We start from the raw sequence: 72,089 nt of genomic DNA, 5'->3' as shown, positions 1-72,089 counted from the left end.
TTAGTCAGGCATCTCAGCTAACCAGAGCAAGAAGCTAACGTTAGGCTATACAAAAACAGCATAACTGTCACATGACTTCCCGGAACACCGCTAAGCTAAAGGCAGCTAATGTTCCGTGTGATGAAGTTTAGTCGTCTAATTTTGACGTTTAGTCAAGCGCCTTTTTAAGACATGTTAAAGCTTCAGAATGACCAGAATGGGGTATTTACTGACTGATTTGATGTTGTAGAAGAATATGTAAAACATTTTTAAACTTATATTAACCACAAACCTTATTTTAGGGATCTTCAAGAGGGAGATGGAACAAGCCTGGAACTATGGTGTTGATAAATGATCTAGTGATTTACCCGATTCATCGTTTAACCCCATTATCTCACAGCCCAAAGGGACGTGTTAAAGACCCAAACCCAGATATATTCAGTTACTGCAACAGACAGCAGCGAGCAGACGCAGCACCTATCATGTGAGAAGCTGGAACCAGATACTTTGATTCAATCCGATGAATCCCAGATCTAGTTAGAAGTGTATATTATGCGTCTGGGGGCTGGAAATACATTACAACAACACGTCTTTTAGTCCATAAACTTGGAGGATTACAAAAACAGAACTGTCAAAAGGTAGCATTGCCAGACCTTACATTTCCCATAATGCAACACAATATGTCTTTCATTAGAACCTGATTTGTATATGTATTTCTTTTGAATCAAATCCAAGTCCAGTATGGAATAGGGCTGCACCATTTGAAAAAAAGCTGCATGTAACTTTTATTGTGGTCACAATATAGGGAATGGGATTGACCATTTTGTATCATTATTGTCATTATCATAGAAACATATATAATGATCATGGTTTGTTGTTTTAACAAGATCTGTACCCAACAAGTATGTGTGTTAAGAATACTAATGGCAAGCCGGGATAACTCCTCAATACTTCCTTCAAACATTGTATTTGACAAATATTGGGCTTCCTAAATATTGCACTAAGATATATATTCAAGTTTCAAGCCCAAGCCAAATTCTGTCCCATGTTAACTCATTATGGGTTGATTCTGGAACTCCCTCTGGTGCTCCAGGTGGCGTTACACACCTTCATGTGATATCTGTATGTGCAAGCTGAAGTTTACATTGCGTGTGAAGAGAGTGATAAAACATTAAATGACAGCATTACCAAGCACAGAATAATACTCTTAATTGATGTACCTGAGCATCAAGAAACATAATGAAGCAGCAGCTTAAGTGAACAGCCAACCAATCATGAAGCCAGAGTGCAGCATCTGTACCTGCTGCTTGAAGTAGCGTCTCTCCTCCTCATCGATGAGGACCAGGTTGAGGTAGTACCGCACCGAGTACTTCTTGTTGATATCCCTCATGCTCGGCGTCATCTCATAGCCTGCGAGGAACAGCCTGATGGGGATGGACTCTCCTGCAGCACAGCCAAGCAGAACCAGATAACATGTTTAGAAGTGGCCTTCAACAGATCCTCACAACGGCTCATGAAGACAGGACAAAGCTGCTTTACCTCTGACTGGTGCCCCGTCCATGATCTCATACTTTGCTATGGTGTCGTTCTCGTGGTACACGTTAGGACCTGTGCCGGTTGTCTCCCGCTTGATGATGTCAATCTCCATATGTTTGATCTTAATCCTCACCAGCAGAAAGTAAATCTTCCCTACAATCACATCTTTAAGGTGATACCTGCAAGCAAATGGTATGATCCGTCACACTCAATTTTCTGAAGGGAAAAAGTCTGATCCAAAAAAAAGAACTTTTACATTTCAGTAGATTATTTGACATAAAAATACATACTTGGATTTATTGTACTCAAACTCTATGTGTAGACAGTCCTCGATGCCCACTTCCATCTTGATGGAGGAGTTGAGCTCGGGGTATGAGCTGAGTGTGTGCACCACGATTTCCAGCTCTTTGCTTATGTCATTCAGCCTCCGGCTCACTGTGGCCCTCAGGAAGTAACTGGAGAGAAAGAAAGACCGATCACATGACTATGAAACAAGACTGTAACACTGTTGTCACAGAGAGGCCCTGTAAGGCTCCACATTACAAATATGAGTGTTACTAATGTTCTCCTCTGACCTGGAGTCCACAAAGAACACATAAGTGCAATGTAAGTGTGAAACTGTTCCTTTAACATTAGCACACAAAATGTTCACAAGTATGTCAACACGTCAACAATAGAGTGGTGCAAGACGATGTGTTTTGGTAGGTCGAACCTGAAGATAGCAAGACACGAGCTCCCTCCACCAAAAACGATGGGATTTCTGAAATATTTGTCTCCACTTTTACTATTTTTCAAAGATGAATGAAATGATCAGAATTGAAAAGCTATTAACGAACTACAGCCCCACCACTAAGCTGAAGGCAGCTCATGATGTCTCATTTAAGACACAAAGAAGCTCAAGACATTCACGAGTGGTATGCTTACTGACTGACTGTATTTGATGTTAACAAGTGTAGAGATACCATGGTGTAGTGTTCAGTCATTACTGTTATTTGAAGTGTTGGATAAGTAGAACAAAGACATGTTTTTTTATAAAGTCACATAATAGATCGGAATGTTGTGACATTGGGTGATAAATAAAATGGTCTTGACTTACACAAACACTGAAACATGCAATACATACATCTGCTGCTGTGTCCTACATTAATGCATCATGAGATCAGCTGATTGTAAAGATACATGTTCAACCTACATTTCAACATAATATACAAGGCAAATGATTTATGCAAACAAAGCTTACCGTAATTTGACGTTCTGACCGGTGTAAGACTCGTAGGGTTTCTCCACATGTGTGAACTCAAAGTCAAACGTCTGTGACTCAGTGAGCTCCCCGGGCCGCGCCAAGTCCTTCACCAGAGACACAAACTCATGGTGGTTCCCTCTGTCGTAGTACAGCTCTGCAGAGGACACAACAACAGAAGCAGACAGATACATTGTAATGAAGCGTTTGCACAATCTGTAACTCCTCCACCATATTAACTAACTCGGTTTTTAAAAAGGCCAATTTTAATTCTGCCACTTTGCCCTTTTATCCCCGAACCAAAGTACTTCTGCTTCTTCTTTATTTGAGACGAATGGTAGTGAACATAAGAGGGAGGGACGCGTGCAGCGTTGTTGATAATATCAATACGCAACTGTAATGTAACAAAGTAACACCCTGCTGTTGATGTACAATCACACTAAAGCTTATTTACAGTAGTTTGCTGTAACGCTGTACATGTCCTGCTGTGGGACTAATACAGGAGCAGATGGCCTTTTTTCTGTTAACTGAAAATGAAAATAGAACAGTACGCCCTTTTTAGTTTGTAAACAAGCTGTAGTTGGACTGAATATCTTTGAATGAAGTGAGCGGCTGGCTTTACACAGTGCAACCTTTGTGCAATGAGCCTGATTCTAAATGCATATTTCACAATTTTACTTCAAAACAACCAAAAGTTCCCGGCTGATGTAATTTGTAAAGGAATGCTCTTGATTATTTTATACATTCCTGAGTAAATGAAGGGTGTTTGAAGTTTTTTTTATCAAATTAAAGTTTTGTAATGTACTTTTGGTAAAAATCAATGACAAAACTTTGTTGTCAGTTAAACAGTCCAAACTGGGACAGGGGACACAAATTACACTTGGCTGGAAAACACTTTTTTCAACACATCTATTCTGTAACCATGAGAGGATTACAAAATTGTAGAAATATTAAAGTACTATCATCAAAGTGCAGTGTACGTATCAAAAGTACTCATAATGCTAACTCATAAGGGAGGCTGTGGCTCAGTGGATAGTGTGCTTAACTTCGAATCAGGGGATAGCAAGTTTGAGTCCCACTGCAGTCAGCATGTCGTTGTGTCCCTGAGACACTTCACGCCAAATTGCTCCTGTGGGGATTGCCCACAGTATTGAATGCATGTAAGTCGCTTTGGATAAAAGCATCTAACAAATGACATGAAATGTAATAATGCAGCTGAATGGTAGGACACTTGTCAACGTTAGACTTTTGATGTATTATTATGGGGTCATTATTGCTGATGCATTAACATATAAAAGCATGATAATGGTTCAGCTGGTCAATGTGGTTTTACTTACTCAATATATTACTGGGCGGTTCTATTTTGTTACAAGTTTTGTTTTTGATGTAAACTCTTAAATGGCATAGTAACTCGTAGCTTAAACTGTAAAATTCATGTTTTGAAGTTAACAGTATCTATTTTCATTTGAGGAAAGAAGTATCAAGAACAGTAACTAAATAAACTTACTTGGCTACATTTTCACACTGCTGAGTCAACTTCAGTTCCAGTTTGTTGTTTTTGGTTTGTAACATCATGCTCAGTGTTTGCTAATGGCAAAATAGCAACTTGTATTCGCAACCTGCGACTAATTACGTTATGTGTAACCTGCACTCTTATCCAGAAACTAGTTACTACTTCCTATGAAAGTCACAGTAGTAATGTGACAGGACAGGTTTTAGAAACAAGGGTCAAAGGTAAACGAGACAGCTAGCCAATGGCTGTGTCAGCTGATGTTAGCTTGCACCAACATCTGTCACGAGACCTGACACTTCAAACTGACACTTGTGGGCCGCAGTGTGGCGTTCAAGTGCTTCACTCGTGAAATAATTACCGTTACACTTTGGGAGTGTTTGGTTGTGTAGTGAGCGCCTGTAGCTAGCTCTCTAACGTCACCTCTCGTACTTTGTCTCTCGGCAGGCCCGCAGCCGCTCACCTATCTGGCCGACAAACTCAATCTTGATGCCGTTGTGCTCGAGCCTCTTCCCCGGGTACTTCAGCGTCACGTTGACTTTCCCAGACACCGTTTCCCCATCGTAGAAGAGAAAATATTTGTCCTTCCTGCCGTCTTCGGTTTTGTGCTCAGCTTTCTTTCTCGTTTCGGCGTCATTCAGAACTATATCGATGTCCGCACTTTGCCCGAAACCAAAGAAGCTCATGACTGTCACTGTACTCTCATGCAGCACACAGGCTCGTGCTCCTGTGCAAACTGCTCCCAGATTATTGAATATTTCCAGTTACAACAGTGTGAGTGCGCATGCGCGACTGTCACGTGAAGGAAAAGCTTCTCGTTTTTAACGTTTTTCATAAACAAAAGTGGCATACTCTTCATTAACACGACGATATATGGTTGTATGTGGCTATTGAAATTAGATAAATTATGTTGTAATCGCTACGTCTGCACTTTTTCGGCGCAGTATCAACAGGCGGAAGAAACTCACTCAGTCTTTGCTTCCCGGAGTGCTGTCTTTCAGGTACTCTTCACTGTCATGTAGAAAGGGTCGAACCCAAATCATTGTGCGTTCGGATCAATAGTTTTCTCCTTTATAATCAGTAAATGTCCTGCACTCAAAACGTAATCAAGTAAAAGTACAAAAGAGGCATTAGATAATACTCAAAGTACTAAAAGTAAAAACACTAAACGCAGAATGGTCAATTTCAGAATCATAATGTAGGCCTATTTTATAAATAGATTACAATAAGTGATTTATTAATGTGCTCATCTCTTGTGGCAAATGGTAAATGTCGAGCTAAATTTAACAAGGCTACTTTTTGTACTGTTGGTTAGCTTAATCCACAATAATGTCATAATTTATTAGATGATTTATATTGTATTGTATACATTCACATATAAATACAAGAATAAAGGTAAAGACTGGCCCAGAGTTCCCTTACATGCAAGACAAATAGGTAAGAACAATATACCTTCTCTTATTAAGCCAGAATGAATTCCTTCTTCCTTGTTCTATTTCATAGATGACATCTTGTTTCACAGTGGTTGTATTGTATTTAGTTTGCATGTGTATGATTGTTTCTAGATTTTAGGTCTTACTTTTATAATGTAAGCCATGTCATGTCGATCACCATGTTGATAGTGTGGTTGACTTTGGAAACACCAGGGACAATGTGCCTTGAATTTTTGGCTAAATCCCTAAAAATATGTATGTGGGTTTTTTCATGAATTGTAGAATCGTAGAGGAAAAAAACAATAAATAGATCTTAATATTGGTATTAACCTTTACTCTTGATTCTAACTTGTTTACTTTGCATTGACCTTTGTTCTGGATTTTACTCCAAGAAGAAATGTAAGTGTGATGTCAGTGCTGCACCACCAGAGAGCAGAGTTCACTAACAGGAGACAGATCAACCATCTTCACTTAACGTTTCCATCCCTGATTTAGTGTGCAATATTCAGTATTTTAAAGAAAATCTAGTACTTCATTTTTTGTTGTTTTAAGGTTTCATTCATACAAGTGTATCTGTGAGAGAATTAAGCAAATCAGTCAGGTTATCAAAATGTCATTGTCTCACTGAGAAAGCCTTTAAATCACAAGCTGCCATTAAAGAAACCCCATTCCTTACAAATAACTTTATATTCTAGCAGTTGTAAAGTTTTGCATACATAAAAGTGTATCTAATAGTATCTTTGTACAAGAAAAAAGCAAAAATCAATGATGTTAACAAAAATGGTTTCACTGAAATAGCGTTAAAATCACAAAGTGCCTTTAACTTGTTAAGCCCCGAGCCTGTTTTTCAGGTCTCAGGCTCGAAAATGACATTCCCAGAACAAATGACCATAACTTCTAAAAGGGTTAAATTAATAATCTTTTTTCTCAAAGCAAGGTTACACCTGTGAGTTGGATGTAGATGTGTCAGAATCAATATAGATGTTTTTATTTTAAAGTAAATTCAGATTGAACACAGTAAAGAAATGTAGATTATTGTGTCCGTCCAAAAAATTGGTTTTACTAATAGTGAAAACCACCCTTGAATGATGGGATGGTAGACTAAAAGCTTTAGGAATCCGAACTACAACATATAATAAGTACCCTTACATTTGACCTTTTTAGAGAGATTTAGCACAAAAAAAACACTTCTGGGGGCATTTGGGTGGATTTGACCTATCTCTGGCCCCCCTTGCTCGATTTTGCTGATTGACATCTCTTTCTAACCGTCAGAGCCAATGGAATCGAGGGGAACTCCCACATACTCCTTATGTGGTAATGTGTGTGTGTGAGACTGCCGCATAGCCAAGACCGGAAGCTGCGATAACTCTGGTGGCTACCATTAGCAGCTAATTTTTACTCTCTCCGATTTTTACATAAAAATTGAATTATGGATTATAAATCAAAACAATTATTACACAGAAACATTACATTGAATTTAGCTGACGCTTTTATCCAAAGTGACTTACAATAAGTACATTCGACCAGGAAGACACAACCTTGAGGAAAACAGAATCATATAAGTACATCAGGTTTCATAGAGCCAATCAGTTCAAGTGCTACTCAACTGGCTTAGATAAGCCAGTCCTTTATTAGTATATAAGTGCTCTGTTAGCAGTTCTTTGTTAGTCATTCTATCGCTCGAAGTGGAGTCGAAAGAGATGAGTTTTCAGTCTGCGCCGGAAGGTGTGTAAGCTTTCTGCCGTCCTGATGTCAATGGGAGCTCATTCCACCATTTAGGAGCCAGGATAGCAAACCCACGTGTTTTTGCTGATGGGAACTTGGGTCCCCCTCGCAGCGAGGGTGCAGCGAGTCGTTTGGCTGATGCAGAGCGAAGTGCACGTGCTGAGAGGGGAAAAAGTAGTTAGTGTGCCGGTTGACCGTCGGTCAGGTGATCCAGCGGTGAGTAAAGGTGAGTCAGAAAAAGACGAGCGAATATCGTCAACCTTTTTTTCAAAGTAGTTAACAAAGTCGCTTGACAGAAGGGAGGAGGGGGGAGGGGCTTTGGGAGGGTCCAAGAGGGTGGAGAAGATGGAAAATAGTTTTTTAGGATTGGAATAGGAAGATTGGATCTTGTCTTGAAAGAAAGTGCTTTTTGCCTGAGAGATTGAAGAAGAGAAAGAGGAGAGGAGAGCCTGATAGGTTAGGAGGTCATCATGGTGTTTGGATTTCCACCGTTTCCGCTCTGCTGCCCGAAGGACGGTTCTATTAGCACGCAGTGCGTCATTTAGCCAGGGAGCAGGAGGGGACTGACGAGCCTGCCGAGATGTGAGAGGACAGAGAGAGTCCAGAGAGGATGAGAGAGTAGAGAGGAGAGTTTCTGCAGCAGAGTTTGGAGGCAGGAGTTGGAAGGAGTCAGAGGAAAGGAGTGCTGAGAGCACCGAGGAGGCAAAGGTAGAGGGGGAGAGGGAACGGAGGTTACGGCGGACAGGTGCAGGATGCGAAGAGATTAGTTTGTTATGTTTGGAAAGGGGTAGAGAGAATGAAATGAAGAAGTGATCGGAGGTGTGGAGCGGGTTTACAGAGAGGTTAGAAGTAGAAACATTATCAACCTATGGATTAACCGATTCCACCGCGTTCTTTTCTCGTTTTAATGCCATTGAACAAGTCTTTTGATCAGATTGACAGCTATGGAGAGACGATCTCACGTAAAAGCTCCGTAAAGGTATGTGTTGTGATGTCTGTGTTTGCTGCGTTAGCATTTTTCGCTCAGGGGTCATTTAGATGCTTCTTATGAGACTTGTGTTTTGTTTTGGTAAAAATGGTTGTATCGTCAGTTAGCTGAGATTATTCCCGTTAATCTGGTATAACCAGGGCTGCACATAACTGGTGCGCAGGCGCATACCTGCGCACCAGGCGCATTTGCGTACCAAAATTGAGAGAGGGAGAGAGAGAAGGGAAAAGAGAGGAGAGAGAGAGAAAGATATTTGCAAGTTGCATATGAACTCAGGGTCGGCCCGTAGCACTGGCGTTATAGATGTTCGCCTAGGGCACCAGATCTGTGGAGGCGCTGCGCTGGCAGCTCAGGGAGGGGAAAAAAACACTTTTGACCGTTGATGCTAATCCTAATGTTCGGCCTTGATGTAACAATATTCATAATTAAGTAAATGTAACAGCCTTTTCACCCCGGTTACACGTTTCATTTGCCCTGTACGATGGGCGCTGTAAGTGATGAAAATGGGGGATGTTGGCTTATCTGGCACCCGCAGCTCACAGCCAACGTGCGAGTGAGCGTGGGAGAGAGGGAGGGTGCACCAGTTCCGGCGCTGTTGTTATTAGAATCTGGTGCTAGCTGCTCTAACGGATATAAGAAGAAGATGTTTCTACAATAATGTGGAGGAGAGTCCTCTCCAGTCAGACTGAGAGGCTGATAACTACAGCTCAGTGAGGTAAGGACTCTGAGTGTTTAGATAGTTCACTTTAGTCTAAATTCAAACAGTTTGGTCACAATTTATGTAAACACATATTTTCAAGGCACTCCTTTATAATTATTGGGATAAACAGGTTTGAAATCATTCCAATGTATACTATAGGACAGTAACCAAAAACATCCTATAAAACTGGAGATAAAAAAAAAGATGCATAAATAAATAAATGTTAAGGTAAAATAAGATATGAATGAACAACACAAATAAAATAAGTTACATTAATTTGTTATTAGCTATGGTAGGTTATTGGTTATGTTCACATACTTATTTGATTACATCCACTTGTCTAAGATGACAGAGACTTTCGACCCAAAACCAGCTGTTGACTTGTGGATGCAAGCATCTAATTGCAGACTCAACCAGAGAGAAAGTAGTAGGCCTACATCATCAGCTACCATGTCTGACAGAGAGGAAGACAGTGAGGAGAACAGTCAGGAGGGTAGTGATGACAGCTTGTAGGATTACTGGTCGTGCTAATGTTGTCTTGTGTTCACCTCTGCATGTGTGTTCTGTGTTCACCTCTGCATGTGTGTTCTGTGTTCACCTCTGTGTGTTCAGTGCCTTGTGTCTGGCAAATAAAGTCAAGACCCCCTCAAAAGTTACGGTTTATTTCATTTTAAGGATGAGCACCACGCAACATTCCCTGTGCTCCTTTGAGAACCAGGGCAAAAAAGTTATGTGCACCCCTGGGTATAACACATTAATAGGTTCTTAAATATTAAGATCCCCTGAGACCAGGGGCGCCGTAAGGGGATGAAAAGTTAGGACGATTCTAAGGGCCGTGACTGACAGGGGCCCCAAACATTTTTAGAACATTAAGAAAAAATGTTTACTGTAAGTAACTTTTCATCAATCATCAATAATTAACATTAATATAACGTTATATTGATAATGTAATCACTAAACTTACGATTCATTTCACTTATTTTCTTCCAAAAGTTAATTATCCAAAGCCTCTGTACACCCCCCTCTATTTACATGTAATGGTTTGGTCCTGCCTCCAAACACTGTGCGGCCGCACTTCCTAGCAGCAGAGAGTGAGAGCATGTGAGGAGGCTACTACTTACATATGTACCATGTCTCAACGACTAACAAAGTCAGGCTTTCAAAAAAGAAAAGAAAGGAGAGAAATACAAGAGAGGGACTAAAGGGCGACAGTATGTCACCCAGTTTTTCAAAAGAAGAGGTGGGTGTGGTCTATGAGTGGTGGAAATTAGTCTGTTAGCTAAGCTTAGTCCATTGTAAATAATAATTGTAATGTTTTGCTGACATTAAGTACTGTTAATATCTTCACAAAAATGCTGAGGTTTTTCATTTCACTCCTCTTTTAGCTGACATTTAATAAATGCAGGCACATTTTTAGCAGCTATTCGTACTAAATCAGTTGTCCCTCCCCCTGGTGCCAGGACCAACAGATCCATCTCTTGGCTCCGCAGCCCTGACCCCCCATAAGGCTTTGCAGTCTTGCCATGCTGTCCATTGAAAGCCAGTTGGCTAGAAAGCTGGACTTCAAGGACTTGATCAGTGACTTTGCCTGTAAGAAGGCTAGGCGCTGGGCTCTTGGTGAGTAAGGCTGAGCAAGGGCTCGTAATAACTGTTAAAGGGCAAGGCTATGGTAACGATATTGGATCACTACACACAAGATGCATGATGAGAAAAAGACTGAGAACAGGTCTCTCATTTAGCACCACCATCCGGCCTTTTCACTTCCATTTCGTTGTCCATTTACACTTTAATACCCGCTTATTTTGTAGTTGGTATGTATATTTAATAAAAACATCTGCTGCTTATGTTATTTCTTTTGTTATAGCAAGGAAAAAAGCTTCTGAAACTTTAAAACATTTCCCCAACTCTTACTGGCCAATACCACATTTTTACTATAAAACAAATATCAGCCAAATATGCCAGTATGCTGATACATCAGTCGAAGAGGTTATAGCACTGACCCACCCACAACATTATTAAATATTGTGTACAAGTAAAGAAACAATAATTGTGTAAGGAATGTATGTGTTACTTTAGATTTTAACAAGACTCTATTAACTGCATATTACATTGTGGTGACTCGTGAAATAATATTATAATGATCCTCCTTTGTTAATAATTTCATTATCTAACTTGACACTATGAAATGACACCCCTGAGGCTTTTATTCAGTATGAACTGAGTCGCAACATAAACAACTTTAACTTTTGAGACAGTGAACACAGTTGTCACAGCTTGAACATCTGAGTGTCACCCAGTGAACTTGTACACCTCAAATGAAACTTTTAACAAGCGCAGCTTTGTATCTGGGATCAGTGTGAGCTGCAGCTCTGATCAACTCAAACATGTTGTCAATGTGTCATGCATCATATCATGCTGTGCTATTTTCTAAATAGGCTGCATCATTCTGTCAAATACAATGTTCTCTCCTCACCGTGGTGTCCGCTCCCGTTTGATAGCTGCAGCCGTCAAACTGCATGTATCTGTAGCTATTACAGCAAATCAGCTGAGGTTCCCGTACAAACTCTGGAAGGGCACCGGCCTCACCCGGTGTCAACTATGATCTGAAACGTTCCTGGTCAAATACATCCAGGACCAGGGACCTTTTTTAATAATGTCTCTACCTGGACATTTCCTTTACCCTAAAACATGTAATCAAGCCATAATGTTCAATTAAATTATTCAAGTGTCCATTGTTAAAAAAAAAACCTGCTCAAATTCAGTTGGTCAAATTGTTTTGTAAAAATCAGCGCAGGCTAAAATTATATCAAATTGTTTGCCTATGAATTTTTACAAATCCAAATTGAGCTGTGTTTGACCTGACTTGATATTTTTAGATCTGAAAAATAACCAACATAATTTGAGCAACTTATATTTACAATTCATTACAACATATATATTTCTTATCTTATGGCACAACTGCACAGCCCTGTGTCAACTTTAAAATGTGAGGTCAGTAAAACACACTTAGGTAGTCTTTTGTAAATTCTGAGAAAGTAAAACTTAAATCATATTCATTCAGAAAGATGATTTTCAAAGTAAAATATATCAATGATACTAATAAAGTATTAAATGTCATCTATTATGCGAAATCCACTGTTTCATGTCTCTTATTCATCAACATGTGTCCCCTCTGTGTAAAGACATTCTGAACATTTCAGGAAAAAAAGATTCTCTCACTTTTTGTCCCGATCCATTTATATAAAAACCTGTGAGCTGATCAGATTTGGTCACTTTATGATGTCATAACGATTTTTTGGCTTGTGTGATTAGCCAATCAGCAACCAAGGTAACCCCCCCCCCCCTTATCACCTGAATCTCCTCCTCGAGCACCATTGTTTCATTCACCAAATCTCTCTCAGAGGGGCGTGTGGAGGGGCTCCTTATTTTCATCTAAAGTAACAGACAGAGAATCAGCACTTTGGAAACAGGGCTGAAACAGAGGGGATTATGGGTAATGCTGCAATGATCTGTTTGGTGTTTGGAGCCAAACACTTCAGAGACATGTGTTGCATCTGAGACCTATAATATATTGATGAAAACAGTACAATAGGGGACCTTTAAAGGCATCCAGTGGAGAGTTCTTGTACATTTTCTTCTTTTAAATTCAGTATAGTTTATTACAAAAATAATATTTATATTTACAACCTTAAAATGATTAAAAAAAAGTATTGTTATAAGTACTGTTTACATCTGTGCTAGCTAGCTAGATTAAAATATTCACTGACCTTTTCGGTGCATTTGTGAACTTTTTTCGCATACCAGGTGTCATCAGCAGAATGTCGAGAATGCAAACGCAATGCGAACTGTTTAAAAAAAAAGTGGAATGGTATGTCTTCACCTAAAACACTTTCATTAGGACGACATGGTGTTAAAAAAAATAAAGGAATTGATCTGGAAAATACTGATCAGAGGAAATAGATTGTATGGTGGTAAATAACAACTGACTGATCAGCACAGAGACACACTGCGGGACTTTTATAGGAGAGAGCACAGCTACGATGAGTCAGCCTCTAAAACAGACATGTGTTCACTAAACACCTCCTTCACCGTCTGAAAATGTCCTTCATTCAATGTTATATGATTCATCAGATCCAGGGTCAGAAAGTTGTTTTTCTGCCGCTTTGAACCAAATAGGTGACCCAAGCTTTAATTGATTTCCCAACCTGTTAAGCCCGAGAGACCCCGGTTCCGGGGGCCTCCTGCAGGAAACAGTGTCTGAGGGCATGTTCATTTAATAAACTATGGATGATTTATATCCATGTAACGGAAAGAAACTCATCTAAATTTATCATTTTAATTTTTTTTTCAAAAAAAAACTCACAATGCTGACGCTGAGCCTCTGACTTAGCAACGAGCGAAGAATGCTAACAGATGACTGCACCGAAATTCACTCACAGAACCTTATTATTTATCTTTGCTGCACATCTCAACCCATCGTTTCACATCGTGAGGAGACACAGAATCGATGGGTACCCTCATTATCACTCAATTATACGAATTCTCGGAGATAATAACAAGAACACACATCAAAAGATATGGAGCTAGTTAGCTAAAAACGGCAAAATGGCTCACCGGTGTGGTAGTCTGGTCAAAAGTGGTCTTCAATGGCATTAAAACGATAAAAACGATGCTGAAGTTAATCCCTAGGTTAATCCAATGTGTCCGTGTCACTTTGAATTATTTCTGATAATCCAGGAGCAATAAATCTGCGTTTCCGTTTCTAGAAGTCAGACCTAGAGACAGCTTCACTCTGGTGCAAAACTGTGAGCGCGAAGCCCACACCTTTTTGTTTTACCATGTGTGTCTGTGGGGAGATTCCCCTTCGATTCTATTGGCTCTAAAGGTCAGAAAGAGATGTCAATCACCAAAATCGACCAATGGGTTCCAGAGAAACGGTAAAACCCCCATTTCCACCCAAATCACCTCAGAGGTGGAGTTGTGTTTACTAAACCTCTCTAAAAAGGTCAAATGTCACTTGTTTTGCATCAATCTTGATACAGGGTACTTATATGTTGTACTTTGGATTCCCAAAGCTTTTAGTCTACCTTACCATCATCCAAGGGTATTTTCAGTTTCACTGCAAGTAAAACATATATTTTGGACGGACAATATAATTTACAGTTTTTTTTTACTATGTTCAATCTGAATTTTCTTTAAAATAAAAAACATCTATATTAATTCTGACTTTTCTACATCCAACTCACAGGTTTATTATTACTTTGAGAAAAAAGATTACTAATTTAACCCTTTTAGAAGGGAAGATATGGTCATTTGTTCTGGGAATGTCATTTTCGAGCCTGAAAAACAGGCTCAGGGCTAAACTGGTTGTAAAAGAAGGTGTCCTCTGGCTCTGCTGCAGTATAGAACTCCTCTCAGCTCATTGATTAGAAAGCTTCATCCAGGAACCTGCTGCCATTTGGCACACCAGAAGAAGAAAACAGCTGCTTTCAGAGCACAAAGTGTAAATGGCTTAACTCCCACTAATATATTTTACATGGACAAAGAGGCTGTCAGTGGATATTTGATGGACTGTCACACTGAAAAGGATTTCATACATAGCAGGAGACTCTGCAGTAGTCGAGGAGGCTATACGAAGCAGAGAAATTAGGAAATGACTGGCAGATGCAGAATCCTCACACACACACACACACACACACACACACACACACACACGGCAGAAGAAAAACAAACACACTTGTCTCCGGTAATATTAGAAGTGAGTTTTATTAATCACAAATAGAGTGGCTCTAAAATGAACAAAAAAAACCCAGCAGGCGCCAAATGGACATTCTACTGTATGTGAGTTTGGTTCAGAAAATCATTTTTCCTGAAGAGTACCAGAGCTCAGAGTATAACAGTTTAACAGTGGAGCGCTGCCATACCGCAGTTGAAAGACAATGGTGAGTTAGCCCGGTTTATAATACAGAACACACACAGGAAAGCACCTCTGCATGTGAAGAGAACTCCCCCCAGCACCGATCAGACAGATGTGTTCAGGCTGGGGGGGCATGGAGGCCTACATTTAGCTGCTGCTCATTAATTCCTGTTTGCCACAGGTTTATCAAGCGCCTGAATAATTACAGCTCCATTACAACTGAATGGCACTTTCATAATTTCTGAGTCAGGATCATCGAGTGTTGGGGTGAGAAAGTTTTCTGTCTTTCAGTGTAATACATAAAAACACCTTAGTGCGTCTTTTCAAACTCTTTTAAGCTCATATATAAATGTCCCTGCGTTGGGTATCCATCTTTTTCTTTTGCCTAATAGTGCTATGTGTCTTTACCAAAAATAATTCCCACTATATTTAGGCACTAATACAATTCTATTTCTACAACACCTTCAACTCTATGAAAAAAAGCTATTTACAATTTGCAAATCTAAAGTAGGGGAGTGGAGATTTTGCCATGTCATCATTCCTCTCAAACGCCGTTGTTTTGGTGGTTACGTGAACGCAACACGCAAAGCCTCTGACAGCAGTGTGGAGTGGAAGAGCGTGGCGAGGAGAAACTGGACTACTGTGAAGGCAGAAGGCACTTAAGAGGAATGACTTTTGTAAAACTGAGGAGGGGAAAAGTACCAGGAACAGATTCAGCTGGGAACCTAATCGGGATAATAAGTCATTTCGAAACATTTTCTTTTGCAACTTGGAAAAAGACAGCAGTGTTTCTTCTTCCCGTGTGCAAACGTTGGGCAGATCGTCTCTACCATGACTGATACTCAGGTCACATTTCACTACTCAAACATTCATAATGGCTGAACAAGAGATCCATAGGAGCTGTATGGAAATGACATGAACAATATCATGTGTTTGTTTGATCCGATTCGGTTCTGGTGAAGCTCTTGTTCATGACTTATGAGTGATTGTGTGAAATGTTACCTTTTCTCAGTCTTACAAATGGACAGAGTTTTCATATCGCCTCAAAAAGGAAATTTTTTCACCACTTAACATAATCTGGAGAGAAAGAGGAAAAAAACATACAAATATCTATATACAATCAGTACAAGTGTAAACCCTCCAGACTCTCCCCCCCCCTCTGTATATAACCGTAAATACAATATTAGCTTCAGTCAAACCTAAGATGATCTCTTAGCAACCAACTAAAGGTTAGAAGTGTTAGATAAGGTCTACTCTCTAAACAGCACAAATATCAGCAGCGTAGAACAGATCAATATCAACCAGCATTCAGGTCAAAGATCGAGTTTAATGTGCTTCATCTCAGAGTGGTGCAGGGATGAGTCCTAAAACCCGGAAATGAGTTGGCATTGTTCTACTTTTGGTTCTGTTTTCACAAAGTTAAAGTTTGTTTTTAAGTGTTTTTGGTAAGGTCTGTGGTTAACACAATTTAACTACTTCACTTACATTACTAAATACTACCAACAGCATCACACCGAGCATTAGCCGCCTTTAGCTTAGCTAAAGTGGGGATGTGAAGTGTTGCCACCAACGGTCTGCCTTCTTACAGTGCAGACACTCCTCTGCTCGCTCTTGCCTCTGCTGCCTTACTTTTTTCTCCTGATTTTTTCTATTTTTCTAACTTTCCAGCAGCAGTTCGGATCACTGGGACTATTATTCTTCGAGGATAGACAGAGAGGTTATCCTGAACACAACATGTAAGCATCATAAAAGGTGTGTTTGCCACAGAGCTTATTTTCTGCAATATTCCAAAATCAAATGGAAACGTCATGTTGTGTTTTTATTGGGTAACCCTTGCGATGCTAACTTATTGGTAAAGCCAACAAAAAGACTTGCTCCTGCACCACTATGGGGTTTTATGTAGTGTGAGTATTTTCGCTCATGTTCTTGGTACCTTTGCAGCTCAAGAATAGGCGAGTCAGAACGTTTTTTGTTCTCCGTATCCATGTGTTTCTATTCAGAAATCAAATGGAGGCTTTTACACTGTATACTGTTTAAGTACCAAGTCTAGTTTTAGTTTTTTGGAGTCTGGAGGGCTGGCTTACAAAACCTGCATTATGATGATTAATATTATTATTATTATTATTATTATAGCGTAATACTGAATGTAAGCAAAACTCTTTCATGGACAGTAAATTCAATATATACAAGATTAACAGCAAGCATAGAAGGACACTTAAAACAAGAGAATGCAGCACTGATTGTGTGCAGTGTTCACAGCGTTTGACTGGCACTCTTCAAAGCCTCTTACTAAGACTATCTACAAACATCAACATGGAAGTCTCAAACGACAGAATGGGCGTTCCCGGCGGAGAAATTAAATATGTAAGACCGCCGATCAATGACCACTTCTCGATATGCTGACACAAGTCATTTCTTTCTTCCATTTGCAAAGGTGTAAATGCTTACAGCTTGATGCAAAGTGGTTAACACAATCAAAAAAAAAAAAAAAAAAAACACCACGTGTTAGTATTTTACAAATATTTATAAAAGTAAACCTTTGTCCTTTGTCTATAGGCATTTTAAAATATATTCCATCAAAAATAGTCTGACAAAATTCAACAGTAGAAAAGAAATGTTATACAAATGACAAAAGTTTTGAAGCATAAGTAGAAAGGTTTCATGAATTTGGATTCTTTCTACCCGGCAGAACACAGAAATGTTTGTCCACCTCGCTCGCGGTGTTTAAAACCATTCAGTCACTGTAAAGTAACAACTCCATTATTTAGCAAAACAATTCAGTTGGTGGTGATGACAAATGAATCTCAGTCCTACGTGTGTAACAGTATTGTCGTCCTGTGAAGTCTCGTCACCTTTGGCAAACTTGAGTATTTGTGTTTCCGTGGTGCTGAGAGCTGGGAGTGGAGGAGGGGTCTGTCCGTGTCTCACAGTGGGGGGGGGGGGGGCGTCCTCTGTCCCTCAGCACAGCCTCGTCAGCCTCTCTTCAGATCACAAATGAAGACTTGTGTCGGAAATCCCCCTGCAGAGAACACATGAGGAGCCAGAGTTAGTCTCCCTCCCATTGCTCAGATACCCTTCTTACAGTGAGACCCTACAATGAATACATGCTGCTTTGGTCAGTGGTGAAAAGTAAGGACACTCCATTTTCAGGTTTGTACTCTACTTGAGTATTTTACTTATGCTACTTCATATTGTACTTTTTACACCACCATACTTTTTTGATTACTTAAGACACTTTATAGAATCAGATAAAAACTTAAACAAAATATATCTAAAGTAATTAATTGACATTTAAGTGAATATATTCAGCAAAGTTATTAAAATTAGCTGTTATGAACAATTTAATACATCAAAAATGATAATCAGGTTATTTATTATCATATGTGATTCTGATATGGGCACAGAAATGGGACTTTAAATTCACGTTGAAGGCACTGCTGTCGTACTTGTACTTAAGTAAAGTAAGTAGTAAGTAATGTTTTGAATACAGGACTTAATTTTTACGAGCATTTTTACGATTTGATTTATGTTCTGAATGTGTAGTATGTTTTTAGTGGCCGTTTTATTTTACCGCATTTCAGTCGCTGAAAGTATTTCATCATGACTTTTATCACGTAAAACTACTTTGTAACTCTCCTGAGCCCTTTTCCCCTTCTGGGTGTAGTATTAGAGCGACTATTTAGTATTTTACAAATAAAGTAAACTTTATTCAGTAAAAGTAGTTGGACCACTGTGTAGAAATACTTGGATACCAGTAAAAGTAGTGCTTTTTTATTACAAAAGTATTAGCATCAAATGATACATATATCATATATACTTGAGTACATGTACTTAGTAACCTCCCACCACTGACTACCTATATTCTGTTTTATAGCATCATTTGTAATCTCCACAGATTCTCAATCTAACTGCTGTCCACAAACCTCGTCCTCCGCCCTGACGTAGTCCACTCCGTCTCCTTTAGCTGGAACCTTGTAGCTAAAAGACACAAAGTACGCCATGGTTTAAAAAGCTTACAAATAAAAACATGTGTTGACGGTGTCAGGAAGTCTTACTTGTTCCCCGTCTGTTTCTGGGTGGAGAAGTATCCTCGCTTGTATGCACAGCAGATCCCCGCTGTTATACTCATGAGCACGATGACCACCACCAGCACGCCCATTAAAATGCCCAAAACATCAATGTCATCTGTGGAGGTGAAGAAGGAACGTAGAAATTAAACACCGATCAACGTGATGTCCAGACGACAGTAAATATAGTGTTGATTATGGTTTTAAATGACAGACATAGGATGTATACATCTTGAAACAATGTGTGTGTGTGTGTGTGTGTGTGTGTGTGTGTGTGTGTGTGTGTCACACTTACAGACTTCCATCTGCTGCGGCAGACACTCGGCGTATCCCGCATCGTTCTTCGCTCGACAGAAGTACTCGCCTGCGTCTTCTTTTCTGACCGTGATGAATTGCTGCATCGGAAAAATCACAACATGCATCGGATTAATACACATGCTGTCAATGTTTGTTTAACTTTTAGAACAAAGATAGACAGATTCTTTCTCTGGGGTTTAGTGAACGGAGATACCCAGAGCAGCGTCACTTCAGCCGCCGTGTAAAAACAAGCTTCTCGTGGTGCCGTCAGTCTTTAAGGCAACATGTCAGAGGAGCTGGTGGTGCTACATTATATTAGCCTGTCTGCGGCTCTGTGCAATCACATTCAAACTCAGCGTCCTCATTAGAAGATGTTATCAGAGATTTGATTGGAGAAAGAATGTCCATTATATTCCTCAGTTATTTGTTAGTAACCAATGCCTTTACTATAGTGACAGATTTAATAAAAGGGGCAACAGAGGGGATGACCTGGGAAAAATAGTCCACTCCACTGAGCGGAGGGACACAGCGCTGAAGAGCAAGCGAGAATTGAGGAATGTGCAAGCGAGGACAGTGGATTCCCCTCGTGGCTCAGGCCCTCTCGCGCGCGTCAACTGTCTCCCCAAAATATCTGCCACCGTCCCCGCTGTCCCCGCTGACCCCCCCCCTCTGCCCCTCATGCCTGTCCTTGTCTGCACACACACACTGACCAGAGTTCCTGAGTCTGCGTCCAGCGTGTACGAGGAGTTGAAGAACTTGAGGCTGGTCTTGTGGTCGTCGGGCACCTCCTCCTTGTTCTTGAACCACTGGTACTGAGACTTGGGGAAGCCCTCCTCCTCCACACAGCTCAGCTCAGCAGACTTCCCAAAAGGCACTGACTTTGGGACGCTGCATTTTGGCATCACGGGTTTTACTGGGGAGAGAGCGAACGTGGGGATTGTCAATATACTTAAACATGACATCACATTTTGCTGTTAGCCAAAGCGACTTACAATAAGTGCATTACAGTACAAACTGGAAAAGCTGGGAGCAGGTTCTTTAGCTCTCGATAAGTCAAACCATTGTAAGAGCTACTGCATTAGCTTCAACTAAGCCACACATCTCATATCTCTGTGCTATGTGCTGAAGTGTCTCTTGGCTTTCATGTTGGCCAAGGTACAAGCAACACTTTCGTCTCTAATGGAAGATATGTAGATGTTCTGCTGCCATGATATCAGATGTGGGAGAAGTACTTATACTTATCCAGTTCAGAATAATATATATGATACGTTTTATTTATGATTGATCATGAAAGTGTTCTCAAAGCTGGTGAAGGTGCAGCTAGTCTGAAGGACTTTGTAGACTGCAGGGTAGCTGGTGGATTTACTCCAGGTGGAACTACAGTCTGGTTTAACACTTGATTATATTTCACATCATTCATCCACATCTGTGAAGTAACTAAAGGGATTAAATACATGTAGTGGAGTAAAAGTACACCTCTGAAGTGTAGTGGGATAGAAGTACAAAGTAGCAAAACATTTACTCATTGATACATAATACTCAAGTTAAGTACAAGTCTCTCAAACTTGAGTAAATATACTCGGTTACTTTACAGCACTGCATGATACCAATGGGGAGCTGTTCCACCATGTTGGCGCGAGGACAGCAAACAGACCTGTGCTTGTTTAAGCGAACCTGGGTCCAACCTGCTCATGTTCGCTAAGGACCACAGTGATAACAAACATTCCTTCATGATGCTGCTCGCTCTATGATTGACTTTGATGCTATAAAAAAAAAACAATGTCACCCCGGTCTCTCCGGTTCACTGCACTAACGGCACCGACAGGACCGGACGGGAACACGATTTTCGTCCCGTGCCAAAAAACGCCACCAAAACACGCAGCGCTTGCTTTCTTTAGCACTGCGAATCAGAGCAGATGCAGTTTCAGAGGTTTCCTCTTATAGCACGGAACACGCCTTTGCAGCGGGGCAGGTCTGCTCATAACAGATCCTCATATGTATGCCAAAGGGTTGGTGCGACCTACCACACGCTCTCATCTTACAGCATCCAACGTGTGAATCACTGAGCAAGGTCTCTCTTTAAGGGCACCATAATGACTGCTTTCTGCATTTAGAACAATCCTTATCATAATTAACTATAAATGAAACGAGCTGACGAGGCCGGAATGTTCCAGTACCTCGTACAACGAGGTCGATCACGATCTCATCGAAGGACCTCTGGTCATCAGCAGCGGTGACCTCACAGCGGTATTTGGCCGTGTCCGACCTGGTGGCGTTGGTGATGAGCAGCGTGGCGGGTTCTCGGATCATCGCTCGGTTCTCCAGGTCGCCTGTTTGTGGGAAATCATGTTCGACAATGTCAGCAATTAATGTGTGCACTGAACAAACTGAAATGTTGACTTTGATTAAATGTATTATGTCTCAAGATTTCAAATAACTGTATTAGGTCAGTTGAAAGGAATAATGCTAAGTTTAAATAACAAATATTATTGTCAACTTCATATTATCGCTTTGAACTAACCTTAAAACAGTAATGTGACATTTGTGGACATAAAACACTTAAAGTCATTGTTTCAGGTATTTCAGGGTAGAAAACCGCAGAAAATACTTGTTTGTGCATTTTGTACATTACCGGAGATTTTCTTGTCAAAGTACACATAACTTGGTCCCTCGTTCGTTATTTTCTTCCATTCGATCCTGGGGTTGGACGTAGAAATGGACTCAATCAAACAAGATAACTCGATTCCTGAGAAAACGGAGCGACACGTCAGGATATGAATGCAAGTGAAAAACAGATGTTGTATTTTATTTGTTTGTGGTTGGGCTATTGTTCGTCAGCTCTTACTGTCAAACTCATCGGTCCACGGCGCTTCGTTGCTGGTTTTCAGCACGACTGCTAATACGCTGAAGTAGCCTGTAACAACAAAAGAAGAGGAACATGCATTTTCATGATACAGTGATGATGTCATGCGATCTGCACAATGCCAGCTGCCATCCAGTGATGTGCGGGACTTATTTTAACACTACCCCTTAAGGAAGTTGGTTGCATGTTCACTTGTCTTAGATTTCATCGACACATTGAGGATAAATGTGAGTGCGATGGTATTATATGATGATGTGTTCTCTTCAGTAATGTTCTGTAACTGCCTATCTTCCATTTTTAGTTGTGTTGGTGGAACCATTGTGTGAGTGTCTGTGTGTGTGTTGAGGGTGGGGGTGCTGTTTCTATGCTTAGTGGATAATTGCGCAGGGAGGCATGTGCCCTTTCCAGGGCAAGCTCACCCTGCCAGTAGTTCAACCGCCTGCCGAGCCCTTCCCCTCCCTCCCTCCCTTCCTCTCTCTCTCTGAGGCCCATGTGGGACTGATGGTACAACAGCACCCAAGGAAGATCTGTGTGGGTATGTGGTGGAGGGCTAGAGCCTTAGGAAGGGGGGGGCAGGCTCTGCTGAGTCATCGTGACAGCCTATGGTCCACAAACACAAGTCACTTCCACATGAATGTGAAGTGAGAAACATGCTCACAAACACTCCCCCAGAACGAAGTGATGCTCTGGCTCTTTGATAGGCTCACTGGTGCAGATTGTACCGTCACTGGAAACCTATGGGACGCCTAATCTCCGTTTGTGCAACCTCTCCTGCTGCCAACCCCCAGCTGGGTTATGATTAGGTGCAACACATACTGGTTTATTTCAGGCAACCTAGATCAGAACCTCTGCATGACATGACCTACAACATTCCTTGTTGGAAAGTTCATTCCCGACCACCAAAGGACCTTGAATGTTGCAAACAGTATGCAGGAATGGTCCGTTTCTAATTAGTGTTGGAAAAGGTCAGGGGTCTCTTATTAAAAAAACTGCTCAAACGAGGATAACCTGACCCCCACCAACTGTCTCCTGGACACACAGTCTCGGGTCACCTGCCGGAGCAGACGGGCTAAGCTGATTAGCCTCCGTCTTTCTGGAGAAGAAGACGACAGCTTGTTTTTAGCTGCTGACAGGAATAAGGCAGTATGGAGGTCAACAGTAGGTCACAACTCGGGGTGTGAAGCCCAGATACAATGAGGGTTTACCACAAATGTATGTCTTCAATTTGAAAACTCTTTCTACACACAAAAGGAAAGAGGAAAATAAAACTTCTTTCCACATACATATCCATATTCCAGGAGCAAAACTCAGAATCAAACTTTAACAAAGCATTGTAGAAGAGCACAGAGGAGAAGCTGCACTCCTTTTAGAAAGTGTGACAATCACACTTCAAAACCAGTGGAAGGCTGTCACCTATTTAGCTCCATCTCCATCGCTACATGCAGAGAGCACACAGTTAAAAGCTGTGTGCAGAGGAGAAGGACTTTTAACTATCGTGTTTCTGAGAGCTCCTTGTACTGTTGCTACATTCGGGTACAAAGGCAAAGCTCCTTCTGATGAAAAGAGGCTGAGGGGTAAAGTGTTTTTCACACTGATGTCTTGGAAATATTTACAAGGAAAACTGGGTCACAGTGTGAGTGGTGTAGGAATGAGTCCCAACACATGGAAATTAGTTATCATTTTACCACTTCTGGTTCCTTGGCCTCAAAGTCAACGTTTTCTTTTAACAACATAAATTATGTCAGTAAATACCCGACCAGTGAATATCTGGAGCTTCTGTGTGTCATAAAAAATGGGTTGCTAACAAGTAAAAAAATGAGACCACAGCCTTTAGCTTAGCGGTGGTGATGCGCAGTCATGACACTGATGTAGTTCGTTTATAGTCTAGCGCAGGGATGGGCAAATGGCGGCCCGGGGCCTCCCCTTTTTGCGGCCCTCAGATACATTTATAGATAACGTAATTAATAAAAAAGATTTTTTTTTTTTTAACTTGTAGTACTGATACCGTCCACTGGACTCCTAGTTACGCGAGCTGCGTACATGATTTCGTTCAGCAGCAAAATACTGCAAAATAATCTGTGACGCGTTTGTGTGTATTGTGTTTGTTTCCTGGGGAAACCCTCGCAAGAAACACCGGCTGTTGTTATGCCTGCTGTGACGTTAAGTTGCCGCTTGTAATTATGCCTTTACAAGCTTCAAAGTTGTTTTTATCATCTGAATTTGGCGAAACAAGTTTAATATTCTAAAAACCAAGACTTTGTTTATTTGAAATCAGATGAAAACAAACTGTCACAGACCCTGCCATGTTATCTATGATTACTATACGCTTTTCATTCATAATTTCAGCGGGAGGGAGGGGGAGCGGCGCTGAGGAACAGCAGAGTGCGGGTTGACAGGTGCCCGTCTCTGCATTCCGCGTATTGTGCGTCAGCAGAGGCTAAAAGTGTCTTAGGTTCAAGTTAAACTAATGTCTGGGTTAGTGTTCATGACTTCATGTTTATGTCATCTCATGGTTAATCTCAATACACACACATTTTCCGTGCTTTCCAATAGTTTAAAATAGTTTGTATTGAACAGGTTATTTAACAGTGGAATCAAACATGCCACTTGTAAAAATTAAATAACATTTATGTGAACTGATATTTGTTTAGTGAGCTTATTAGGATGTTCCCTGAAAGATTGTAAAATGTCAATGAAGATGTCAGACTTAGTATATTTGTTAATAATGACATACAATACATGGTGTGTGTGTGTGTGTGTGTGTGTGTGTGTGTGTGTGTGTGTGTGTGTGTGTGTGTGTGTGTGTGTGTGTCCCAAGTGAATCTGCGGCCCCCTGGTGGCCAGTACATCAATTATGTGGCCCCCACCACCATCCTAGTTGCCCATCCCTGGTCTCGTTAGGTTTTTACTTCTGGAGATTGGATTTATACTTTGAAAAAAAATCACGATATTTTGAGATGATCCTGCTGAACAAATCCTGTAAGAATGATAAATGTGTGTTAGCCACAGATCTTACTTTCTGCAATACAGCGAAATCCAATGGAAAAATCCCATTGCTCTTTGTCGAGGGAACCCTTGCAATGGTAGCATCCGGGTCGTGACAGATACTGTATGTGCTCTTCAATTTGATTCCCTGTCAGTTAACTTCATAAATCTATGTACCTGTATACATATGCTTTTTACCGTTACTAACAAAAGCTTGTGTAAGTAAGGCATGTCAGTGCTTACCAGTGGGTTTGAACTGCAAGTATATGGCATGCACCGTGTAAGTTAATACCAAATCTAACTAGGCCAAGTATGCCAGGAGTCCAAACCATCAGAATAGGCCGTGTTAAAATAGAATCCAACATGACAATACATTATTCCAGGTGATTCATTTAGTGCTTTGACTTTCCATGAAGTGCAGGTTCTTCTGTTCGGACAGAGCTAATGGAGTCTCCGTCTGTGTGCTCCTCCTTAATTCGGAGAGTATCAGAGCAGATTAGGTGACTAAGTGAGCTTGACGTAGATACACAAAGCTTGAGGTCTGCCATGGAAACAGCTGTCCAAGAAAAGACCAAACCCCCCACACAGAGAGACTGGCCCTGTAGTTAATCTACATTATAACCCAGGTTAGTAAACGGGGAAACAAAGCAGCCATGACTTCGGACTGAAATAATACAAAGTATTGTAGTGTATTTGAGACCCTTTAGTTTGGATATAAGCATTCAATGCGGGCATCTTCAGATTTTAAATATAATGCTGTACAATGTTAGAATAATAATCTTCTGAAAGTAGCATTAAACGACCTCCACTCCAACTCCTCCTTTTATTAGTCACCCCATTTGACTTAAGCACTTTCAAATCAGCCTTTGATACAATATAACTGACATGCATCCCTGAGGTATTAGTAGAGGAAAAGCTTGTATAAATTGATAAGTCAACAAACAGTAAATGTATCAACTATTTTCATAATTCATCGAGTCATTTTTAATAAACAAATACAACAAATGTTATATTTGGGCTGTTGACTGTTGCTGGGACAGACAGTGTGCTTGTCCGTTAAAAATAATAATGTTCTATTATTTCCTTGACAATCAATAGATTATCTGAAAAATAATATAAGCATTGTTAGTGGCAGCCCTAGTCATTTATAAAGCGTCACGTCCTAATGCTGAATACCTAATAATTACCTGGCACAAACTAAAGTGTATACTGTATGAACAAATTAAGTGGTAGTTTATTGTAAGTGTTTTTATCATGCTGACGGCAGTGATAGTGAAATTAGAACTCCCCTTTTATCTCCATTTGAGCAACTCATTGCATGTGTGCTTTATTTGGGCTTCCTTTAATCAAAGATGTCACCAGCTGGATGGTCCGGTGCAGTATCTGAGTTTAATGAAGGCTCAGGAAGTGCTGACGGTGCGTTATCCTGCAGTGTGTCCGACATCCTAATCATGGTCGTGTCTCCTTGAATAACCTCTGAGGTGTCCTCCTCATCCCTCCTGTTAATGGCACTGAAGATAACTATATATTATTAACTGGTATATTCTCTGACTCAAGCCGTACATGAGTCTGTGTGTGTCTGTATGTGTCTGTGTGTGTCTGTCTGTCTGTGTGTGTGTCTGTGTGTCTCTGTGTGTGTGTTTGGTCTAGCATTACTATACTTGTGGGGACCTAAATCTGTTTACACAGTCACGTGTGGGGACTCGCCTCCCTTATGGGGACAAATTGGAGGGGAATCATTAATTTTAGGGTGAAGACTTGGTTAGGTTTAGGATTAGGGTAAGGGTTAGGGTTAGGCATGTGTTGGTTATGGTTAAGGTTAGGATAAGTCTCCAGGAAATGCATGTAAGTCAATGTAATGTCCCCTGAAGTGATGTATACATGGTATATGTGTGTATGTGTGTGTGTGTGTGTGTGTGTGTGTGTGTGTGTGTGTGTGTGTGTGTGTGTGTGTGTGTGTGTGTGTGTGTGTGTGTGTGTGTGTGTGTGTGTGTGTGTGTGTGTGTGTGTGTGTGTGTGTGTGTGTGTGTGTGTGTGAACATGATTAGCTTTTACACCATGCAGGTGCTCAGTGACCTACATATGGCATGCATTTCATTTCTCGCTTCCCCTTCTTGGATGCACACAGCTGTGTGGGATCAGGCATCAAAGTTACATTTTAATCTTCCTTACTGTCGTCCTGATGGACTCAGGGTTATCTTTGTAATCGTAGTGTAATGCCTTCATCTCCGCTAAGGTTTCACATCCCTGTATAATACAATAGGCACAGAGGAGCTGGGTATTTCCTGATGCCTGCACGGAGATGAATCCTTCCCTTTGCTGTTGTTCCCCCTGGGAAGGCACGCTTGTTTCCGCTGAATCCAGAGAGGTGAGGCAGCTACCAGAAATAGAAAGGTTCAATTAAGCAACCTGCTCAAATCCCTGAGGAACATCTCCGCCTCGTGCCTGTGGAGAATATTCCCACGCCCCTCAGGAAGCTCAGACATCAAAGTACACACACCCCGTTTCCCTCACGATCAACCAGTTGCTGCTCGGGAACTCTTCACGTATTTAAGAGCTGCTTTAGTTACACAGAGCCTCTCCGACAAGTCTGTGAAAAATGTGCTGTTGATGTTCTGTTAATGTTTGTATTCATTATTCTGGATTTGATTCCCTTAACAGCAGTGCTGCCTGTTCAATAACAGCAATGCATTTCTTCCCTCGTCCGACACCAACGACTTCTCAATAAAACTCTCAAGCTGACCGAGCAGCCGCTGACATCTCCAAGGCCGTGTCCTTCAGATGACTGATTTTCTTTTTAATAGTTTATAAAAATGACAACATGAGATACTATATGCGTCACATTTCTTTGCAAACACGTGTAGAGGCAGGTGCAAGGATATAACAACATAAAAGCTGTATATTCACTGTGTGGAGCTAATGCAACACATAACATGGCCTGGATACCCCGACACATGTTCAGCACCATGTTACCAATTAAAATATGTAGAAAACCAAGAGGCAAACAACAATACGGCAGCCAAGAGCGAAGAAAAACACATCGTAAAAACCTGACTACAAGAGCGAAGAAAATGGGGCATGAAACCTGTTCATCATCAAGGCAAAAGCTAACCAAAGTCAACAAAAACACAAGCAAACAAGAATTAGCAATGCAAATATGAATGTTGTAGAAGGTCATGACACTTAAAGTAATCAAAAGTCTTCACAAAACAGAACCAACTACTAATAATTTAAAATAAAGACAAGGCACATTCATGCTCTTTTTGTGGGAAATGAATCCGTTAGCTAAATTACACTGATGGTTTAAAAAAGTGATGGTTCCAAAGTCACATCTAGAAGTTCCTTGTAGCAGCTAATCCTCACATTTCAAAATCTCAAACTACAGGCATTATCAAAAGTCTTCTTGATGATTGGTCGACTAATGTTTGAGCTCCTTTTTTAATACATTTTAAAATACACAAGCACTAGTTAAGTAGGCAATATAATATACAATAATGACCAGAATAATTAGGAATTTCACAATTCTGCAAAATGTCTAAATCTAAATTTAGAAGTTTTCCACATGAAACAGAGCGACTTTTGTAACAATCAATCTTTGGATACATTTTTTAAATAATGACTTTAGGATTTGATACTTTAGGAACATCTTTTAAAAAGGTGGACATGTTTTTGTTTTTCTACAGACTAGGTTGTAGGTGTTGGTACTGCACAGTTTCTGGTTAAAAGTTCAATGTGAGCCCTGTGCAACAATACAGCCAGGAGAGAGGCCCAAAAGTGTTCTGAGGGAATGTTCAGGGCAGTCCAGAATAACATGTTGTGGACTTTGAAGCTTGGGTGGCGAGGGCTCTGTCTGAGGGCTGCATGACGACTTGAAAAAAGGACTTGGTCATTTGAATTATGGGCGTTTCATTATCATGATTCAGTAATTCTACATTACTGTTTGTTTTACTATTATTACTTAATAAAAAAACATTCTTTTAAAAGGTTTGGCACATTTTTTGCCTTTCTGTAACCCCAGAGAGGTAACAAAAAACATTAATCTCAAAATTAGAATACCTACTCTACGATAGGGCTGTCCCAAATAAAAAATGTCGGGCTCCGGATATTCGGTAGTAATCAGCAGCGAATATTCGGCCTGCAGGGGGGGGGGCCTCGGGATTCGTCCCGAACGTCCCAATGGCCAGTCCGGCCCTGGTTCACGGCATTAATTGAGTTATTCTACAGTATTGTTGTTTTATAGTTATTTGTTAATGTATACAACCCAATTCGTGTTCTCAATCAATCAATGTATATTTATATAGCCCAATATCACAAATGTTACATTTGTCTCAGTGGTCTTCACAGTGTGTACAGTGTTCTTTGAAATTGAAAAGGATATTGCATTGTGTTTGTTACTTTCGTTGCAGTTGTATATGTCTTAAGTGTAATTTGGCTTGGCTTCCTATTTTGTATGGACATGCTTTTATTTTGAAGGAGAGTTAGCGCTGTTGACAGGAAGTTGTTGTTGCTATGGAAACAACGTGACAGAGATTAACGGAGAAAAGTAATATCTACATATAAAGACGGAGAAAGTAAACAATAACGTTTATGGTTAAGTATGGTCTTACCATGTAAGACCATACTTATATTGGAGTTTTCAATCAATTCAATTTGGCAGCCGCAGTGCAAAGCGGCCAAGAAATGTAATCATAACAACATTGTAAAGTCACCGTCACTTTAATATCGCAACTGGTACATTATTGAAAATCAAAGATATGCAAAGTAATAAACCGAATGATACGAGTTAGTATAAAGGCGGTGTGAGGCGTGCTGTGACACCGGGGCTGACTGGAGGCATGTTGCTGAAGCCTCTCATGTGTTGCATGTTTTCCACCACAGAGACCCTCATTTCCATTTGATAAATGTGTATGATGTCAGCTGGGACACAAAGCATGACAAATTAATTCATAAGAGCATCACATATTACCATAAGCTTCTTTCTGAGAGACGATTACAGCTAGATCATAGACAAAGTGTGCTCTGCTGCTCAAGTTCCCATCGCTGATATCACCATAGTAGCCCAATGCTTTTTCTGTCTTGCTTACAGACCCCCCCCCCCCCCCCCCTCACTCCCCCAATGGTGACCAACACTTAACAGCATCCCACCTATTCTGGTAGCTGTGGGAGAAAGTGACTAAACAGACGGATCCGATCTTCCAGGAAAACAGTGAGCTTGTGGCATGATGACGGTAAGTGAGGGGGGGGGGGGTGGGGTTAAGGGCTGAGTTGGCAGTGACACCCCAGGTGCTTGTATTGTCACAGCTGTGGTCCTCCACTAGTTTAAGGTGGTTGAAGACCACTACCCCCTAACGCATGGTCATTACGATATTATTGAAAATGTCACGTTTTAAGATGAAGTCGGTGCTTTGGATCTCTGACTGTAAAGATATGTAACTTCCTTCATTTTGAAGGGTTAGTCCAAGGGGCTCCAGAGGCTGCGGCAGGAGAGCTTGGCCCTTAATGCAGATGTTTAACAGTTGGATAAAAACTACTGCCCTCAAAGATCCCTCTCCCTTGAGAGAGATCTGTCGTAATCAAAAAACAATCTCCTCGCTCTATGAAATCCCTTTCTATCTGTTAGAGAAAAACAATCTAAACCTTTCTTTTATTACATACTGAAGCCTTCAACTACATCCTTAGAAGTCTACATTTACTTTAACTATCACATGACTTAAAGAGCCTGATGGAGAACTGTCAATTCATGTAAACATATCTAAAAGTATGTCAAAAGCACAAGTAAATTGGTTTAAAAAATAATAAGGCAACTTTGCCATTGAAATGCATCAGATGTTCCTCTGCTGAGCAAGTGTTTCCCCTTGTTTCCAGTCTGTGCTAATCTGCTAAACTGCTCACACAGCTTCATATTTACAATACATACATTAGAGCCACAGTGCCGCTCTCCGTGGACATTAGCATACAGTCGGCAGAACTCGAAAGCCAGAGCCAGAGATAAACGCAGTCGAACCCACATTATGTCCCGAATCATAAATGACCTGCATACAATCAGCTTTATAAAGCTGCAGAAGATATAAGTAGAGACCTGAGTAGGATGAACAGGTGGAGATAAAGGAGGTCAAGGAACTCAGTATGTATACACTTAATCTGAGTATAGTTCAAAGTAATCTGAACACAAAAGAAAATGACTATTTTTATTTAAAAGGTTTCATTTCAGTTCCAAAAGTCTAGTTGTGATGTTGCAGACAGGCTTTCCCCCCAAATATTCTTCCCCTGGTGGATAAACTCATTCTGTCTGACTGAAAGTTGTATCCAGGTATCAGGAAATGCATCCTGTCTTTTCCAGGTGTACTCAAACACAATCCAGCTTTCCCCACGAGGGCCGTTTGTGTATTCATTTATTCTGCATTTACATATGGAGCCTCTGCGGGCCCTGGTTTGAGAGCCTGTGAGGCCGGGGCTGCCCATGTGCCTTAACGCTGGTGAGTCCTGTGATCCAGGCAGGGTCAAAGACTGGGCCTGAGCCAATGAGAGGGGGGTGTCACTGAATGCCTGGGAACCTGTCACTTTGTGTCAGTGTTAGCTTTACATCTGGCCGGTTCTCACTTTGACCTCGAGCTAAGTACGCTAGCTCATGGGACCGGACCACAGAGAAGCAACTTTTAGTCCTCTACCTCACATAACCCTTTGCTAGCCACAATGCTAGTCACTGCACTGAGACATTGTTCCACAGAATGTTCCACACTCAATAAATTGATGTTTTCGAGATATGGACACGTCTGAACACTATAAACCAGGGGTCGGCAACAGGCGGACCGGATCCGGACCCTGACACCGACCTATACGGACCCGGACCTATAATAAATACATTAATAGGGGATTTCAATTTTGACGGGGCGATTCTATTTTAACCGCTGCCGACAGGGGGCGAAAGAGACGAGTGAGCGATACAGGGAGAGAAACACAGAAGAAGAGATGAGAGCGCGGCAGAGAGAAGCGGAGAGGAAAGGAAAGGGAGTGAAGACAATAATTAGCGATACAGGGAGAGAAGCGGAGAGGAAAGGGAGTGAAGAGAATAATTAGCGATACAGGGAGAGAAGCGGAGAGGAGAGTGAACAGGCGTGTTAGCGGCAGACGGGAAGAGACAAATAATTACACATGGCGCTCTCCAAGAAGAGGAAAGTGGACAGTGAGAACAGAGCAGGCTAACCGAGGCTAACCGAGGTTAACCAATAAGCACCCTGACACCATTTCAGCCCAGATTTAAACTCCTGGCAGGACAAGCTCCAGCTCAATTCTCACACTGAATTTAAACAAAGTGAGTGAGGGATGCAATATAAGAGGGAAAGAAAGAGAAACTTTAAAACTGTTCAATTGTTATGATGTGTAAAGACTGATATTGTTCTATAATCGGCTGAAACAGTTAAGTCATGATGTGAAACGGTTAACAAAGAAAAAGGGAAACTCAAGCTGCTGCTACACTTTATTTGATTCATCTAAAATTAAGCTCTTTTAAGATGCACATATTTTCAAAAGCTATTTTATTTATTTTCTCTATTTTATTTGTAAATGCAACCCGAGAGGAACATTACACATATCCACAGTATTTAAGTAATGTTAATTGACAATAAATGTTGTTGTTTATGAATTTTACTTTCTTTATTTGATTGGCAGTCAGTTGTTGATGACAAGCAGACGTTGATAAAGCTACAGGTCACTTCAATATATATCACACTAATTCATGAAGCAACTTAGACATTTTGATGTTTCGGACCTTTGCATGGGGACATTTTCTCTAACTGGACCTCGTTGAATTTGAGTGAATACCCCTGCTATATAAACCCTCAATGTAACTTAAATTAAAAATGTTCTGCCAAGCCTAACTTCTTTATTCCCTGTGTACGTTATCTAGTTCCCATTTGCTCTTTTATACTTCATTAACTTGCTGTCATTTAGTAGGAGCCTCACACATATCTTGAACACTGTCACAACCGATAGTTTTCATTGCATTTTGCCATATTTGTTTTCAGCAAATATATAAATGTGCCGTTTACTTCCTCTAGAAATGATGCAAGTGTATTAGTGCTAGTCATATCACTCATAAAACAGATGGATCAGGGTTATGAGGCTATAGTAGAGGCTACAATTATTTTTTTCTGACAATTGTGCAATTTATCTGTTAATATTCTTTGACAGGGCTATAAAAACATAACGTCTATTATAATATATCAATATACCTGAGTTCCATGCCCAATTGTTTTAGGTTGAACTATAAAATGAAATCCTAAAATCCTGTAAACTGGACAGTCAGATAACTTAAATATTTGGATGGGAATCAAATGTTACACGGTTATAGTCGGGGCCATCCTGAACAGGATCACATTGATATTTCAGCTAAAACTTATTTTTAACCATTTATTTATTTAGTTATAAAATCAGGATTTTCAACTATGTAATTTGAGCTGATCTTCCTGTACGGTAATGGTCAAATGTATCTGATGTGGTGAAAGTTAGGAACATTTCTGTTAGCACTATCTTGTTCCACCATACAGTACATGTGTTCCTGTGTTTAGAAGGAACTAGTACTACTGACTGAATGATCGTCAACGATAACATTAGTTATTCATCGAGTCATGTGAACCATCTTGTCCTGAGACCCTTGCTGCTGTATAAATAGTAGCTTACTGTTGTTTGGCGTCACACTGCCTCTTCACGTGGTCCCAGCAGCAGGGCATGCCAATGGAGACCTTTGTCTGGTGACACAGTTCCAGGCAGTGGGACTGAATGAATGCTTAATTAAACAGAACAATGCTTGATGGGTATTGTGACTGAGGATACAATAACCATTGACCCACACATTGTGGAAGTGCAGACCCAGATTTATGGAGCAGAGATGCAGTCATGAGATCCGCATGGCAAACATGATACAGCATGGAGTTATATTTGAGATGCAGTATTGCACTCTCTGCTGAAACACGCCCCCCTCCTCTAGCTGTCTAAACATGAATCATTAGCCACATGTCTGTCTGTCACCTGTGCAATGATATGAAATCTGCTTATCCAAGCCAACACTTATTAACTATTAAAGCGCCATTCAAAAACCCTTTTGTATGTATACCTCTGTATTATCTGGGGGTTTTAATATCAAATCAAGTTTTATTTATATAGCACATTTATAAACGATTTTTGGTCGAGCCAAAGGGCTGTACATATAATAAAAATAGCCTACAGTAGAGACACTTTACAGCAAATACAACAGCACAGATTGTTCAGAATATCAGTATGACAATACGACACCCTCTGTCCTTAGACCCTCTGTCCTTAGACCCTCACATCGTACAAGGAAAAACCTCCGGAGAAAACCCCCAGTTTAAAGGGGAACATGGGAGAAACCTCAGGGAGAGCAACAGAGGAGGGATCCCTCTCCCAGGACGGACAGACGTGCAATAGATGCCGTGTGTAAATCCAAGAGATAATACATTTTACAGCATATAGACCGAATGTTAGGAAATAATATACACTTATTAAGGCCAACTAAAATGATACTTTGTGTTTTGTGTGTCAGTGACAAGGTCAAAACTAAATCTAGAACAAGAACTGGAATGGAAATAACTACAATAACCAGGGGTGCACATAACTTTTTTGCCCTGGTTCTCAAAGGAGCACCTGGAGATGTTGCGTGGTGCTCATCCTTAAAATGAAATAAACCGTCACTTTTGAGGGGGTCTTGACTTTATTTGCCAGACACACGGCACTGAACACACATGCAGAGGTGAACACACATGCAGAGGTGAACACAAGACAACATTAGCACGACCATTAATCCTACAAGCTGTCATCACTACCCTCCTGACTGTTCTCCTCACTGTCTTCCTCTCTGTCAGACATGGTAGCTGATGATGTAGGCCAGGGGTGGGGAACCTCCGGCCCCCGGGCCGTATACGGCCCACGAGACCATTTGGTGTGGCCCTCGAGGTAATTTATAAACACACGCAAAAAAGAAAAAAATTAAAGAAATCTAGAGCGCAAAATAATTAAAAAGGTGAGTGCCTGTTTTTCCTGGCCATGGTCAGGGTCCTTGAACACAACACAAGCCTAACGTGTCATCACGTGGTATATGTCTCGTCTGACAGTGACAGGAGTATAGTTCTGACGGAGAGCACCTGCACTTCCAAAAATTGCAGTACCCATAAGGAGCCGTACACATGCCGCAGTTTTTGCGTGGCTTTTAGTTGTAAGCCCAGTACCGATCTGTTGTTATTAGCATCTGGTTAGCTAGCTATGCTAACGAATATAAAAAGCTTTTTCTACAACCAGTGAGGTAAAGGCACATCTTTATATGATCATTGTAGTTATAAAACAAATAAGAGAATAAAGTAAACGGGTATAAAATACTATATGACAGTAAAAAAAAAGTTGTTATTAATAAACAAGAATACAGTTTGAAAGGAGAATGATTTGTAAAATATCCATAAAGAAAAAGAAAATCTGCTTCCAGTTCTGTTTCATCTGGGTGTTGAGAGATGTATCCATAGATCTCCTAACGTTGCTCTCAAAGTGCACTAGATTGATGCTTTTAACTTCAACATTTAAAAAAACAAATCTTCCCGGGGGAGCATGCCCCCCGGACCCCCCTAGAGGAGGTTAGGCCCCCCCCCCACTTAAATCATGTTCACAGGAGTCTAAATACATTTGCACACATCTTGTGTCCATATCTTTCTGTTTTGGTGGTCATGCCAGAACCGTGCACGTGCATGCGTGAGTCATGGCAAGATATCTGGATTCAGAGGTTGCTTTATCTTTGCACAGCATGAAAGAAAGGTGAAATGAGTGGGCTGTGATTTTAGTATTTTTAAGCAGAGGTCAATAATTTGTACGGCCCTCGGAGGATGTTGAAAAAATTGAAATGGCCCTTGAGAGGAAAAAGGTTCCCTACCCCTGATGTAGGCCTACTACTTTCTCTCTGGTTGAGTCTGCGATTAGATGCTTGCATCCACAAGTCAACAGCTGGTTTTGGGTCGAAAGTCTCTGTTGTCATCTTAGACAAGTGGATGTAATCAAATAAGTATGTGAACATAACGAATAACCTACCATAGCCAATAACAAATTAATGTAACTTGTTTTATTTGTGTTGTTCATTCATATCTTATTTTACCTTAACATTTATTTATTTATGCATTTTTTTTTATCTTTCCAGTTTAAAACGATATGTCTGGTTTACTGTCCTATAGTATACATTGGAATGATTTCAAACCTGTTTATCCCAATAATTATAAAGGAGTGCCTTGGAAATATGTGTTTACATAAATTGTGACCAAACCGTTTGAGACCCACTGAGATAACTTAGACTAAAGTGAACTATCTAAACACTGAGAGTCCTTTACCTCACTGAGCTGTAGTTATCAGCCTCTCAGTCTGACTGGAGAGGACTCTCCCTTCACATTATTGTAGAAACATCTTCTTCTTATATCCGTTAGAGCAGCTAGTACCAGATTCTGATAACAACAGCGCCGGTACCGGTGCACCCTCCCTCTCTCCCACGCTCACTCGCACTTTGGCTGTGAGCTGCGGGTGCCGGGTGCCAGATAAGCCAACATCCCCCATTTTCATCACTTACAGCGCCCATCGTACAGGGCGAATGAAAGTGTAACCGGGGTGAAAAGGGTGTTACATTTACTTAATTATGAATGTTGTTACATCAAGTACGAAAATTAGGATGAGCCCCAACGGTCAAAAATGTTTTTTTCCCTCCCAGAGCTGCCAGCGCAGCGCCTCCACAGATCTGGCGCCAGTGCTACGGGCCGGCCCTGAGTTCATATGCAACTTGCAAATATCTTTCTCTCTTTCTCCTCTCTTCTCTCTTTTCCCTTCTCTCTCTTCCTCTCTCTCTCAATGTTGGTACGCAAATGCGCCTTTTTTCAAATGACCCGGTGCTCTTTTTTTGCACCAGTTATGTGCAGCCCTGACAATAACCCTAGTTATAGTGGCGACACATGACATGAAATATGAATGTATTTCAATGATGATGTGGACTAAGACGACACAATTAATTGTAATTTAACGTACATCTCAATCACAAAGTGCCATGTCCAAATTCAAGTGAGTGCAATATTTGGGAAAGGAATTATTGTGGGTCTTGAGATGTCCAGGTCTACAATCTGTATTACAGATTGTTTGGTAAACAAACAAAATAAATGGAGTGTTGTGTAGAGGCAACATACATTCTTAATATATTGTTTTAGAATATGAATTACTTTTCATTCCCTCTAATTAGGGATGTCCCGATCACCTTTTTTTGCTCCCGATCCGATTCCGATCATTTGATTTTGACAATCTGCCGATACCGATTTTTCCCGATCCGATCTTTATGCAATGCATTAAGAGAAAAAAAAGGTAACAGATAACGGCTGGTCATCCAACGCGATGAATTCAGCTATCTTGGCTGCTATTCTTTTGGCCTTTTCACTGTTCTGGGGCAGTTTCTCTTTCCTTTTAAAAGTCTCTGAAAGTGTTGGTTGTTTCAGTGCCGTTACCCGAGTGGCCGCTGTGTACTCGCCGTGTTGTTGTTGGTGTTTGTTTCTCCGGTAGCGTATTAGATTGGTCGTGTTGAACGTAGCTCTGTTCTTTACACCACGCGGAACCTCTGCCTTGCAAACATTGCATATGGCTGTTACACTGCCTTCGCTTTCAATTTTATAATACTTCCAAACTCCTGACATTTTCTCTGTCCCGACTCCCGAGTCACCAGCTGAACGTAGCCTCTCGTTAGCTTACTGCTACTATTAGACACTGCGCCCACTCTGTTGCCAGATTTCAGAGAAATAAGCAACCAGGTCTATGAAAACAAGCCCAAAGAAAGCAACACATACATGATGTTGTGTAATTTTAAACCAAAACTAAGTCCTCAGGATGACTTTAAGACGTGAACATGGTCATTTTTGTTTTGTAACGTTAAATAAAAAAAAAAAATTATATATATATTAAAAAAAAAAATCCCGATCCCCGATTTTTTGAAAATCACGTGATCGGCTCCGATCCCCGATCACGTGATCGGATCGGGACATCTCTACCTCTAATATTATGAATCACATAGCAATTGCAATCACAGTCAATATGATTGCACTTATTTATTTCCTCCAAATTGTAGAGCTAATTTGCAGGTAATAGCCTACAATCATGAGGTGTCCCCTCCTCCCTACAGTGAGAGCAGGTCAGCATTGAAAGGCCCACACTATTTATAGAGGCTGTCAGCAGCAGCAGCCAGAGCCCACGCTGGCTGCCAATTGAGATCCCTCCCAGGTAAGCGGTGCATCAGCGGTAGCTCTGCAGGCCTTCGCGACACACAGGGAAGCGTTGAACACGCATCATGATTAAACGATTGTCCGCTCATTACTGTAGCCCAGCTCAGCCTCTTGAGGGAGACAGTGAGAACGCCTTGTCAAATCAGATGGAAGCTTAAGACCAGGAGGTTCAGCGGGCCTCCCCTGGCGCAGCATCTCTGTTATGCGAACAATCTGACGTGCCAAACATGTTGCATGTCCAAATGAATTGGGGAGCTCCATGGCGTCAGCTTAAAGGAGACCTAAAAGGACGGGGTTGGGGGAAAATTAAATTCACTGCAACAGTTTTTGGGCTGCAGTCAGAGTAAAATCCCATGTTTGATTTGGAACTGCTGCCACACAAATCTGAGTTAAATCGCGCCACACTCAGTGCCAGAATTAGCTCCTCACAGATGGCATCAGCGGCGCTCATTGCAAATGCTTCACATTCTAGTCCAGGCTGCCTGACCCCTTCCTTAATCCTAATTAGGAATGCAATTTCCACGCAGGCCTTTTCAAGCATGATGAAAATAAATGTTTGCATGGCCACGGCACTGGCTTAAGGGTAGCGTTATTCTGCGTCCACTGATTGCGACGCCATTTTAAACACGAGGGCAGGGTTTTATAAATGAGTATTGCTACTGTGCACTAACCTATATCCTCCCTGAGAGTCAACAATGAACTGGTCAGATAATAATACACGGTGGTAAATCCCTGGATAACATTCGGCTGACTGTCCTTTCAACCAGACACGCCTAAACCTCCCCCACCCGTGCACTTACACACACTACACAAACACATTCAATCCTCAATAGGAATATTCACCCTTTTCTAAAGCTCTCTATCAGCGGGCCACAAAGGATTAACCAATAATTCCTCTACAACGTATAAGGATCTGGAAACACTCACATCTGCAGATATCAGACTAATATGGATGCTAGGATATTACCATGGGTCTTTTTTGACCAGCCAGCAGAGATAAGCGCTCATTGTTGAGAACGTGGACGGTGAGCGTAGCTGACCACGATGAGCTTAGGCTCAACTGACAACTGAACAATAACACAACAGCACACAGCAGAGACATGTGGACTTAGCAGCTCCGAAAGCTTTAATCTGCCTCACTTCCTGCGCGCTCCAAGGAAGCCCGCTGTGGGGTGAAAAGAGCTAATCTGAAAGGTTGCTTTTTGCAATTTACAAATAAACTTCAAAACACTGCTGACTTTTTATTTTGATCTGTTTTCATGAGTTGTATATATTCCCCCAACCTGCATATCCCTAGTTGCTTTTTAGCGCCTCAGCACTGGGAACATCTCATCGAGGCGCATTGTACCTAAATGGCACCAACCAACTAAGCATGAATGCCAACAGACAAATGTAACAGTGAATTAAACACACACAACAAGACAAGTGCACTCTTGTCTTAAGTTGTGTACTGGCACTCTTGTCTGGCACTCAGGAGCATAGTGTGTGAGGAAGCTTATAAAGTCTTCATAACAGTGCCTCTGAGCAACATTTAGCTTAGTCATCAAGATGTTCCCAGCTCAGAAGCAGCAGACTCAAGACAAATCCCAGAACTATGGTCTAGTCTTACATCAGGGCCCCCCACAGCTCAGACTATTCACTGGTCTTTGTTTTCACTCGGGGACAAAACACATCTCGTGTAGTGAAAGTCTGAATCCTGGAAATGATGATGCATGTCCGGTCACGGATGGAGACGATTAAGAAGAGTTTATTCGATGTCACAGGTCATATGTCCCTCTTTTGTACAATACCACATAGAAAGAAGTGCCTGCTGCCTCTGTGATAACAAATGGCTTAACTCAAAAGCACAGTCAAGCAACATTCAGGGGTCAAACATGTTTCTTCTACAAAGATTTAAACTTTGACAAAGATTGCCTTTGAAGCAGCAAACTATGGCAACTGGCCTACATGTTGTTTAATGCTGTGGGCAGCAATTCTGACTGTTTTCATCGTAGCTCAGTAAGCACTAATGTGGAGTACACCGGGAGCAGAGCAGAATGTGAGGTCGCCCAAAGAGTGGTTTGGAATGACTCGTCACAGGTGAAATGAACTCTGACAGGAAGGCGTGGTCTTCATTTTTCACACAAGAATGTCAACAGCGAAAGTAACGTCTCAAGGGCTAGATCCTTTAGAAAATAGATGCAACTCTTTTTCTATTTTAGAGTCTCTTAGGAAAGCTCTTTGTGGTTTGTGGAATATGTAAGTTACACAACAAGCAATTCATAGGTATTGTGTGTAGTAAGAAAGCATGTACTGTAGAAGTTTGAATTTAGAGAGCATCAGTTCAATATTTAACATTCCTCAACTACCTTTCTTTATACATAACTCAAACAATATGAACCTCAAGGTTTGCATTTTGTTCATGTTTTTTCCTATCTCTGAATAACGCCCAATTGAGGGTGGGGCGTCTGGTCATGAGCCACATACTGAAAACAGACTTTCAAATTCCATTTGGCAAGACACATGACTGGGAATAAATCAAGACTGTTATTCAGTTAAGGAGACAGTTGTTTATGAACATAATGCGTCTAAAAAACTAAAATAAATATTGAGACATCAAGGTTAGCAATTTCCAAGCAAGAATTTGCCAGCGAGCAGCCCCCTCAAACAACAAATGTGCATAAAGGCATACTCTGGACTCAAATAGTTTGCACAGGCTGGCCGCGCTGTGGGACGGGGAATGTTGCTCAAACAACAGCTGGGGAGGGAAACCATCTGAGGCTTCTGCTGCTGATCGCCCCCCCCTGCAGGAGCAGCACTTCCATCACCTGCTCAGGGAGGAATCCTTGATGGGTTTCCGTGGGAAATACCAGACTGAGGCATCAGACAGCCAAACGAGTGAACATTTCATACCTCCCATTCTGACTCTAGGCTCTTACGTGAACTATGCCACCATGGCTACAGTCACACAGGAAGTGAAGGTGTGCTGGACACGGTCACAGTGTGACTCATTGGTCTGGAAAACAATGGCTAAGTTCCAAAGTGCTTTCATGGTAAGAATAGAGGACAGCTGGCGACCTCATCACCTGCTGTCTCTGCTCGCATCAAACATAACGGCACTGTGGCGGAACACAAGGGCCATGCCCTCGTTAATATGTCGGTACACAGAGAAGTTTGACTTCTGTGAAAATTGAAACAAAGTTTACTCGACACACGTGACAATAACCACTCATGTTGTTTCAATTGAAGATGTGTTTTCTCCTATGGCTAAGAATGCAAGGATATTTCACAAAGTTGATAAGGGCGACACAATTAATCGAAATTAACCATTATTTGCAATATGGACTACTGCAATATCGAGATCACAGTTAACGTAAGATTAAGGGAAATAATAATGGACTATAGACTTATACAAAATATACAAAAAATAGCCTAACTAATAACAAGTGAGTCACAGTGAGTAAAATATTCCATCAATTAGGAACAAGAGTCATTAGTGTCCTCTTGTGAGGACATACAGAATGCACTGGGTACTGTGGAGGAGTGCGCAGCCGGCCCAGCCCTGATAAGCCATTACTATCAGTGGTTGGCAAAACGCCAGGCTCAATCTGCTTAAATGCATCCATCTCAACATTGAAAGGAAAACAGTATAATTTGGCAGGCATTAATGCTTTAGTCCCATTCATCGTTGTACTCAGATCTGACTGGACCCTTTAGCTGGGACACCAGCACGTCACTGCAGCCCTTTAGAGCCTCACTGCAGATCTCTGTCTGAACATAACAATGCCAACAATCGCCCCAAAGGAAGCCGCCCACAGATGATGATCTTGAGTGTTGATGATCCGAGATAAAACTGTGCAGTCGCTCAGTTCTGCACGAGTGATTCTATGCAAGGGAAAGGGAAGGACAGAGGGGTGGGGGATTCATTACGCCGAACACTGGCTGGACAGAGGCTGTTTGGAGACACTTGTGAAATAATTTTGGAAAGCTCATGAAACCATAAGATCATTGTTCTCGCTCAAACCACAAAACATGGCTGTGAGGGATCTCCCAGTTCAACTTTGGGGTGGAGAACATTGAGTGCAGGCCTGTTGTATGTTTCCCCTCTTGTTCACCACCTACGAAAGCATGCACATATTCTCAGTGAGCACTGTAATCTTTACCCCTGCCGACTAAAAGGCTTTTGTTCTCGTGTTTTCTGCTGTTGTTTTTTATTTTCGCAATCAATTATTTGTTGGCTCTTTGCTTTTGTATGCTGAATATTTTAGGAACCGCACATCTGTGCTCTCTGTATTCTTGGGTTTGTAACGTTTAGATGTGGCTTTGTTTCTTTTTATGAGCAACACAAGCCGTGGACTGCAACTAATGAAAGACCTAGCCAAGCACCTGAACTAATGTAAATGTGAAACCAACACAAACCCTCCAAGTTACTTGAGTTTCAATTAAGATTCCATTCAGTAACAATTTCCAAACTGCTGCTTCAACCAGCTTATATTTCTCAGATACAGTAAATCACTATTGTTTTACACATCAAAGCCTGTTTATGGGTCTTAGTTAGTACTACTGTAGGCCTTTTGTGGCATTTAAACCTTTTTTCCTAAAATATCAGTTTTTCTCCATTGGTTTTGGCATCTTTACACACAGCGAGGATAGTTTAAAGTAGAGATGTCCCGATCCGATCACGTGATCGGGGATCGGAGCCGATCACGTGATTTTCAAAAGATCGGAAGGATAAAATCGGGGATCGGGATTTTTTTTTTTTTCTTTTAGAAAATATTTGTATTATTTTATTTCATGTTACAAAACAAAAATGACCATGTTGACGTCTTAAAGTCATCCTGAGGCCTTAGTTTTGGTTAAAAATTACACAACATCATGTATGTCTTGCTTCTTTTGGGCTTGTTTTCAGACCTGGTTGCTTATTTCTCTCAAAGAGTGGGCGAAGTGTCTAATAGTAGCAGTAAGCTAACGAGAGGCTACGTTCAGCTGGTCACTCGGGAGTCGGGACAGAGAAAATGTCAGCAGCTTGGAAGTATTATAAAATTGAAAGCGAAGGCAGTGTAACAGCCAGATGCAATGATTGCAAGGCAGAGGTTCCGCGTGGTGGAAAGAACAGAGCTACGTTCAACACGACCAATCTAATACGCTACCTGAGAAACAAACACCAACAACAACACGACGAGTACACAGCGGCCACTCAGGTAACGGCACTGACACAACCGGCACTTTCAGAGACTTTTAAAAGGAAAGAGAAACTGCCCCAGAACAGTGAAAATGCCAAAAAGATAACAGCCAAGATAGCTGAATTCATCGCGTTGGATGACCAGCCGTTATCGGTTACCTTTTTCTCTCTTAATGCATTGCATAAAGATCGGATCGGGAAAAATCAGTATCGGCAGATTGTCAAAATCAAATGATCGGAATCGGATCGGGAGCAAAAAAAGGTGATCGGGACATCCCTAGTTTAAAGTCTTGACAAATCCCATATAATAATGCTCTTTGATGATTATGGCTCTGTGAAGAATCTCCGTGTTCCACATGGCTTCTTAAACTTACATTTTAAGCCATTGTATATATAAATTAATCAGATTTTGGAAATGGAGCATTTTGACAGGAAATGGCATGAGTAGATAACATGGTCACTTTGGGAATGACTCTTAGAGGATATTTTGAGAAACCGACAATTCAGTTTAATTACAATCTTAATGGCAAAAGATTCAGGAAATCCCTTAACACTGAAGGGCTGTGGAATATGTACTGGCTCACCCCCTGTGTGTACCGTCTCTTCCTCTTTATCTGGTTTCTATCATTTAGGTCGATACAGAGTACCCCCACAACCTACGTGTAAGCGCTGCTGTTTGATGGACAGTCTTCTTATTTTAAATCTCTACAAAAAGGTGTACAAGCTACAAATAACAGCACAGTCACTACGTAATACACTGATCATCTTCAAGGCTTCAGGCTGGTCATTTTTAGTGACCTGTTACATTGATGACACATGCCTGACAAGCCACTGAGTCATGATGAAATCCACCTAAATCGCTTACTCCTTTTCCCCTTGCCCTCTATGGCTGTACGTATATGACTCAGAAAACCAAGCAGACCCACATGCAACGCCCCCCTCTATTGGAGCTCAGACAGGGGCCAGCAACCATGTTACAAACTCGTCGCCTATGTCTGGCATCTTGACAAATATCTGAGGCACTTACTTACCCCAAATATGCCCTCACACACATGTGGCAACATTGCTGTGTGTGCTGAGCTTCTACCCTAGCATGATTCACAAAGCACAGCCTAAAAAAGCATGGACCATTCAGGCACTTTCTGACCGAACCAAGACATTCCAATAATGCTTTTAGATTTAGAACCATTTCAACTATGTTTAAGTATTTACGCCCGTTTCGTTATGGGGGCGTTTTATCAGATGCAGAAGAAGAACACTTTGAAGGTCTTAATAATCATCTTGTTGACTGGACTTTTTCACCATTTGTCCTAAAAGCCATGGGTGTGAAAGATCAATACCACTCAGATCAATGCCATTTGAATGAGTCAAAACCAATATACATGTTGGCATGCTCTGAAACAGCAGAACAGTGCTATCAATTGCAGTTCAATCTCAACATATTTACCACTAAGTAAGTAGCCCAGAAGGGATAGCCCTCACACCATATGGCCAGATAGTCTGGTTACAGTCTGGTTACAATCTGCCGACAGTCTGTCCAGTCAGCTGAATGCACACTGTACTTCTGACGGTACTGATGGCTGTTCTACAGCAGCCGAGCTTTGATCATAGCGACAACACACATTTCGGAATTTGCAGTAAAAAAAAATATTACCTGTGTGTCTCTCTACTCTCATTTACTGGGTAAATGCTCGAAGCCAATACAAAACATATTAAAAAAAAGTGTTCATACCTGAGTTTAGAAGGTTCTATTTAGGTTTTTGTTGCATTGTGACAAAGCCAGGTTAGCCTTGTTAACCTGTTTTAGTCTAGACGCTAAGCTCAGCTCCTGTCTGCTGCCTGTAACTTCATAATAGACAGTAATGAGAGTGGTATCAATCTTTTGTGTCATTCTTTGCCAGAAAGAGATGTGTTGAACTATTCATTTAATAGAAGACAACAAAAGGAAAAGCTTGCTGAGCTCTTAAGTTTAATCTTTTCACAAAAAGTTTAAGTGACACTTGAAATCCATTAAGTTTGAAATGGTCCAGTATCAAACCCAAGAGCATGCTGAACTATATGCTGCAAACCAAAAACTAATTTGTGATTCATTTTCACAGTCAGCAATGTGGTATATAATTTTAGCTGAACTTGAGATGGTGTTAGGAATGTCTACATGCCTTTACCTCTTTGTATCTCAGTAGTGAATGTCTCACTGATTTGATAACGCTACCAATATACCATATTCCAATCTAGGACCATACATTTAACTTTCTGTGTCATGTCTGACTTCAAGACAATTTCCTAATTTGGGATAAGTAAAATATATCTAATCTCCTGAGTCCCTCTTTTAAGATGTGAAGATTGACATTATCTTTAACATGGATTTCTGACCACTGAGAAGTTTTCTATTACAGTAGAAGGGATTTATTTTCGGACTTGAATGTCATCCTTAAGTAACATATGCTCTAGGCTTGCCAGCATGTGATGTCATTTCCTCATTTTATTTATTTCTTTAAGTTGAGACCATCAATGCCTAGGTCTGACTATATGACCGAGCCCAATCCATCATTTCTACGCTGTGCTGTTTGAGCCCATTTCGCCGTGCCTCCCAGAGGATGCTAGTAACTCACATGGAGTCCTCTGTCAGACGTGTAGTGTCTCTGGCTGGAATTACCAGAAACCATTAGCACGACCTTCTGTCTCGCAGTCCGGTTTTATAAATGGACACAACTGCATGTGCCTAAAACTGTATAAGAAGATGCGACATGCTTTTCATTTTGATAGTCACATGTCTGACAGGTGCCTACACACCCTACACTAGCATGCTGCAGGCCTAACATGAACCCGAAGGTGGTGGATGGGGGTGTGAAACCTTCTAATTAAAGGCTACCAGACGTAATAAATTATTTGCAGCATTGCTATTAATCACAGTTACAGCTCATCCGATTTGACTACCGGTGCAGCCTTGAAATTGTAAACCAATACTACTCTTTTATTGTGCTCCAAGGCGATGACACAGCGCAGAAAACACAAAAGTGTGTATTCAGCATCCTCCACCTGTACTGAGGAGCTACACTGTGAGTGTAAGTGAAGAGCTGGGGTCTTGACTCCAGAACACATGTACACAGTAGACTTGCCAGGTGGTCAGCAGTATTTCAAATAGGAAACCTGACAGCGGCAAGGAAGCAATCTCTAAGCTCTTAGTATGAAGCTGTGCAAAGGACATAGTGGACCTGACTTAAGCTCCACCACAGAGGCCGTCAGACACACAGCCATCCAACGTTAGACATCAAAGTAAGCGCTGAATCGCTGTCTTTAGTTTTTTAACCAATGGGACAATATCCTCAACATGGCGGCGGAAAGCTCTGTACGATATCTTCATTTTATTGTTGCATATTGCGTCAAATTCCATTTCACTGGTTCTTCAATATAATCCAGAAAATGAAATCTGCAAAAAAGGAAGACATGATTTCTGACAATCAAGTGAAAAAGATTGTGCCGTCATTTTCTTTTAAAAACTCCACTCAATTCATTTTATTTCTGAAATGCTGTCAGATTGAATGAAAGTTAAAATGCGATCTGATGTTTCCAAATGCAGCAGCAAAGCTCTTAGCAGACACTGGCTACCTTAAGAGCTGATTTTAATATTTTAGTTTGATATTAGGGTTAACCTGGGTCTGGTCACTCCCATTAAAAGTCCCTTTATCCCTACATGACCTGATATCGCCAAGCTGAGATGTAAAGTTATTTTATTTCCACTTTAGTTGTTGCTATCTTTCACATTTAAATAAAAAACTATTCCTGGAAGTGAACTGTAAAATACAAATCTGAGGAAGATGTTTGAAATTGTTGAACTCGTGTGTATAAGTTGCATTCACAATTATTATCACATGTTTTTAAGTCCAATGGTTTGGAATGAGCTGGGATCAAACACCTGAGGTCGTCAGATGACTCTGCCTCGTAGCTATTTTTAGACAGTAATTGCTCTTTTGTTACAGCCTGGTAAACAAAAGATGAATCCAGAGCGATTATCTGGTTATGACTCTCAGCGGGAGCGCAGCCTCCAGCCTTTTCCTTTCACAGCAACAGCGGACATGTAGTCGCCGCTACCATGTCATTAATGAACCTCCCAATTATTTCACTAAGCTGACAGCATCCCAATGTTTGATCGATGGCAGACTCGTTTGACCTATTGATGTACTCCGTCAGTATCCAGTGAACACACGAGCAGAGGACCGTTATGCTTCCTCCCTCCAAGGACCATGTGACCACAGATAGAGATCATCAAACAGGAAACCTCTTTTGTGCTGCCCTGAGCTCAGGCAGCCAGTACACAGGCATTTTGGAGATTATCCTGTTGATCTAGAGAAGCCTAAACATCGAATGTAATGATGTCTTGTCAAAACAAACGACCACTTTAGCAATCTTTTTAGGAAGGGCAATCATTTCCCGAAACAGGACAACAATTCACTTATTTTTCTCACGAATCCCTCTCTTTTCACTACGAGGGACATTCCTTTTTCACACACAGATCTGTGTTATATTTTCATACAGAGCTTCTGTCCAGTTTTTACTGCCTGCAGGCTGCTTCTAGTTTATGACCAACGGTTCTTTCACATGGTAGTCTTATTGACATTTGAGGCACGCACATGCCATTGCCATTTCTGGAACGTGAGCACGTTGGTGGGTGGTTGCCTTCCAACTTCAACATCTGCTGTAGCTAACTGTGAGCACATACATTTATAAAAGAAGGACAGGGTGAATCCTTCTTTGTGTCAACTTCAAATGGATGTGTGTCTCAGGAGACGTCTCGTCACACCCAGTCTGTTTTCTGAGCCTATGACCAGCAACAGTGCTCAGCTTTCTTCACAACTCCCCCCTTTCTGCTCTGACCTCAGCCAGCTCATCAACAGGGGTCTCTTTTATCTCTCAGGAAAACAGGTGGTTCTGATTGTTAGTCAGTGTGCATACGATGAGGAAGTTTCTGCCTCCATGTGTTTTCTATTTGGAATGTTGCATTTGCTAACTCAGGTTTGGGAGGGACGCAGCAGATATTTTTGGTTACGCCTACACACTGCTCAAAACACCACCACCCACTGCTCAGCTGTTTCAGGTCATTCCACAGTAAGAGCCATGTGCCACTCTGACTTTATCCCATGAGGGACTGTTGTTGCACACATATCCACATGGCTGACTGCTGTAATTTAAAAAGTATATTCAGTGTTTCCCCTATATACAAATAGTGGCGGTGCAGCGCCGCAGCTGAAATATTTTTTTTTTTTTTTTTATTATATTAAATAATAATAAGTGGCGACCCTTTTTCATTTTTGATTGTTTGTTATGTGGATTTAACTGTATGTTCAATAAAGGTGTATTTTTGCTAAATCGTGAGACGTTGCCACATGTACTTGGCAGGGCCGATTTTTGGCATAGGCGACATAGGCGGTCGCCTAGGGTGCCAGATCTGGGGGGCGCTGCGCTGGTAGCTCTGGGAGGGGAATTTATTTATTTTTACCGTTGGCACTCATTCTAATTTTCGGCCTTGATACAACAACAATCATAATCAAGTAAATGTAACACCCTTTTCACCCCGGTTACACTTTTCATTTGCCCTGATGGGCGCTGTAAGTGATGAAAGTGGGGGATAATGGCTTATCAGGCGCCCCCAGCTCACAGCCAAAGTGCGAGTGTGGGAGCGAGAGAGAGACAGAGAGAGAGAGAGAGGGCGCACCGGTACCGGCGCTGTTGTTATTAGAATCTGGTGCTAGCTGCGCTAATGGATATAAGAAGTAGATGTTTCTACAACCAGGGTGGAGGAGAGCTCTCCTGTTAGATTGAGAGGCTCAGTGAGGTAAAGGACTCTGAGTGTTTCGATAGTTAATTTTAGTCTAAGTTATCTCAGTGGGTCTCAAACGTTTTGACCACAAATTATGTAAACACATATTTCCAAGGCACTCCTTTATAATTATTAGGATAAATAAAAACAGGTTTGAAATCATTCCAATGTATACTATAGGGCAGTAAACCAAAAATAGTTTAAAGTTGGAGAGCTACAAAAATATGCATGAATAAATAAATGTTAACTAGGTAAAATAAGATATGAAAGAACAAAAATAAAATAAGTTACATTTATTTGTTATTGGCTATCGTAGGTTATTGGTTATGTTCATATACTTATTTGATTATTAAAATGTAAACCGATCTTTTTCATATGGGTGTTTTAGAGTTGTACCCCCTAGATCAGGTCTCTAGTGTGCTCAAAGTGCACCAGATTGAAGCATTTGACTTTAAAATGTTCAAAAAAATCCTTCCGGGGGGCATAACCCCGGACCCCCCTAGAGGATGTGACGTCCAACCCCCCAATTCAAACATGTTCATACAATACTGAGTATATTTGAAGCCATTTTGACGTATATTACCTATGTCAATACGTTTCTGCTTTTGTTGTGTATCTTTTGTAGAGATTTTTCATTTATTCTTTATATATAAAATCTCGCCTAGGGCAGCAAATTGGCTTGAACCGGCCCTGGTACTAGGCCTCAAGAGCCTTTCTTGTGCTGGCAGACACATAGAAACAAATTGGCGGGGCGCATTAAAAAAATTCCACACGCTCCACGTTCACATTATGCTCGGCCCACGTGCCTTAGCACCGCTGCTATGACTCCATCCTAGGGGAAACACTGATATTACAAAAAGGGTGTGGTTTTGTACAAATAATTACACAACTCTTAGTAAGGCAATCATTTTTAACATGTGACTGTTGCAATTTCCAGTTTATTTTGCACATTTCTGGCTGTTCTTTTGTTTGTAAATGGATATTTCTTGTGTAATACTTTTTAGAATAGTTCTATATTTACTGTGGTTATGTATGCACCGCTGTATACCAAAGCAAATCAGGGTAAAAACCCTTATTTTGATTCTGATAAGCACCAACAAGCCCATAACTGTCAAATTCCTTCCTGCTGTCATATCTAAACTGAGACCAAAATGACAGATATGATAATTGTGTTTCGCCCCTGACATCACTCACTCAGAGGTGCCTCGAGGGAAGAACTCCTGACTTGTAACAAACAAATTCTCAGCAGCAATGGACTCTTTCTTTGCTTGTCTTTCTCTGTTTTACTCTGCCATTTACTGTCTCTTCAGTAAAATGTCAGACTGTATGTGACTCGCCCACAGGGGCCATAGATGCCATTCAACCAGTGCTCCAAACATTTGCTCACAAGCTTTGAGCGGGGAGGGAAACATCTGACAACATGCCCCTCCTAGAGGAGCCACTATCTGCTGTTATCTGGGCGCACACCGACTCCTGCCATACCAATCAGTTATGTCACACATGCAAAACAATGCCAGAAATGCAGATTTAAATAAATGTTGTAAAAAGTCTGCCGGGTAACGTCAACCCACTGAGCTCCTCAGTGATGTGTGGGTTAGCGGATGTTCAAAGCTTTCAAGTGAGGCGATGACTTATCAGCAGAAACACAGGGGAGGCTCAACAACACTGTAGCAGACAGCTCTTAGCCTTATCTTATCTATTAGGATAAAGAGAGCTGACAGCCATGAGTGAAAACAGAGATAATGCCAAGTCATAAAAATGTCAATTGTCAAGGAAGAAAAATCAATTAACACACTTCAGCAAGTGTGAAAAGCTGACAAATCAAGCCTGAATGTAATAAGTCTGTTTTCCAGGTATTAATTGTGATAAAAATGATAAAGTTGTATGTTGTTGGCCCACGTAATACAAAAAAAATGCAGCAATTTAAGGTCTGAAATGTATGTCCAAAAGTGTTTCGTATGGGAGCATGGATCTCAAAGTTAATATTAGCGCAGTGCTTATCCACTCTGAGCATCTTCCATGCTCCCACATAGCTTGGCAGGAGGGTTCTGGCTCGCTAAGTGCAGACCACTTTCTTTGGAATATTCTAAGTGAAATGGCTCAGGTGAAGCCAACAATGGAAAATGTCAATGCATTCCATTAGATCAGATTGTGAAGTCTTACACGAACCTCTTCACTCGGCCGACAGATGACAGGGCTGATATCTGCAGCTCTGTTCAGTTGGGCTGGGTGCAGCCTTCACCTAAAATGGCTGGCCATTTAGATGATGGCTACCAAAGAATATCATGAATTGAAAATAAGAAGCACATCTCTCAGACGCAGTAACAACAACACAAGAGTTTGACCTACAGAATAAGAAGCAAATGGCACACTTCCTCGGAATGCCTTACTTGCTTTGTGAACAAACAAAAGCTGAATTTGGAGCAGAGCTTTTACAAGTACACATTTTTATCACAGTCAGCACAAAGTAGCAATTTATAAAATGGGCTTGTGGGAAGGTTGAGTTATGCCAGATTCCTCCTGTTTCTAAAGACAGTGTCGGCATTGGCTGGCAGCCAGTCGGCCACATGGCTAAGCCCTGTCCAGGCAATACAAAAGAAATTCTTAAATCTTCGCCAGTTCACTGACCCCCCAACCCCCCGAAAATGTCAATTGTGCTGCTACAACACCATGTCACAGATTTACTCAGGGTAACATCATTAAAAGGGCTGACTTTGAAATGTATCGCTTGAAAAATATAAACCTGCACAGAGCTTTGAGGTGCATCATGAGGGACAGTTGGAGGTACAGCAACAGATTTCAAACAAACTGATATACCTAATTAAAGTCAAGAGAATAAGCCAATTGACACACGTGAAAGTTCACAGGAAAATGTGTGCATGTACTGCTCTTTGATCGGAATTCCTGTCCTCTCACACCTTGCTACCTCCAATTGAAAACGAGAGAGAAAATCCATGCACACAAGCCCAGTTATGCATGCACACAGGAAAAGAGTACGGAGTTCTCAAATGCATTTAGTAACATTTGTAAGGGTAAAATGTATCTCAAAAACATTGGTTACTATCATCTTACATTTTAAATATCGTATAGGCCAGTCCAACCACATCTCATACCCCAGTTATGATCTTTAGTATTTTTAAAGTCATTTCCCACATTTAAGCAGTACTTCAGACAAAAAGTGTTATAGATAAAATATGTAGGCCTATAGCTTTACTGTAATAGCCAGGCTCGAAGCAAAGAGCAAAAAGGAGTAACAATCTTGATTTGTCAAACAAAAAATCGCTACATAACAACAAGTGGCGTTTTGCTTTTCTACAACACATGTGTGATTTAAATCGGAGAAGTTCATATGTGTTCCTTTGTTAGTTTCATACACAATATGTCGCCTAAATAGTTGTATCACTTTGCTATTCATACATTTAACAACCAAAGCACCTATAGGCTTGGCTAACTTGATATTTTCGGCTCACGTGTTCAAAAAATGAACTGCTACAATCTTACAGGTGTTTATCGCTTCCACCTTCAGGACTGGTGGCAGAGGTTAAGGGGTCTTTAATGCTGGGATACCTAAACGAATTGATTAGTCCGCAGGCTGTTGGTGCCCAGCAGCTCAGCTCAGTGCGGTTTGAACGGGTCCACAGCGGCGGGAGGAGGGGGCAGAGGACCCTCGCTGCACGGCTGGCTGACTCCTCCCGCGGACAGCCCGCTTTATTCCGCCGCAGGAAAAACCGTTATCTCGCATCACTACTTTCTACATCTCTGCCATCACCGCGGCTCCAAACCCCACGTTAAATAGTTAACAACACGGACTACCAAGCTGCCGTATTTAATTGACAAAGTCAAACTTCAGAGGTTAAAACTTTTGAGGACGACGTGGTGTCTCTAAACATGCCGCTAATTGAAGCTAAACAGTTGTCTCAGTTAGTCATGCTAAGCTAATGTGTGGCAACATCCAGACACTTTACATGAGCCTCGCTACTCCCATTAAAACATGAGTGAGAGAAAGCCTCTGATTTAAGCAACAATAGCCGCTTACAAATATAACTCGTCCTGTAAAAGTGAAGCCATGTTCACAGCAATGTATTAAAAGGGTGACTCTTTCGAATGTTCGTTAATACTATTTGTAACTATATTTACTTAACGTCGAACAAACAGGTCCTGCTGTCAGTTTGAGTTTAACGTTAGTTGCGTCCAGATAGGGTTACTTCTCAGGCTATTTTCTGCCTGTCGTTGGTGGAAAATATCGAGCAAACAGAGCCAGAAGTAAACAACATTTGCCGGACATGTTCCTGGAAGAGTAAATGGTTTAATAAGTTATATAGTTAACGTGCTTTTTGTACTTACAGTGAGTTGAGAGGAGAGTCAGGAGACAAGCCAGACGTGTTTTCGCCATCTTGGAGTCGATGCAATGCTCGCTTTGACTGGCCGTACATGCGCAAAGTAACCGAAAGAGCTTTGGTGTGGATGGAGAGAGGGAGGGTGGGAGGGAGAGAGACATAGGCAGCGAGTGGGGGGAGGGGGCATTACGATAGGTTTCCATAGCTACCGAAAGCATCACTCACACAGACACACATTTATAGTTGACAAGATGAAGGAGCCTTTTACTACCGTGGCAATATGGAGACGGCTGAGAGCTCAGATAGGAAAACACCAGCTTCTGTGTTCTGGAAGGTGGAAGAAGAGGTGGGAGTACTCAGATATTGTACTTAAGTAAAATACCAGGAAATAGGAATACTCAGACTGACACAAGTAAAAGTCCTGCAATCAAAATGTAGAAAAGTATTCACATCAAAATATAGTTTAAAGTATGCAGATTGGCCCACTGCAGAGTATATGTTTTGATTATAATTATTGATGCAACAAAGTGTTATCAAAGCTGGTAAAAGTGCAGCTAACTTTAATGACCTTGTATACTGCAGGACAGGGCAGCTTGTAAATGTAAGGGTTTATTATATATCACAGCATTAATCTAAATTTGTAAAGTCACTAAAGGTATTAAATATATGTAGTGGAACAAAGGTACACAAAGAAGAAGAAGAAGAAGAAGAAGAAGAAGAAGAAGAAGAAGAAGAAGAAGAAGAAGAAGAAGAAGAAGAAGAAGAAGAAGAAGAAGAAGAAGACACTTTATTGATCCCACAAGGCGAAATTCAGTTTCCCCTCTGTTAGGATGTTCAGTATGCAAACAGGACATACATACAGTAAAGGCTGAAAAACTCGCATTGCTAAATGTTAAATGGGAAGGTGTCAATAACATAACGTCCACACGGTTCCGTCACGTGCTTCAACGGAGACGCTTCCCATTCACTTTGAATGGGGTCACGTCAAGCTTTGCCTCCGTTGCTCGTGCTGAAAGTTGAGAAAAGTTCAACTTTTCAGGCGTAGACGGAAGCTCCAGCTAATCAAATCATATGCCAGTACAAGCGCTAGCCAATCAAACCGTGTACTTGTGTGCCCGGGGTAGGAGATTAATGTGATTGGTTGTTGTTCGCGCGCCAGACACACCCACCGGCAAGCTTCAACGCGACGGAATCGTGTGGACGCACCGTAAAGGGGCTGCATGTTAGGGGTCCAATGCCTCTGCATGGCCCAGGATGTGCCTCTCCTGCTACCAGTCCACACCAACCCATCTTGTTGTATGGTCCACACTGGCATTCGAACCAATAGGCGCTTTCACATCGGAGTACTTTTCCCCATACTTTTCCCGTTTAGTTCCGATAGTTCCTGGGATTTTGCGTTCACACCAAAAAGAGAACTTAGTTCATGACAACTTTTACCCCCTTTTTAGTGCCTGCTAGAGAGGTGGTACTTTCCTGTGGAGAATAAAGTTCCAATTTATGATTGGCTGGGCGAATTGCAAACCACGCCCGTAAAACTTGGAAACGATTTTTGAAGCCGCCATTGTATTTGCTGACATTAGCATTATTAGCATTAGCCCCGCGCACCAACGGAGAGAGAATAACTTATGGCAACACAAAATAAAACATGGGAGCGGTGGAGTGATGAGGAGGTGTCGGCGTTCTGGCGATTTACTCGGAAGGCTTCTACTGAAGCCAGTCCCCAACTCCGGGGACTTCCGGCCAGGGACTTCGGGTGGCAGTATACGCGGTGAAGTTGTTTGCGGCCTGCCAGTAAACCCAAAGCAGAAGAAGAAGAAGTGACGTCAGCGGCTTCATTTGCGTAATCTTCCCTCAGGGAACTTATTCCGGTGTGAACGCGATCGGCTCTTAGTTCCATGGGGGTACTAAGTGCCGGGAACTAAGTGCTGGGAACTAAGTACGGCAAAGTACTTGGTGTGAAAGCGGCTAATGACTATCTAGTTCCCAAGCAAAGTCCCTACACACTGAGCTACTGCGACCCATTAAAGCTATTAGTTAGGCTTCAATAGTGTCACTATCAATCCATCGTTGAACAGTGCGTGACCACTGGTTTATGTCTTTTCATGAAAATAAAAACATGAGTCCATAACTATAACTCGTGCCACACATATTGGGCTATTTGAGCTTCCATAGCATGTATGTAAAGTAAAAAAAGTTGAGCTGGCAGCCTGCCGTATGCAATTGCATACGGCAGGCTTTCAATAAATTATATTCACATGCCATTTTTCACTGATTGTAATTCATAGCCGTCAGGCACTGAAGGCATATGTTGAAACCAGTGACAGGCTCTCCAGCCGTATCAGCCTGGAGCTCTCTTACCCTATTCACATGAATCCTGTAAATGCCTGTTTATATCATTCTCTATGAGAAAATGGTCTGCCCGGTCAAAGTGTGCACCCTGGTTGAATGACGAGATGAGAAGTTTAATGGTCCAACGAGATGATGCTAAAAAAACTGCAGACAGAACAGGTTCTCTATGTGACAAACAACATTACTGTAAACTGAAACGCAGTAACCAAATTGAATATAAGTAGAAAGAGGGAATACTACATGCAGGAAATCAGTGATTCTACGAATGATGGAAAGAAAGTATGGAAAATATTGAATAACATAATGGGGAGGAACTCAAACATGCATCCTTCCTTTATAGAAACCAAAGGTAAATTCATTACCAAGCCAGCAGATATTGCAAATCATTTTCATGATTATTTTACAAATAAAGTAGATAAGCTGAGGAATGCCATGGGTGCAGTCAAGGACACAGTGTCACATCACATCATTAAAGATCGTATCATGAGGGAAAAGCAGTGCATGTTTGAATTCCACGTTACAGAAGAATATGTTGAAAATATGCTTTTACATCTGTCCGATGATAAATCTCCTGGGATTGACAACTTGGATGGTAAACTGCTCAAAATGACGGCCAAATACATATCCAAGCCATTGAGTCACATTTTTAATAAAAGCTTAGAGCAAGGCGTGTGCCCCGAGATCTGGAAGGAAGCCAAGGTCATCCCATTACCCAAGGATAAAAGAAAAACATTTGCTGGTTCCAATAGTCGACCTGTAAGTCTCCTCCCAGTGTTAAGTAAATTAATAGAAAAAATAGTATACACCCAAATTCAATACTACTTCAAGTAACAATCTGACAACGAACTACCAACACGCCTATAGAGATGGTCACTCTACAAGTACAGCACTTGCACAAATGACCGACGACTGGTTCAAGAGCATGGATGATAGGAGGCTTGTAGGAGCTGTGATGTTAGACTTTAGCGCAGCTTTCGATGTAATCGATCATAGTCTGCTGCTGAACAAACTCAAATGCTATGGCTTTGGTTCTGTTGCTATGTGTTGGATGGAGAGCTACCTGACTAGGAGAAGGCAGCGAGTGTTTTTCAATGGGAGCTTTTCTGAAAGTAAGGTGTTGCAGTGTGCGGTCCCACAGGGAAGTTCGCTTGGGCCTTTGTTGTATTCTATATTCACAAATGACCTACCTTACGTATTAAATAAGTCCAGTGTAATAATGTATGCTGATGATTCCACAATGTACAGTACAGCATCAACATGCAGTGAGTTAAACAATCTACTTAAAATAGAGATTAAAGCCATGGCAGACTGGGTCAACAATAACAAACTGGTACTCAACATTGCAAAAACAAAAGCAATGGTGTTCGGATCCAGACATATGTTAAGCAGCAATCCTCAATGAAGCCTGACACTGGCTGGTCAGCCAGTGGAACAGGTAAACGAGACTAAATTGCTTGGCATTGTTCTTGATTCTGGTTTACGGTGGACAAAGCAAATAGACAGTATCGTAACTAAAATGGGAAGGAGCATAGCTGTGGCGAGAAAATGTACAAAGTATGTAACACCAACCACTTTGAAACAAATCATTCAGTCTCTGGTTTTGTCACATCTTGAGTACTGTCCGGTCATATGGTCATCAGCAGCAAAAACACATTTACAGAAATTACAAATAGCTCAAAACAAGGCTGCCAGACTAGCTCTCCACTGTTCGAAGCGCACTCATATTGGAGTTATGAATAGAAACCTATCATGGCTTCCGGTTGAGAAACGTCTGCAATCTCGTGTTATCACTTTTCTAAAAAAATCCAATTTAGCAAAAAAACCACTGTATTTTATGATCAAATAGTTTACACAAGAGACGAGCATGACCATAAGACTAGACCAGCTACATCAGGCCATCTACTGGCACCTAAACCCAGGACACATCTCCTGAACTCTTCTGTGTCTTATAGAGCTATAAAGGAATGGAACTCATTGCCAAACTACCTTGTTGAAATAGAGTCCAGAGCCTCTTTCAAGAAGAGATTGAAGGGCCATCTACTGATGACCATGTACCCTTGTGAGCTGTGAACCCTAATTGAATTTGATCGCATGTTGTTGATGATATTGGTGATGTTGTTAATGTTGTTAATGATGTCAGGACTTATGTCCTAAATGTTGCTGTATTATTGTTGTATTATTGTTGTATTGTTTTAAGTGTCGGACCCCAGGAAGAGTAGCCTTTGTTGAGCACAAAAGCTAATGGGGATCCTTAATAAACATAGACATAAACATGTCATAGTGGATATGGTCTGCTCTCCTGTTCATGTGACATGCATTGCTTTGATCAAGAAATATTCCTCTGTTTTAACCTCTTCAAACTGTTTTAAAGTTATAAATGTATGTAGTGCAGAAAGGTATACGTGATACGTACGTGATTGCAATATGAATACTTTATTAATGTGATAATTATGTCTAAAAATAGAACTATGTCTAATTATGCTAGCATGTGTTTTGCATCTATTACGTAAAACACTCAATTCAAGCGAGATTCTAATATGAATCAGGTGCAGTTATTTTAATCGCACTGTTGCCCTGAGGCTGTGCTCTCTAGGTTTCCATTACAAGTCCTTCTGTGGCAGTCTTTTATGTGTCACAATGTTACGTGTTTATTTGGTGAGCTGTTTTTAATACCATCAGAAATTACAGAATTTTTTTTTAAATATATTTTAAATGATGCCACCTTGATTTTCAATGCGAAGACAAAATGTTATGTTATTATGAAATTACCCCTTCAACAATATTAATGCAAAGAAACAATATGATATAAATCTGAACATATAATTACTTGATGAATTTAACAAGTGGATGTTTATTGCGAGGTGTAGGCCTACATTTCTTATGAACAAAATTACACAAAACGGTAACATTTTCTTTGACAAGCTAAACAATTACTTATGTGTCATGGACTATTGTAAGCAGATCCTCAGGTGTTTGTAAAAACACAGATTAATTCAAGACTAATATAAGACAGGTCAGAAAACAAGCTTGGATAAAATGGGTTACAGATGTTTTCATTTATTTATATCTAAGCTTGATTCTATTCCTTGCAACAACATTTAGAAAAAAACTCAATCAACCTAACAAATAATTATTATCTCTTGTTCACACAACATCTTGCAGTTGTTATATTAACAACCCCAACCTATAGCAACATTGTTTTCGCAAACCATTTATTGAATGTTAACACAAGTTGAATTCAAAATCCACCTACAGTTTGGAAACATGGTTAGCTGATCTGATTTCTTACCATAACTATGTTTTCTTTAAGGACCCTAGCAATGACTTTTTATGCTAGGACATATTAATACCCTAAAAAAACATGTATTTATATGATATAAGCAATGTAAAAGAGTAATGCGCAAGGAGAAAGTGGAGTTTAACTTTAGTTACATGTGTTTTCCATATTGGATTTAGCAAAGACCTGTTCTGATCTTTATTTAAGAATTGTTTAAAATACAAATTCTTCCTCAGTGTGACATTGTCCCAACTGTCATTGTTCCTAATACACATGTTCAGTTGTTCCCTGGAACACTTTACTCTGTTGGGCTGGTTATCTTTACTTTGAGTGCTCTTGTCGGGAACACTTGGTGGTGAATAACTGTACATGATCATGGAAGTGTTTTTCTCTCTTGGTCTAACACAGAATAACACCAAAGGGCTTTCATGTACTGTGCTCCCACTGCCCAAGGGGGATGATGTAAAACTGAAACTGTCAGTTTAGAATTATAATGAAGGATTTAAAGCCATATTTCTTTTGGATAAAATCTATTTCAGCTTGTTGCATTACTGCTCACATCTTTTAGCTTGACTTACAATTAATATCACTTTAATTGTGTTCTTGCTTGTGAATACTTCCTGGTTGTTGAATAAACACTAGCAAAGTTACATTCTTTATTAAGTGACACACAAACTTAAATATACACTGAATGTATTTCATCATGTTTTCTTTTTGAAAAGCCTTTTTTCTATTTGTACTTCACCCATTAAGCCGTTGGTGGTGGGAGTGACTGTGCAGAGACATCATTCATGGATCAAGCAGCCAGATGGTAGTATCTAATATCATCCCATTGGACCTGAAATTCCAGCCTCAGTCTTTTATTACTGTCATTCCAAGTTAAGCCTGCGCTGTGGCCCAAGCAGTACCTTCGATATGACCAAATTAAAATTAATTCAGTATACTATGAATGCAGTATTTCCACAGTTGCATTGTACAGCTCATCAGACTTTATTCTTTTATATAAAAAAAGATCTTACTGCAAAAAATGATCAGCTTGAGCTTGCTAATCAGGATTACTGCGATCACCTCTGTTGGATGGAGGAATTAGATAAGTATGGAGGTAAATGAATAAAACATACATTTATAAATTGACAATGAAAATAAGGTGATCATATCCTGTACTGTAGGTAACACCCTTGAACAATTTTCCCACTCTTTAGGATATTTCGAAAACTAATACTATCCAGAGCTTTACATTTTCCTTATTCACACACTCTTCAATACAGCTTCATTGGATTGTGTGCTACATCCTGCAGCAGTGTGACATGTCATATGTGCCTGACATACACTCCAACCTGGAAGATAACATATTAAAGTACAGACACACACTCTCCTGAATACTCTCTTCACTGAGAGAGAACAATCAAATCTTCCATTCAAATTAGAATAACTTGGTAAAAACCGTAGTTATAAAAACATGTATAGACTATTCGGTACCACTTTACAATAAGACTACCTGTTCTGACACCATAGTGTATTGGCACCCCCTAGTGGCAAACGTCGGTACTGTAGCTTTAGGGCACCAAGTAGCGCGACTCTCCTTCTTGTGTTTTAGTTTACACAGCAAAGCTATGCAGAGCACATCGTAGCTCAGTTCTATGCCACAGATCATTTTTGTTTTAATCCTTGGAGTAGATCTGTGTGCCAAGTTATGTGTTTCAAAAATGTGGTTTAATTGATTATGTGGTTTCAATGTTTAAGATAAGCTAAGCTAACTAGCTGCTAAACTAACTAGCTGCTAAGCTAACTAGCTGCTAAGCTAACTAGCTGCTAAGCTAACTAGCTGCTAAGTTAACGGACATAGCTCATTCTTAGCAGAGGCTGTTGATTATACTGCACTCTATTATGTTGCACATGTATTTTCAATTGTGTAACTTGTGTTGTATTTTTCTGTTTATTCTTGCAGTTTTACAATTTCAAGCCTCAGTAAATGGTCCACTCAACAACTGTCTTCTGAGTCTTTTTTCGCTATCTGTTAAGCTATGCAGTGCGATGCATACGCAAGGGCAGAATAGTAAAAAGACACTCCTCAGCTGGAAAGGCAGTGAAATAATTCTGTGATCAGCACGCTACTACTTCAACCTAAAGACTCATTCATTAGACAGCAGTAAGATGAATGACCAGGAAGAAGAACTCCGGTCTGTGGAGACCAGGTCCCGGGCCTCAAGTCACAGGTCATCAACAAGGTCAAGCAAGTCATCTGCCAGTGCTGCAGCGACAAGGGCAAGAGCTAAAGCCGAAGCAGCAAAAATAAAGTTATCCTTCGCAGAAAGGGAGGCAGCCATGATGAGGCAGAAAGCAGAGGTGGAGGCAAACCTTTATGTTTTGAACCTGGAAAGTAAAGCTGTGGCCACATCTAAAGAGGCAGCCATATTTGAAGCAGCTGCAGCAGATTTGGAAGAAGGACATCTTGGTGAGTTACAGGATGTAGCTCAGGAGGATCCAGCAAGACGCACAGCAGAATACATTGATAAACATTCATTTTTACAAAACACTCACAAACAGTTTCAAGACGTGGAAACACATAAACTCACTTCTCACAACAACGGACAGCAGGGCATACACAAGGGTGCAGATGAGCACAAACCCACTGAGGACCTACACTATGCATCTCTTCCTGTCTCTCCAGCATTCGTTCCAAATAACTACTCAGCTCCAACTCCTCATACTCCTGATCTTGCTCAGTATCTCGTGAGAAAAGAGATAGTGAGTTCTGGGCTCCTTGCCTTTGATGATCGTCCAGAAAATTACTGGGCATGGAAATCATCATTCCAAGAAGTTACAAGGGAGCTGTATCTATCTGACCACGAAGAGCTCAACCGCCTTGTCAAATGGCTTGGACCGGAGTCAGCAGCACATGCAAAGCGGATAAGGTCAGTGCACGTTCATAACCCCACAGCAGGTGTCAATATGATATGGCGGCGCTTAGAGGAATGTTATGGATGCCCAGAGGTGATCGAAAATGCCCTTCTAAAACGAATAGAGACATTTCCAACCATCTCAAACAAAGACATCCACCAGCTCAAAGAGTTAGGTGACTTGCTACTGGAGATAGATGCCGCTAAATCTGGTGGATTCCTGCCTGGCCTAGCATATTTGGACACTGCAAGAGTTGTTAATCCAATAGTGGAAAAGCTTCCTTACAGCCTACGAGAGCGCTGGGTAACGCAAAGCTCCAGGTATAAGGAAGATTATCTTGTGCCTTTCCCACCTTTCAGCTTCTTTGTGAAATGTGTATGTGCCCAGGCAAAGATCAGAAATGATCCAAGTTTTGCATTCAGTCTCTCCTCTTCCCAAAGTGACATTAGAGTGGATAGAACACCTAAATACACTCAGAGAACAGCTGTTTCAGTTAGGAAAACTGAAGTGACTTCTTCTGCCCCACAGTCTAGCTCAGCTATCAAGACAGAGGAACCAGACAAACAATGCCCAGTGCATAACAAGCCCCATCCACTGTCAAAATTCCGTTGGTTTCGAGAAAGACACCTTGATGAGAGAATAACCTATTTAATGGAGAAATCCATCTGTTTTAGATGTTGTGAATCCACAAAGCATATTGCCAAAGATTGCGAGGCAACACTTAAATGCAAGGAGTGCGAAAGTGACAAACACACCTCAGCCATGCATCCTGGTCCAGTTCCTTGGTCGTTTGGTATGTTCAGACCTGAGAATGAGCAAAGCGGCGAGTCTGGAGGACAAAGGCCACCTGAAGTAACTTCCATGTGTACAGAAATCTGCTGTGGTGCTCCCAAGCCCAGATCGTGCTCGAAAATCTGCTTGGTAAATGTATACCAGGCTGATTATCCCAACAAGTCACATGTATGTGTATGCAGTGCTGGATGATCAAAGTAATCGGTCGTTAGCAAAATCACAATTCTTCACAATCACAATCTGTTTGGTTTGAATGGCAACGCATCTCCCTATACTCTAACAACATGCTCAGGCAAAGTAGAGACAGCAGGAAGAAAAGCATGCAACATTATAGTGGACTCACTTGATGGGAAAACTAAAGCAGCACTCCCTCCTCTGTTGGAATGTAACAACTTGCATGACGACAGGTCAGAGATTCCCACTCCGGAGATCACACAGTATTTTCCGCACCTCAGACATGTGACTGACAAGATTCCTCCCCTCGACACCAATGCTCCTATTCTCTTTCTGCTCGGAAGCGTCATTCTGCGCCAAGGTGCATGAACAGTATAACGGGCCTCACGACTCACCCTACGCCCAGCGCCTTGACCTTGGCTGGGTCATAGTTGGAGAAATATGCCTGGATGGGACTCACAATTCAAACAGTGTCAACGTCTACAAGACCCATGTCCTTCAAAATGGACGCCCATCCTTTCTTAAGCCGTGCACGAACAGCATTCAGGTGAAGGAGAGGTTAAATGGTCCAGCCAAGCATCATCTTCCAGCCCCTTCTCACAGCCTGGAAAATAGGGATGTCCCGATCACCTTTTTTTGCTCCCGATCCGATTCCGATCATTTGATTTTGACAATTTGCCGATACCGATTTTTCCCGATCCGATCTTTATGCAATGCATTAAGAAAAAAAAAAGGTAACAGATAACGGCTGGTCATCCAATGCGATGAATTCAGCTATCTAGTTATTTGTTTGGCCTTTTCACTGTTCTGGGGCAGTTTCTCTTTCCTTTTAAAAGTCTCTGAAAGTGTCGGTTGTTTCAGTGCCGTTACCTGAGTGGCCGCTGTGTACTCGCCGTGTTGTTGTTGGTGTTTGTTTCTCAGGTAGCGTATTAGATTGGTCGTGTTGAACGTAGCTCTGTTCTTTCCACCACGCGGAACCTCCGCCTTGCAAACATTGCATCTGGCTGTTACACTGCCTTCGCTTTCAATTTTATAATACTTCCAAACTCCTGACATTTTCTCTGTCCCGACTCCCGAGTCACCAGCTGAACGTAGCCTCTCGTTAGCTTACTGCTACTATTAGACACTGCGCCCACTCTGTTGCCAGATTTCAGAGAAATAAGCAACCAGGTCTATGAAAACAAGCCCAAAGAAAGCAACACATACATGATGTTGTGTAATTTGAAACCAAAACTAAGTCCTCAGGATGACTTTAAGTCGTGAACATGGTCATTTTTGTTTTGTCACATTAAATAAAAAAAAAAATATTTTATAAATTTTTTTCTTTTTTAAATCCCGATCCCCGATTTTTTTCTCCCGATCTCCGATCTTTTGAAAATCACGTGATCGGCTCCGATCCCCGATCACGTGATCGGATCGGGACATCTCTACTGGAAAACGTCCTTAATGGAAGTTTAGATTGTATAGGAGAAAGTGTGTTTCGAAAAACACCTGATGACGACAAACCAGCCCTGTCTGTGGATGACAAAGTCTTTCTCCGAACCATGGAAAACGAGGTGTATATGGATGATGAAAACCACTGGGTGGCACCACTGCCCTTTCGCTTCACCCGCAAGCCCCTTCCTAATTACAGAGAACATGCATTGCAGCGTCTCTCCTCTCTCCAGCGCTCATTCAGAAGGAGACCAGACATGAAAGGGCATGTCTTTGACTTCATGCAGAAGGTCATTGACAACCACCAAGCCGAGCCAGCTCCACAACTGCAGCATGGACAAGAGTGCTGGTATTTGCCTACATTCTGTATTTACCACCCGCAAAAACCAGGGAAAATAAGAGTGGTTTTTGATTCCAGCTCTCAGTACAAAGGAGTGTCATTGAACGACGTTCTCCTCAGTGGACCCAACCTCAACAACACTCTAATTGGGGTCCTACTGAGATTCAGAAGGGAGCAAATAGCCATCACAGCTGACGTAGAACAGATGTTCTATTGTTTCAAGGTCAGACAGGACCATCGTAACTTCCTGCGGTTTGTGTGGCACGGAGACAACGACCCAGATAACGAGATTGTTGACTACTGGATGACAGTGCACGTGTTTGGGAACAGTCCATCACCAGCAGTAGCAACATACAGGCTGAGAAAGGCTGCAGAGCAAGGGGAAACTGAACATGGCACAGACTCAAAGGAGTTTGTATTCAGGAACTTTTATGTCGATGATGGATTAATTTCAGTGTCAAAAGAAGATGAAGCTATTGATCTGCTACAGCGAACCAAGAGCCTACTGGCTGAGTCCAATTTGAGGCTTCGCAAAATAGCTTCAAACAGTGCCAGGGTCATGGAGGCCTTTCCTCTTGAAGAACGAACAAGCGACTTTAAAGATCTGGATTTGGGACTCTTTGCCTCTCCAACGGAGTCTGGGCATAAGCTGGGAACTCAATAATGACAGTTTTACCTTTAAAGTTTCACAGGACATTAAACCGTTCACTCGTCGAGGCATACTGTCCACTGTGAATAGTCTCTTTGACCCCCTGGGATTTGCATCTCCCATCACTGTGCAAGGCACAAACTTTATTGGAGCATGCAGAGAGCTTCAGATAAACACGGACAATCCTGAGATCAAGGACTATCTGCAAGACCATAGTTGTACATGGATATTTAATGCACCTCATTCCTCACATATGGGTGGAGCTTGGGTGAGGATGATTGGTGTGGCTCGACGGGTCCTTGATGCACTGCTGTTGAAGAATAAGGATAAACTGACCCATGAAGTCCTGGCCACTTTGATGGCTGGAGTTTTGGCCATCATGAACGCCAGGCCTCTGGTTCCCATCTCTTATGATACAGACCTTCCTGAGATACTCTCACCTGCTATTCTTCTAACCCAGAAGGCGAGTGTGACACCCACACCCCCGGGGAACTTTGAACTGGATCACCTATGTAAGGCACAGTGGTGCCAGGTCCAGAGCTTGGCGAACTCCTTCTGAAAACGGTGGAAGCAGGAGTATCTGGCAACTCTTCAGCGAGGAGGAAGTGGACCGAGGAGCAGCCTAATCTCCAGGTCAGTGACGTTGTTTTGTTAAAGGACGTTCAAGCACAACGTAATGACTGGCCTCTTGGTCTGATAGTAAAGGCCATTCCAAGTTCGGACTGCAAGGTGCGAAAGGTCATGGTGAAGATCTTAGGTCAAGGGACAGCTAAAGAGTACCTTAGGCCCATCAGCGATGTGGTGTTACTGATACCAAGGTTAAAGAGATGTAAATAGTGGTAAACAGGTTTACCAAGCGGGGAGTGTTCTGACACCATAGTGTATTGGCACCCCCTAGTGGCAAAAGTCGGTACTGTAGCTTTAAGGCACCAAGTAGCGCGACTCTCCTTCTTGTGTTTTAGTTTACACATCAAAGCCATGCAGAACACATCGTAGCTCAGTTCTATGCCACAGATCATTTTGTTTTAATCCTTGGAGTAGATCTGTCTGTAAGTATACAAACGTACCTGTGTGCCAAGTTATGTGTTTCAAAAATGTGGTTTAATTGATTATGTGGTTTCAATGTTTAAGATAAGCTAAGATAACTAGCTGCTAAGCTAACTAGCTGCTAAGCTAACGGACATAGCACATTCTTAGCATAGGCTGTTGATTATACTGCACTCTATTTGCATTATGTTGCACATGTATTATTTCAATTGTGTAACTTGTGTTGTATTTTTCTGTTTATTCTTGCAGTTTTACAATTTCAAGCCTCAGTAAATGGTCCACTCAACAACTGTCTTCTGAGTCTTTGTTCGCTATCTGTTAAGCTATTCAGTGCGATGCATACGCAAGGGCAGAATAGTAAAAAGACACTACTCAGCTGGAAAGGCAGCGAAATAATTCTGTGATCAGCACGCTACTACTTCAACCTAAAGACTCATTCATTAGACAGCAGTAAGATGAATGACCAGGAAGAAGAACTCCGGTCTGTGGAGACCAGGTCCCGGGCCTCAAGTCACAGGTCATCAACAAGGTCAAGCAAGTCATCTGCCAGTGCTGCAGCGACAAGGGCAAGAGCTAAAGCCGAAGCAGCAAAAATAAAGTTATCCTTCGCAGGAAGGGAGGCAGCCATGATGAGGCAGAAAGCAGAGGTGGAGGCAAACCTTTTATGTTTTGAAGCTGGAAAGTAAAGCTGTGGCCGCATCTAAAGAGGCAGCCATATTTGAAGCAGCTGCAGCAGATTTGGAAGAAGGACATCTTGGTGAGTTACAGGATGTAGCTCAGGAGGATCCAGAAAGACGCACAACAGAATACATTGATAAACATTAATTTTTACAAAACACTCACAAACAGTTTCAAGACGTGGAAACACAGAAACTCACTTCTCACAACAACGGACAGCAGGGCATACACAAGGGTGCAGATGAGCACAAACCCACTGAGGACCTACACTATGCATCTCTTCCTGTCTCTCCAGCATTCGTTCCAAATAACTACTCAGCTCCAACTCCTCATACTCCTGATCTTGCTCAGTATCTCGTGAGAAAAGAGATGGTGAGTTCTGGGCTCCTTGCCTCAGTAAATGGTCCACTCAACAACTGTCTTCTGAGTCTTTGTTCGCTATCTGTTAAGCTATGCAGTGCGATGCATACGCAAGGGCAGAATACTACCCTTATAAAGGATTCATAAAGGGTTTATAATTAGGTTATTAATTAGGTTGTAAACACTTTATTAATCATTAAGAAACATTTATAAACCAGTTCTAACGTAGTTTTCATACATCTACACAGGCTCACTATTTGGCAAGATGACTAAGCCTTATATTGGCTACCTAGCTTACTTCGTCTTCATCATCAGCCAACATCCTTGGTATCTTTTGTTCACTGAGTTGATTCTCCCCCCTTCCATCTTGATGTTTCTTGGCATCTCTTCACGACCATTTATTTATGAGTTACTAACATTTATAACTGCCAAAAGGGAGCCTTGTGAAGTGTTAAACAAATCACCATTTATAATGAGTTACTACCATTTATAATTTGTTGAATTTATATTAAGCCTTAAAGTTATGCATAAATTAGGGCGTGGTCACATTGAGTGACAGGTCTGTCCAGTGACTGCTGCTGTTAGCTTTCTGCTCTGCTAGCAGCTCCGTGATGCTACAGGGACTCTGCCTGTTCAGCTCATCCGGGGAACATAACTTGAACTCGGCCGTGTGTGTTGTGCTGGTGCCTTGTGGACTATTCTTCATTAGATTGGACTATTGTGACTCGCTCCGCGTTTAAAACAGACGGTGCATGAATGCGGTTTTGCGGTAAGTGAAATTTGAGTGCTTTATTTGTGATGCTTGTGTTTTTAGTCAGCTAACATTAATGAATGTTAAGGCTTGGTTTAGCTTGTAGCGAGTGGTAGCTACATCTGTGCTAACGATGCTAATCGTAGCCTCCAAGTCAAAACGTAATAGAGAAGTGTTAAGCATTAAGTGGGACAATACTGTAGAACAAACGGCTTCAGTTTGAGGTTGGTAAAATAAGGTCATCCTTCTAAGTTAGAGAGATATTTTATTAGGTAGGTAACTTTATGCATTGATAAGGTTCATTTCAATTGGCTATGATAGATTATGTAGACAAGCTAACGTCAACGTAGTGTTGAAGAGCGGCCTGGTGTATGTGAAATTAACCTCACTATAAGATGTGTGTATATTACAAATATTAATGTCATATTTCAAGATGATTACTTAGATACATATTACAATATGGTTGGTTGAGCTGGAGTTCATTATTGAGCTTACACGTTAACGTCACAGTCATATCTGAAAAACGAACCCAAACCTTGTTCTTTTTATTAATTGTATTACCAAATTGGTACATAGCATAACATGCTAGCGCACGCACTAGGCGGAGGAGGTGCAATTTAGCCTCCCTGGTCCCAATATGGGGTGGAAGATTAAAGCCACCTAACTGAATAGCAAAGGAGGGGTTCGGTCTGAGTGTCGCCCCGCTACGGTCACCCTGGATCAAAAGACAACTCGGGTGCACCGACAGAGTGGTCAACTCAGACACTCTCTTGGCCGAAGTCAAGGCAAGTAGCAACGCTGTCTTCCATAAAAGTGCTTTCAGGGAGGAGAGCTCCAGAGGCTCAAATGGTTCTGTGACCAGAGCCTCGAGCACCAACGGCAGGTCCCATTGCGGGGAGGAGGCGTGCAACACTGGCCGCTGCCTCCTGCCACATAAGTGGCTGACTGAAGGCTGACCTGCCTCCAAATCCCTCATGGCAGGACGAAATGGCTGCTGCATACACCTTAATTGTGGAATGAGCCAGCCCACTGTCCACCAGTATCTGTAAGTAGGCAAGAATAGAGCCCAACGTACATGACAGAGGCTCTAGGCTCCTTCCTTCACACCATCGCCTGAATCCCGCCCACTTTAGCCTGTAACCAGTGGCGTTTTTATATGTACAAAAGTGGTGGGGCACAAAAAACTTAGATGTCTATATATAAGCTTCTGCAGTGACATGCAGTGAGGTTCATGGCTGCTGAGGCACTGGTACTGACTCTTCAGGTTTACAAATATTATATTTTGACCTAAATCAAAATATAATATTATTTTCAAAAGCTTTTTTAGTCTGATGCTTCGATTAATTTTAAACAGACAGTTCAACAAAAGGATACCCAAAAAATGTAATTTTATCATTTAAATATTTAATTGTAGTAAGATCCCATTTTCAATAAAATTGCGGTCTTACCTTGACGATGAAAAGCCTCGGTGTCATTCTGGACGGCTCCCTCTCATTCGCACCACACACCGCACCGCCTTCTTTCATCTTCGGAACATCTCCAGACTCCGCTCATCTCTGTCCCAACCCAGCACTGAAATCCTGGTCCACTCATTCGTCACATCCCGAATTGATTACTGCAATGTACTTCTGACTGGCCTTCCCATCAAGCTCCTCAATAGACTGCAAATAATCCAGAACTCTGCTGCCCGGATCATCACCCGCACCAACTCATCCGACCACATCACCCCCATTCTCACTCAGCTACACTGGCTTCCTGTACGCTACCGTATTGACTACAAAAATATTCTACTCATATACAAAGCTGTCCATAACTTTGCCCCCATCTACATCTCTGACCTCCTTCAGGAGTACACCCCCTCCCACACCCTCCGCTCTTCGTCCGTAGGACTTCTGACCGTCCCAAGCTATCGCCTCAAAACCATGGGTGCTCGAGCTTTCAGCTGCTTGGCTCCCAGACTCTGGAACACCCTGCCACCACACATCCAACAGTCTGATTCCATAACAACATTCAAAACCCAACTCAAAACCCACCTGTTCAAACTGGCATTTTCTTTATAATCTGTACCCTGTGTCCTTTTGTGTCCTTCTATAGTCCATTTCCTGTTGTTTGTCTTGTCTTGTCTTACCCCGGCTGATACTTCACTAAATCCACTGTTTTAATTTGTAAGGTAAACTTGTAAATGTAAATTGTAAATCTGTAACCCTGTAAGGTGGTCCCGAGGATTTCTCTGGCTCATTGAAATCCAAGATGGCGGCGCGCTCAGTCGCTGCGGCTCACAGCTCTCTGTTTTGGTTGTGCACTGTTTGTTTTTTGTTAATGTGCGTGAACACCCTAGAACAGGCGAATTACAGTTCGCCTATAGAGCCAACAGATCCACGGATGATACCATCGCCACGGTCCTTCACACAGCTGTGAGCCACCTAGAAGGCCCAGGCAACTATATTAGGATGCTGTTTGTCGATTTTAGCTCAGCTTTTAACACCATCATACCTGACATACTAGTGGAAAAACTGTCAAGCCTAGGTTTCCCTTCCATCTTATACGCTTGGATTTATAATTTCCTTACAGTCCGTCCTCAGACAGTGAAAATAGGCCCTTTTTGCTCCTCCACCCGCACCCTCAGCACTGGTTCCCCGCAGGGCTGCGTGCTGAGCCCTCTACTCTACACTCTCTACACACACGACTGCTCTCCCATTCACCCCTCTAACTCCATTATCAAATTTGCAGATGACACCACTGTGGTCGGCCAAATACATAAGGGAGACGACGAGTCGGCATACAGAGACGAGATCCTGAAGCTGTCTGAGTGGTGTTCATCAAATAATCTGTATCTGAACACAAGCAAAACGAAAGAAATCATCATAGACTTCAGAAAGCACCGACCAGAACCCGCCCCCCTTCACCTCAATGGAGAGAGAGTGGAGAGGGTCTCCTCCTTTAAGTTCCTGGGGGTTCACATCTCGGAGAGCCTCAGCTGGACAGCACACACCACTGCAGCAGTTAAGAAGGCCCAGCAGCGACTACACTTCCTGAGGGTGCTTCGGAGAAACCGACTTAACAAGAAGCTGCTGGTGTCCTTCTACCGGGCGACCATCGAGAGCGTGCTGTCATACTCCATCTCGGGGTGGTATGCAGGATGCTCAGCTGCGGACAAGAAAGCCCTGCAGAGAGTGATCAGGATGGCAGAGAAAACCATCGGCTGCCCCCTGCCCTCTCTGGAACACATCTCCACCTCCCGCTGCCTCAGCAGAGCTAATAAAATCATAAAGGACAGCTCTCACCCAGGTCACGGACTGTTCTCTCTCCTGCCTTCTGGGAGGAGATACAGGAGCTTCAAGTCACGGACAAACAGACTCAAAAACAGTTTCTACCCCTGGGCCGTCAGGCTGCTCAACCACCACACATAATAATAACTGTAACCATTCTCACACATACTTTTAATGCACTTTATATACTATTTTTTTTATGTCAATATTTGTAACT

At 41.6% G+C, this 72,089-nt stretch overlaps 2 protein-coding genes across 2 annotated transcripts in view; both read right to left on the bottom strand.

The window, feature by feature from the left end:
- LOC117458287 (vacuolar protein sorting-associated protein 26B-like) overlaps nucleotides 1-5,152 on the bottom strand; it is a 7,590-nt gene extending 2,438 nt beyond the window's left edge. Inside the window, exons 1-5 of the mRNA XM_034098666.2 lie at nucleotides 4,729-5,152; nucleotides 2,756-2,912; nucleotides 1,806-1,970; nucleotides 1,519-1,694; nucleotides 1,280-1,422 (exon numbers count right to left, since the gene is read on the bottom strand). Coding sequence (XP_033954557.1) covers nucleotides 1,280-1,422; nucleotides 1,519-1,694; nucleotides 1,806-1,970; nucleotides 2,756-2,912; nucleotides 4,729-4,951 — 864 coding nt within the window. The 5' untranslated portion in view covers nucleotides 4,952-5,152. The remainder of the gene's footprint in view (nucleotides 1-1,279; nucleotides 1,423-1,518; nucleotides 1,695-1,805; nucleotides 1,971-2,755; nucleotides 2,913-4,728) is intronic.
- Nucleotides 5,153-14,858: 9,706 nt separating this feature from the next.
- LOC117458061 (junctional adhesion molecule 3B-like) lies at nucleotides 14,859-53,973 on the bottom strand. The gene is made up of 9 exons (XM_034098300.2): nucleotides 53,859-53,973; nucleotides 22,238-22,306; nucleotides 22,025-22,138; nucleotides 21,570-21,722; nucleotides 20,103-20,305; nucleotides 19,391-19,490; nucleotides 19,084-19,213; nucleotides 18,952-19,006; nucleotides 14,859-18,047 (listed from the first exon to the last, which is right to left on the bottom strand). Exons 1-9 carry the CDS (start codon nucleotides 53,905-53,907, stop codon nucleotides 18,012-18,014), a joined length of 909 nt encoding a protein of 302 aa, XP_033954191.2. The 5' UTR covers nucleotides 53,908-53,973; the 3' UTR covers nucleotides 14,859-18,011.
- Nucleotides 53,974-72,089: the final 18,116 nt, after the last annotated feature.

The sequence above is a fragment of the Pseudochaenichthys georgianus genome, chromosome 14 (genome assembly GCF_902827115.2).
Source record: "Pseudochaenichthys georgianus chromosome 14, fPseGeo1.2, whole genome shotgun sequence".
NCBI classification, from domain to species: domain Eukaryota; kingdom Metazoa; phylum Chordata; class Actinopteri; order Perciformes; family Channichthyidae; genus Pseudochaenichthys; species Pseudochaenichthys georgianus.
Note: the sequence above shows the minus strand (reverse complement) of the source record. Positions and strands in the feature narration are given on the sequence as shown.

What these genes read in the sequence shown, in the direction of transcription:
- LOC117458061 (XM_034098300.2), bottom strand. Translation starts at nt 53,907, where the DNA reads ATGGCGAAAACACGTCTGGCTTGTCTCCTGACTCTCCTCTCAACTCAC. An exon ending in GACTCTCCTCTCAACTCACT is followed by an intron (nt 22,307 to 53,858) that starts GTAAGTACAAAA and finishes TTGTTGTTACAG; the next exon opens with GCTACTTCAGCGTATTAGCA. An exon ending in ACGCAGACTCAGGAACTCTG is followed by an intron (nt 19,491 to 20,102) that starts GTCAGTGTGTGT and finishes TTTCCGATGCAG; the next exon opens with CAATTCATCACGGTCAGAAA.